Raw genomic sequence first — 71,424 nt, forward strand, 5'->3', positions numbered from 1 at the left:
CCAATATTCTTGCTCATGTTTTAAATTTTAAATATTGTGTGTTTGTGTGTGCTCTGAGGAATGAGACCCAGGCCTTCAGACAGGCAAAGCAAGTATTTTACTAGGGTACATAACTGGCCCTCAGGTTCTATTGTTTTTGTTTCTCTGGGGAGGTTTTGAGTGATACCCAATGGTGTGGGGCTTCTCCAAAGCTCTACAATCAGGGGGGGTCTCTTAGTGACCGTGTGGTGCTGGGAATCAAACTTGGGCCTCCTGCAAAGCATACATCCCAGCCCTTTGAGCCATCTCTCAGGCCCATATTTTATTATTTACTTAATTATTGCTATTATTATTTGGGGTTTTGGAGCACATCCAGCTATGCTTAGGGCTTACTCCTAGCTCTGTACTTAGGAATTACTCCCGAGGAGCTTGGCGGACCCTATGTGGTGCCGGGAATGAAACCCACGTCTGCTTCATGCAAAGCCATTGCCTTCCCTGCTGTACTATCTCTCTGATCTTACCATGTTTTATTATTTATTAGTTTTTGGGTTACACCCAGTGATTCTCAGAGGTTTCTCCTGGTTCTGCACTCAGGAATGTAAAGTATATTCTGCCGTGCCATGTTTTATTTTTATAAATATTTCCTGAGTGCCTACTATCTATTCAACCAGCCACTGATTTCTTCAGTCAACAGAAACTTGCCATTGTCGATTAAAGTGATGATAGGGTTAGCATTGACAGTATCGCAGCTAAGGCACTTGCCTTGTTCATGGCCAACCTGAGTTCACCCTACCCCATATGGTTTGCCCAATTTCCTCCAGAAGTGAAGGTAAAGCTAGGAGTAAGCCCTGAGTACCACAGGGAGGGGCCAGTGAACAAAACAAAACAAGTGACAATTCCTAATGTTGCAGAAAAACTTTTATTTATTTTATTATTTTATTTTTTGCTTTTTGGGTCACACCTGGCAATGCACAGGGGTTGCTCCTGGCTCTGCACTCACGAATTTCCATATGGGATGCTGGGAATCAAACCCGGGTTAGCCGCGTACAAGGCAAACGCCCTACCCACTATGCTATTGCTCCAGCCCCGCAGAATAACTTTTAAAGCTCTTTCATATGCATTGCCTTGTTTTACCTTTAAGGCAGGAAAAGAAAAAAATGAAAAAATAACAACCAGGCTCTAAGGATGTGATGACTCGCCCAAGGTAACAACAAATTAATGACACAGTCAGACTGAAACTCCAAGTCTTCTGAGATTAAATTCAGCACACCATACAGGATATCTCACTCAGTCATCGGTGAATGAGTAAGACAGGCTGCCCCGAGAACCTGGCCACCACCTCCCATTGTAGTCTTTTCTTCAGTGTCTGTCAGAACTACTTGTTCTGATTCATCGATTCTAGGAGCTGGCCCCAAACTAGTTGCTGCAGTGTCTGGAGAGGGCCTAGTCTTTCTGGGTACTTAGCTGCCATCAGTGGGGTACGTCCAAATCACAGGTAGTGAGGGTTTCAGTTGTCAAAAAAAAAAAAAGCTGGAAAGTTGGGGTCAGATTAAGGCTTGCCTTGCATACTGCTGATTTAGGTTTAATTCCTGATACCCCATATGATGCCCTGAGCCCACCAGGAGTGATCTCCGAGCACAGAGCCAGCCTGAGCGCTGCCAGATGTGGCCAGAAAAAAACCCAAAAATCTTGGAAAGTAAAGCTGTGGCTTCTGTCTGGAGGAGCAGGACAGGGCAGGTGGGTCCTGGCAAAGGTTCTGGAAAGGATCTGGGATGGGCTCAATGGTACAGCACTTATTCTCTGGGCCCAATGCCCAATACCACACACAGAGGTTCTAGGAAGCCAAAGAGGATAGCTGGGGTGGGGGACAGTTGCAGTGAGAGTACAGCACTTAGGTCAGAAGTTTGCTTTGCATGTGGTAACCCAGGTTCCATCCCATAGGGTCCCCTGAGCATTGCCAAGAGTAATTCCTGAGTGCAAAGCTGGGAGTTACCGCTAAGCATTGCCAGGTGTGACCCCAAAACTAAAACAAACAACATAACAAAAAACGATAGAAAATGGACAGTTGCACTGTGTTCCAGCCTGTATCCAGGTAGGCTGGGGAAACCTCTACTCCTTCAGCCCTAATTAAAAGTAGGAGGAAGGCATCATTCCAGAAGCCTCAATAACCCGTTACAGCTTGAGGTCATGGTTCAAGACCAAGTTAATTAAACAGTTTCCTGACCTGAAGACCTCATACTGCACCCATGCACAGGTGTCCTGCCACCAGGCCCGGTGTTGCCCGAGTGCATGGTGGTAAACGGGGTCTGGCCATCACAAGCCTAACGCTGAGTATGACCACACATGAGGTCAAGCTGTGGTTTCGGGGGGCACGTCTGCTCCCCATGCTTGGGCATGCAATTGCTCTCCCAACCTCAGACTCTCAAAGGAAAACTCACCGAGAATAGAGAGAAACAAGAAACTAGAGGGGCAGGGAGGGAAACAAAGGTAGCTCACCCCAACAAAAAGAAATTACAGGGATTACGGTAACTTGCCTTTCATGGAGCTGACTTAGTTCAATCCAGGGCGTCACATATGTTCCCCTGAGACTCCTCCAGGAGTTATTCCTGAGCACAGAGCCAGGAGTTAGCCCTGAGCACTGCTGGGTGTGACCCCAAAACAAACAACAACAACAACAAAAAGCAATCACATGGACAAACACTGAACACAGAGGAAGAGGTGATTAATGCTGCCCCTGGGAATCTGAGGATTTTTGCAGGAAGAGGCCTGATCCCAGGGCTGGCTGGAAGCTGCTGTGCAGAGGGCAGGGAACGAGCTGCCCAAGGGGAACAGCATGTTCTCAACACAAAGCTGTGACAGGCAGATCGGGGAGGAATGCTGCGGAGTCCGGCTGCTCTGGAGGAGGGTGGACAAGCAGCAGGATGCAAGGTAGGAAAGGCCAGCAGGGCAAACCGGAACATGAGCCTTGCCGTGACCTTCAGACAGAAACTGCTTGGGAGGATGAGAGCGTTTGCTGGCGAAGGGAATTGAGCTGGGACCAAAAGCTGTGCAGGCAGCAGCCACTCTGCCTGGTGGCTCTCTGGCGCTCTGCTCTTGCTCTACCCCGTGGGACCACAGTCAGGAGAGCTGATCTGTCTCTGTGTCTGTGTCTGTGTCTGTGTCTGTGTCTGTGTCTGTCTCTCTCTCTCTCTGCTACTATTCTCCTGAGAGCAGAAAGTAAGACAGTGGGGCTCTGCAGAGCCATACCAGAGAGTGTCCCAATGCAGCACAAAGCAAGTTAGAGCATATTAACAAGCTTTCTCTTGGGGCTGGAGAGATAGGACAGGGGTTAAGACAGCCAGTCCAGGTACTATCCCTGCCTACAGTTGACCCCAGAGCACAAAGCCAAGAGTAACCTCTGAGCACTGCTGGATGTGCCCAAACCTTCTCCTCTCACCCACCCATCGGAAGTGTTTTTCTTGAGACCAGGAATGTGGCTTATGTGGTAGAGCACCTGGTCTCTTTGTCCACCTAGTGCCTTAAGTCTGATTCTGAAGGGAGAGCACTCACTACCCCGAGAATAAAAAGAAATGAGACTTCCCTCTTCTAATCTTTTTTTTTCCTTAGTTCTATTCCTCCCACCTCTCGGCGAGCCCGGCAAGCTAACCGAGAGTATCTCACCTGCATGGCAAAGCCTGGCAAAGCTACCCGTGACATATTTGATATGCCAAAACAGCAACAAGTCTCACAATGTTACTGGGCCCACTCGAGCAAATCGATGAGCAACAGGAGGAGACTGACAGTGACAGTGATTGAATCACAGTGAGATACATACTTGTGAAGTTGTTCACGATTGGGTTTCAGTCATATAATGTTCCAATATAATGTCCCTCTTCTAATCTTAATATCTGAAACCTGCCCATTATCACCCCAAAGTCACAAGAGCTGACATATTTTTTTAGTTTGTTTTTCTTTGAGGTCACACCCAATGTTTAGGGAATTGTCGCTAGGGGCTTGTTGCTGGGGTTAGGCAGGATCCAAGCAATACTAGAGACTAAACTTGGGGTTCCTGCATGCAGAACATGAGTTCCAGCCCTTGAGCGATCTCAAGGCACAGCCTGTACCTGTGGCTGGCAGGAGCCCAGTGATAGCTGTGGAATGAAGTGTGCTACAAGTCATTCTTCTGTCGTTGTTATTGTTTTTGAGTTCACCCAGTGGTGCTCAGGACTTAGTCTGGCTCTGGGCTCAGGGATCACTCCTTATGGGGCTCAGGAGACCATGTGGGCTGCCAGGGATTGAGCCCAGGTTGGCTGTGTGCAAGGCAAGTGCCCTACCTACAATTGCTCATTCTTTTTATTTGTTTTTGTTTTGGGCCACACCCAGGAGTGCTTTGGGTTTTCTCTTGGCTCAGTGCTCAGGGATCACTCCTGGAGTTATCCAGTGGACAATATGGGGTTCTGGGGAATCTGGGTCGACTGTTTGTAAGGCAAGTGCTTCACTCCTGTATTATTTATTTGGCTCTCTAAATATTACTTGCTAAAAATCAAGATCTTTGGTTTGCTTTGGTTTGGGTGCTATATATATAATAGTGCTCAGGAATTATTTCCACCTAGGTTGCTCTCAGTTTCTCAAGGGTTGCTCCCAGTGGTACTTGGGGCACAATGTGGTGCTGGGGATCCAAGTCAGGCCTCTCACAGGCCTGTCATGTGCATGCGTTCCTGGCTGGCCTTTGGGCTTTCTACCCTGACCTGTATAAATAAGTATTGACTTTGGCCAACACCTTCTGGAAGTTCCTCCCAGTCTCTGATTCACCCAAGTCCACGACTTTCCCACAGAGAAGGAAGGTCCCCAGCCACCCCACCAGGCATCTCGGGTGGGAGTGCTCCTAGAGTCAGGGAGGGAGGGAAGCAAGGCTGATGACTCCACTGGGGAACAGTAGAGAGGTGACAAAATCAGGGAACAGGGGTCCAGAACAACTAGGAGGTACAGGACGACTCCAAAGGCCTCTCAGAATGCCCAGCTGGTGGCTTCTGGACCTGCTCAACAGGCTGTGCTGAGGGGGAGGCTGGCGGGGAGGACTAGGGAGCAGAGAAACCAGCTCTCCCTGGGTGGAGGTGTGGATAGGCCCTAGTTGGGTGGCCATACTGCACCACCCTGTGACGTTGGCCTCAGTGGCTGCCTGAGTCAGTCTTTCTGCTCAAGAGGGGTCTCCCCTCAGAGTTCAGTGCTCAGTGACCTCTGACTTTTGTTCCTCTCTAGATAGTGTCAGTTTTTTTGCTGGTGACATGAAAGGTCAAATGATCCTACCAGGGACTCTATCTGCTGGGGCTCCTGACACAAATGAATCCTACCTAGGTTTGTTGTTGGAAATTTTGGGCCACACCTGGCAATGCTCAGGGTTTTTTGGGTGGGGTGACTCTCAGAGACAGAACCTAGGATTCCAGCCCTTTGTGCTGTCTCCCTTTCCCTGTTTGTTTGTCTTTGTTGGCAGTTTTGTAAGAAAGCAATCAGGGTCAGAGAGAGAAAGAAGTAGGGGATGCAGAGTATGCCCTGCACATGGCCGACCCCGTTCAATACCTGGTACCCACCTGGTCCTCCCAGCAAGAGTAAGCCCTGAGCACTGCAGAGTGTGGCCCAAACCCCTCTCAGCAGCAAGACAAAAACAAAAGGATCAAACGCACGACCTCAAGCTCATACATCCTACCACGGAGCCACAGCTAAGGCCCTATCTGGGAATTTATTTATTTGTTTGGGGGCACAGCCAGGAGAGCTCAGGGGAACATGTAGTGCTTGGGACGGATTCCAGGTCTAGCATGTGCTCTAGCCCTTTGAGCTACCTTCCGGGCCTCTACCTGGGATTATTTAGAGAATGGCTTGAAGGGATTTTGTTTTGATTTTTGAAGCAAGAAAGATTTTACTGAAACTCATTTAGAAAGATGTGAGGGGATTGAAGAGAAGAATGTATTGAAGAGAGAATAGGGGCTTCCTCCAGAGAGGATACTGCCAGCAAAGTTATGCAGAGACAAGCCGGTGAGATGTGTGCTCAAGGGAGAAGACGAGCTTGAAGACCAAACCACTTTAGGGTCTTCATATGTATTTTTACCTTGATATTTTTTGGGGGGGTGCCATACCTGGTGGTGGTGGGGGATTACTCTTGGCGGGGTTTGGGAGACCAATTGAGGTCCTGGGGCTGGAACCAGGGTCTGTTGTGTGCAAGACAAGTGCCCTCCCTCCTGCATTATCTCTCAGACCCCTTGTTATTTAATCCTCACCTACCCAGCTCTTAGCTCTTACCTGCATGGACCGGAGTAGGCATCCGAGGTCTCCATCCACCTCATCCCTCCCTTCCCAGGAGCTCACCAGGAGCTCAGTGGCCTGTGCTTGGCATCAGCCCACATGTGTCATGTACCTGGTCCTCCTGAGCCAGCCAGTGGTCTGAGCAGGTACTGGAGTTCCTCCGCCCACCCCCATGCTATACCCCCTTCCTGCCCCGCCCTGCTACCTTCCCTCCCTGGTGGCTTGCATGCCCTCCTCCCAGTACACCTCATTGTTTGGGCATCGAATGCCAGGCAGGTGAGGAATTAAGGCCTGGCCCAGGAGCCTGGAGGGAGCAGGCAGGGGGGAGTTGGGGAGTTGCCCAGGCTCGGACTGCAGCTGAGTCAGGACTTTAACTTGGAAGTGACGCTCAGAACAACATGCTGTGCATGTCCAGCCGCGTCCAGGGAGAGACACTGTGTCTAGGAACATAATGGCCATGAGGAGTCCTCTGCCCAGGGCAGTCTGTCTCGCCCTGCAGAGTCAGTACCCTGTTTTCCTGGCCCAGCAAGAGCGCAGGAGAGAGAGAGACAGAGAGAGAGACAGAGAGAGAGAGAGACAGAGAGAGAGAGAGAGACAGACAGAGAGAGACAGAGAGAGACAGAGAGAGAAAGAGACAGAGACAGAGAGATACAGAGACAGAAACAGAGATAGAGACAGAGAGACAAATACAGAGAGACAGAGAGACAGAGAGGGAGAACAAAGTGGGGTGGCTCAGTGTAAAGCCAGAGATAAAATTCTCAGTAGAAGGGGCCAGAGCAATAGCATAGCCTTTGCCTTGCATGTGGCTGAACTGGCTTCGATCCCCAGCATCCCCTATGGTCCCCCAAGCCCACCAGGAATAATTCCTGAGTGCAGAGACAGGAGTAAGCCCTGAGCACCGCTGGGTGTGGTCCCAAAACCAAATAAATAAATCTCAGTGGAATTCAACAATGTTCAAGGGAAGTTTGGGGCTCAAGAAAGTCAGCGTGAGTCTGGAATTGAAGGCCCGAAGGGTCGGCCCAGCCCAGCCACTCGTGCCAAAGCCTCTCGCTGCTCTTCCACCGCCCTGTGCTGCTTTGTATTGAGGAAGGAAGTGTCCGGCGTGGAAGTGCTTCTAACTGAAAAAGGGAGACAAAAATAGGTGAAGAATGTGCTCAGACCTGGCAAGTAGCCTCCACCATCCAGAGAACCCTGACAGGCTCAGTGGTGGGGTGGGACCCGCAGGAGACAAGGGGCAGAACTCGGGGACCTTCCCTCTCCTGTGGGTTGCTTCCTTCCCCTTCTCCTGCACCATCAGAGTGCTTCCTCACTCCAATATTTGTGGACCCCCCCCCCCACCTGCCATGGAACCTCTGTTTCTGTCCCTGTCACCTTCCTGAGGCCAGAGATAGCGGAGGCAGGGCAGAGGAGGGGCGGGTGGACCCCAGCCAGGGCTGAAGGGGATGACTCAGGGCTAAGCCCGCATTCACTGTTTGTCTGGCAGCAGCAGGAACCAGGCGGAAACTCTAAGCCTGTCCAAATCTTCAGGCAGGAGCTCCCGGGACCGCAGCCCTTCCGATCTCCCCACAGTCGGTTATGTGGCCTCTGGCCCTGTGGGGTGAAACTTAGGAAGTAATGGGATGCACGAGGAGAGAGTCAGGCAATAGTGTTGAAGCTGGAAGTGGGGGAGTAGATTTCTGTTCCCATTTCTGCAGCGTGCTGCTGGGTAACCAGAAAGAAGAAAACACCTACCTTGATGAGATTCAGGGTTTCATCCATAAAAATGGGCATACAATCCACATGACACTGTGAGAATAGCCACAAGAGACACCAAAGGGCCAGAGAAATAGTATACGTGCCAGCTTCAATCCCTGGCATCACAAACAGTCCCCTGAACACTGCCAGGAGTGATCCCTGAGCACAAAGTTAAGATGTGCCCTCAAATTTTTTTTTAAAATTGCTTTTCACAGATCAAAGGCATAGTACAGAGCATCACCTACTCTGGGGAAGAACTGATTTACACTCTCTCATTCTATTCTTTTTCTCTTTTTCCCTTTTTGTTTTGACAAACACCTTAACAAATAATGTCATAGAATATCTTTAAGGGTCTTTTAAAAAATAATAATGACAAATAATAATGAAAATAATGTCAAAAAACCATTTAACAAAAACCTTCCATTCAGCTACAGACCCTTTTTGTTCTCTTATTCTGATATTTTCTTAAGTATTTTTGTCTTTCTTTACATTCTAAATAAATTTCTAATATATTTCTCCAATATCTATCTCTTCAATTGCATCTGCATCTAACCTGAAGTTTAATCTATCAATTATTTTTTATTTTAATAACTATATTATTTTTATAAAAATAAACAAGAGGGCTAGAGGATAGTACAGCAGATATGGTGCCTTGCTTGTAGCTGAGCTGGATTAGATTCCTGGTATCACCACTTGTGGTCCCCAAACAAACAAACTGAAGAATAAACAAAGGGGTAGAGAGAGAGTATAGTGAGTAAGGCACTTGCCTTGTCTGTGGAAGACCCTGGTTGACACCTTGCGTGGTGTACTAAATACCACGAGGAGTGATCTCTGAGTGGTATTGCCCTGCATATGGCCTGATTATTGCCCTGAGCACTTCTGTGTGTGGCCCCCAAACAAACAATAAAAGCTTACATGTCAATTCTGGTTCTGTTCCTATCTACCTGTGTGACCCTGAGCAAAACACTTAAATAATCTGAACCTCAGAGATCTTTTCTATAGAAGATGGGCTTGGGGCCAGAGATAGTGCAAGGGTTGTCTTACGTGTGTCATACCCCAGTTCTATCCCTGGTACCACATATGGTCCCCCAAACCCTGCCAGGAGTAAGGCCTGAGACCCATCGGTGTGGCCCCAGACCAATGATAATAATAATCTAAAAGATGGACTTGGACAATGCCCCCAAGACTTCTCTCTCATTCCTGCACATATGCCCTCATTTTTGCTGACACTCTGGGAAATGCCTTTCTCATTCCACAGAACTAATTTAGTCTTGGCCCGAGAAAAAATACAGCAGACAGGGGCACTTATCTTGTATACAGCTGACCCAGGTTTGATCCTCAACTCTTCTCAAAGCCCCACCTGAAGTAAACCCTGAGATGGGGCCAGAGTAGTAGTATAAAAGGTACTACTTGCCTTGCATGCAGCCAACTGGGGTTGGATTCTTGGCATCCCATATGGTTCCCAGTGCACCGCCAGGAGTGACTGTGAGTGTGGAGCCCCAAAGCCTAAAAAACTGAAAGAAAAAAATATCTTGGTCTGGATCCTGTTCTGTGTCATTTAAAATACACCAAAATCATCAAAGCAGATAGAAACTCAACCAGGGTCTCCCACATCTCAACCTGACATATGTAAGTTCTTTCATCATATGGTGTAACTCACTCTTGGCTCTCTCCCTTCTGGAAAAGCTCATGTTTTCTTTCTCTTTTTAAATTTGAGGTCACACCCTACAGTGCTCAGGGCTTCTTTCTCTTTCTGGATTCAGGAATCACTCCTGGCAGTCTTGGAGGACCATATAAGATGCAACGCCAAGCAAGCACTGAACCCCTAGGCATTGCCAAGTACGGCCCCAAAACCAAATATATAGCTATAGACAGAGATAGAACCTATCCCGTACTCAGCCCATTTCTGTTTTTCCTTTTGGTGCTCTTGCTCTGTAGTATCTGACGCATCTGCTTGCACTAGAGCTCTGGGAATAACAGCCTGAACAAGGAACTGCCATAACCCTGCATGAACTCAAGGCAGGCAGGGTGCCCTGAAACGCAGCTGGAAGCCTGGGTGGGTGAGGGGGCTCCTACAGAGGCCCTGGCTTCTCCGCGGTTACCGGGTCTGGAGAGAAAGAACGGACAGGAAGATGCAGGAGGATGGTTCCAGCGCCATCTGGCGGCGTACTGGGCGAGCCCAGCGGCGGGGCTGGGAAGCCCCGCAGGACCAGGGGAGAACAAAGGCTCCGTGGGTGGAGGCGCCAGGAGGGGCCCCGGGGCTTGGGCGGAAAAGCTGGGAACTGGCTCTGTAGATAGCCAGAACCGGCGGAGGATGAGAGCAGCGGGTCCGTGATTGAGCTTTACACGACCATCGCTTGATGATGAGCAGGGTGATGTTTTTAACGGCTTGAGAGTCGTCTGGCTCGCCGAGCAGTCGCAAAGCGATCCCCGGCCCGGCCCGGGCTTCCGCCGCTCTCCGGACGCTCCTCCGCCCTCGCCCCACGTGGACTGCCTTTGTTCGCCAAGGTCGTTAGTGACATTCCCCTCCCCGGGACTCCACTTTCTCCCGGCCCGGAACCTGCGTCCTCACTCGCCTTAGCTTCCCGCGGATCGGGCCCCCAGCTCTGGACCTCTCCTCCGCACTCCCTTTTTTGCAACTCGGCTGCTTGAACCCGGCCGCAGATAGCAGCAGCCTGGCTATTTCTTTAGCGCACCCCACATTCATCCCCATCCGGAGTGTCACTGCTGAAACCTGCCCTGTCCTCAGCACGGCAAACGCTGCTTTCAAAAAGGTTCTTTGGAAATAATTTCGTGTTTAGAGAACTCAGCGATAGTACAAAGAACTCACTTATATCCTTTAACCAATTCATTACTTTGCCACATTTGCTTTGTGTTCTCTCTCTCACAGTTTATAACTCTCATAGGTCAGGGTGCATTCTAGAACAATCTTTCATAAGTCACTAGAGCAAATACACTGAAGGTAGGATAAAGCTGGAGTTACATCCTAGTAATTCGGCTAAAGTTTTAATTTTTTTTTCTTTTTTGCTGGTGGGGCTTACTCCTGGCCCTGTACTCAGGGATCACTCCTGGCTCTCCATCCTTCACAAATTTCTTTTCATAGGCACCAATCAAGGAACTATTAAATTCTCTCTCTCTCTCTCTCTCTCTCTCACACACACACACACACACACACACACACACACACACAAAAGTCTTATTAAGGTTATTTTAGCAAGTCAGTTAGGGAACAATGACTGGAGACCAGTTGGCTTTCTTAATAATCTGGAGTTATTACCTGCTCAAAATAATTTTAAGTGACCTGAGGGATTCTGAGTGCATAGTTATTATGTAACGACAAGGAAGGAGGTCCTTCTCATTGATTAAAAAAATGTACTTATAGGGCTGGAGCGATAGCACAGCAGGTAGGCAAAGCCTTGCATGCAGCCAACCCGGGTTCGATTCCTCTGTCCCTCTCAGAGAGCCCGGCAAGCTACTGAGTATCTTGCCCACACAACAAAAGCCTGGCATGCTGCCTGTGACATATTCGATATGTCAAAAACAGTAACAAGTCTCACAACTTGTTGTGAGACGTTACTGGTGCCCACTCGAGCAAATTGATGAATAAGGGGAGGACAGTACTACAGTTCTACTTATCTTGGGCCAATTATACTACAGGGGCGGAGGGTGGGGTGCACCTGACTGATCCAGGTTCTAGCCCAGGAACTACAAAGGGTCTCAGAAGCCCAGCCAGGAGTGATTCAAGTGCAGAGTAAGTTCTGGGCATAGCTGGATGTGACCCCACATCCTATACCACATCCGCAAAAAAAATAAGTTTGGAGGGGGTCTGGAGAGATAGTACAGAATTAAGGCACTGGCCTCTCATGCAGTTGACCTGTTTGATCCCACATATGGTTCCCCAAGGAGTGACTACAAATAGCCCCTGTGCACCAGTGGGCATGGTTCACCCTCCAGCCTTTTCTTCGCCCCCCCCCCTCACCCCCCGAACTAAATATGAGGCTGGGGAGGTGGCTCAGCAATAAAGTGCTTGCCTTGCACCTGAAACACTGACTAGGATAGCACTACAAGTAAACATGTTCCTAATTACAAGTAGGTATTTGACGATTTTCACGTAAAACCTGTGTATGCAGTCTAATTAATCACATATTTTCTTTTATTTTGGGGAACATATTGCATCAAAGCACTTGCCTTGCAAGTGTCTGATCTTGGTTTGATCACTGGCACCACACATGATCCCCTCAGCATCACAAATTATCTGAGCAGAGGCAGAAACCTTGAGCAAAGGCATGGCCCAACACCCCCTAAAATGATTTCATACGCAATTGAATAGTGCCTGAATACATATTCTGCACTTTTACAAAAACCTATTATGGTAGGGATTGAATGTCTTTAGAAAGATTGAAAACATCTGGGGGGAGCCAGGGTTTTAGCTCAGATCTGGAACACATGCCTCAGACACCCAAGTTTGATTTCAGCCCTGTACTGTGTAGCTCTGGTGGTCCCTAGGCATCTCAAGTATCGTGAGATATTCCCCCAAAAAACACATATATATGTATATATATATATATAAAATATCTTGAGGCCTAGTCAGTGACTTGCTTTGCAAACAGAGCCATGATTTTAATCTGTAGTGCCTCCCACATGCAATCACATTCTCATAGCTCTGAAGCTGAGAAACAGTGTGTCTATGCACAATCTTTGGTGCTACCAGGTGTGTGAGCACTGCCACAAGGAGTACCACCCTCTGGGAGAATGTACCATAGTGACCCCTTGTGTGTACAAGCAAAATAGGCTCAATGAGTATGAACTCAAATGAGTGTGATCAGACAGAACAACTAAAGTGCGCAACCCCCAGTGAATACAACCACAAGTATGAAATGACTCCTGGGAAGGAAGATCAAGCATGTGATCCCAGGTAATATCAACAAAAGGGAAAAACATCTAGAAGAAATAAGGTGCTAGGGAGGGAGACTCAGGTTTAATGTACACCTTTGTAAACCTGGATAGCATCTAAGTCTTCACACCATATAAGCAAGCAATTGATAAGTAATGCCTACTGGAGACCAATGTTAAAATTTATACATTTCATTAGATGAAAATTTAGGGGGGGCTAAAGAGAGTGCAGCCACTAGGCCTTAGAAATGGTCTAGTACACAGGGTACTAGAAATAGCCTCAGTACATTTAGAAATGTACAGGGCAGCAGCTCCCTTAGATCCATCGATGAGGCAGATTGGGCTAGATAGAGAGCAGCAAAGGCTGAGGACATGCATGACTGCTATAGGCCTGGGTGGCGCTCAAAATCACCTGAGCACTGCTAGCGTGATCCAAAAGCACAACAAAATTAAATTAAAAAAAGAGCTAGGCACAACATGGGCTCAAGATTGTTTTTATTTTCAGAGCCTGTGGCAGTTGGCTACCAATAATAACCTAATACAATCTGAAGGCAATCCTACCTCCCTCTTCTGGCATTATAAACAATAGGATGCCCACAAACAAGATTAGAGACCAAAAGAGATCCCTCTTGGTGTGTGGGAGTGAGGCCTTCTCCTGCCCCTTCTGTTCCTATTCCACATATACTTTTTTCTAACAAGATTGTTTTATAGCCAATGCAACTCAAACCCGTAACACAGCAACCAGTCATTGCCAATATCACTGATTCCCTTCCCACACTCAGAATAGAAAGCCAAAGGCAAGAGTTGAGATTGACTCTTGTGTTCAAGACAAACTTGGCTACACCCCAAAGAGGAAAGATGTTTGAGGCCAGTACCTAAGAGTGAGGTGAGCAGGAACCAAGCAGGCCCCTCTAAAACTAATCAAAGTCAGCCCCAGCTCCTTGGATGGGAGGCATTCTTTTGGGATCCCCATGGGGTTAGAAGAGGCAAGTAGTGATCCATCATCCACTGCCCCTCAAATTAAAACATGATAAACTCAGAAAGTTTTACCTTCAAAAGCCACTACGCTACCTCCTGAGAAACATATTCTATGTGGTCATCTTCACACCAGCACCCATTTCCTTCTCATGACCAGGGCTTCCAGCCCTCTCTCCCCACCCTTGGGTGGCCCAGTCAACACTGATTTGATACTCCTTGAGAGTCATAAAATGACTATTTTTTTAAAAATTAAAGTAAAAGCTATAAGAGTATCAGAAGGAAGACACTCAGTGTATGCTCCCCCCTCCCAGCTCAGCCACCTCTGTCCCCTCCTCAGATACCTGCACTAACCTGAGGGTGGCCCATGGAAGCTGCCTGAAGTGCTCTCATGACTGTGACCCTACACCAGCATCAAAAGGAACTGGAGTGAGGGAGGGCAGGAATGGATATCAATGGCCTTTGAGGTAGGTCTGAGAGGTTTAGCTTATGCCCTATAGCCAAGTCTGAGTTGGGGGGCCTGCTTCCACCATATCTCAGTTCTTGGCTTTCAATAGCAGCAGCCCCAGTACCGCAGCACCTCCTGGGGGTGACAGAGCACTCTTAACTGTCCCACAACTCTCAAATTTGCCTCTTCACCCCCATTTCCTTCTCTTTCTTTTTTTTTTTTTAAAAAAATATTAAAAGCAGAGGTAGTCCCTGGGATGCTAAAACCCTACCTAGAATGGCAGTATTTTGACTTAAAGGAGTTAAGTAAGTCTCCAGGAGTTAAAAAAAAAAGTAAAAAACAAAAATAAAGTGATTGATGTAGTTGAATAAATTAAAGACATAGGTGACCCTACAAAGCTCTTTCCTTCCCAGGCTGTCTTTGGTATTTGGCAAGCAGTGTTTCCATTATTACTTCTCTCCAATCCCACTCTTCTTCCCTGCCCTCCTGAATGAAGGCCCGGCCTGGTGAGGAAGTTCCTCCCACTGTGGGGGATGAGGAGTCAGAACATCTTGCTCTGTGCTGTGGTGACAGCCTACAGCCTTGGCACAGTTCTGATGGCAGGAGAGGATGGCTCAGGGACAGAAGAGATGCAGCCAGCGGATACTCAGGGCTCCGACTTCAGGAGTGTGGCAAGTAGGTTTAAGGTGTGGAAGCCCTGGGCCTTTTTTTCCAGGTGTAAACAGCTGGTCTCTTTGTCAAACTTCTCTGCAGCAAAGAGGAGAAGGGGAGGATGATGGAGGGAGGCTTCTGCTCCTGGGCACTGCCATCTTCAGAGCTTCTTCAGACGACTGTACATCTCCCTTTTGCTCTTTTCCCCCGCCCAGGTCCGGCTCTTAGTGCGGAACTTCTTGAGGTCTTCTTTAAAGTCTTCGTGGTGCATTGGCCGGTAGCTGGGTGGCTCACAGTGAGACTAGAAGACAAGAGGAAGCATGACGTCAGAAGCTATATCCCAGACGCAGACCACTCTGGGAGCAACAATGCAAACCCGGACAGGCCCGAGTACCCCGGAGGACAGAGTAGACTCCTGGCAAGAAACAGCTAGGATGATCAGATCCAACCTCCAGCCCAAGTAAGCAGAGGACCATGTTTGCCAGAGACCCCCATCTTACCGGGCATTTCAGGAAGAACTCCTTGTAACCGCCCTTTAGGACATACAGCTCCGGGTAATGGAGTTTGGGGTATTCGTTACCAAGGCGGTCTCTCTCTCTCACATACCGACACCTACATAGGAGTAAAGTAATGTTAGTTCATCCATCCTGAGAAACGTGGGAATAACATGGTGAAAGCGGTTGTCGGGGCTAAGTGTTTCTTCACCCATCTTCCTGATTCAGAACCAATTTGGGTTAATTTAAGTTCCTGGCTGTGTTTTCCCCCACTGTGGTGTTGGGGATCAAACTCAGATGTTACATATTCAGGGCAAAAGCTGAGTCAAGAGTCACAGACTGAGTCCACCTGCATGACTGAGCTTTAAGAAGAGTGCTCACAGGCTGTCTTGTATTAAAGGTAGAGAGGAGGCCCCTGCCCACCTGTTTTGGGGTGTATGTGGCAGTGTTCAGGGAACGGCTGCACTATCTCCCTTGTCTCCGCCTTCCTTGTATCTGACCCAGTCCTCTCAGATACCACTTGCCTCTCACCCCTGGAGATGGCTCTGCACCAGCCCTCACCCCCGCCTAAGAGGGTTTCTTTCTTCCTGAAGCTTTCAAGAAGATTGTGCTCCTTCCTCAAGACACTGATTTGCAGCCTATGCTTGGACCAAAATATTCTCCCGAATAGTCTCACCCGTGGGTGGCTCCTTATTGCCCACACACTGCCATCAAAGCTAACGTATAGTGTGTCACCATGCAGGTCCCCCGAGACCTTGGGTCTTGTTTTATTCTGAAGCACATTCATGCATGAAGAGAGAGGAATTGAAAAACTGATTTGAAATTGAAAAAAAAAAAGGCCAAACAGTGGCCCCCCTGTATCTGTTCAGAAAGGACTGCAAGCTTGAAACGTGATAGTCTTTAGTCAAAGGTGTAGTGATGGGGAGGACAGCAAAGACCTGAGTACAGGGAAGTACTACTAAGTAAACACGCTATGGTTTACTTACTGTCGGTCCTCCTCCTGACCACTCTGGAATATTAGCTCCAAATGTAAACCGGGCATCGTGTGTATTTGGTTCCCTACTGTTCTCAAGAGACCACTAGAGAACTATATCTGGCATTTAAGAGCCAATTCTGAAGAATACTTCTGATTATGAATGATTAGGTTTGATTCAAACTTCATCTCTTCCTGTGGTCAGTCTCAAAGTCCTCATCCTCTGGAGATAAAGGCTGCAGGACTTGGGACTGATCCCAGTAAAGCAAGCATCCTGCCTGTCCTTCTGCTCTGGCCCCATTTGCCCTTTTCTCAATACAAACCACAACCATGTATGTCTCTCCTCTGAGACACTTCCCTGTACTCAGGTCTTTGCTGTCCCCACCATCACTACACCTTTGACTAAAGACTGTCACATATCAAGCTTGCAGTCCTTTCTGAACGGATACAGAGGGGCCACTGTTTGGCCTTTTTTTTCCAATTTCAAATCAGTTTTTCAATTTCTCTCACTTCTATTCTGGTCCACAGCTTGTACTGCTCAGGGCTACTTCCAGCTCAGTGCTTAGAAGACCACGCAGTGCTGGGAATCAAATCTGGGCCTTCCACATGCAAAGCATGAGCTCAGCTTGTTAAGCTAGTCTCTAACCGCCATCATTCACTTCTGATTAACTTTTCTAGCACCGTGCCTTTTGTTGGGCTGGAGCGATAGCACAGCGGGTAGGGCATTTGCCTTGTACATGGCCTACCCAGCTGACCCGTGTTTGATTCCTCCGCCTTCAATTCCTCGGCCCCTCTTGGAGAGGCCGGCAAGCTACCGAGAGTATCTCGCCCACACGGCAAAGCCTTGGCAAGCTACCCGTGACGTATTTGATATGCCAAACACAGTAACAAGTCTCACAATGTTACCGGGCCCACTCGAGCAAATGGATGAACAATGGGTGGAGAATGACAGTAACAGTGCTTTTTGTTTATTTGGGGCCATTCAGTGGTGCACAAGATTTACTATATGGGTAGATTGGGGAACCACAGCATGCCAGGGATTAACATGGGATTTCCACGTGCAAAGCAAGTACATTAACCTTTTTAAAATCTCCAACCCCTGGATGAAGCTATTGGAATACAGATTATTTAAAACATGGTCCTAAAGACCAAAATCTTCATGGACATTCTTGCTAAGAAGGTGTGTATCTGTGGAAGGTACTGCTTTTCACCCTGAATTTGACAATAAGGCCAGATCCCTGGAGCATGGTTTAGGTGCAATAACAGTGTCAGACAGACTAAGAAGTCAGAAAGTTCTCAGCACCTTTTAACTCTGCTCAAGAAAGCTATTTATGAGATCAGGTGACGGCTAAATAAATAGGAATCGGAGATAACATCTATCACATATGCTTTGTACCTTTATAAAACTATTTTTACATGCCAAATAGGTAGTTTAAGGCATGAAAATGCTTTGCAATATGCAAAGAATGTGAGAGGAAGCCCAATATGTTAAAGTACACTCCAGGCTGAAGTCACCACCATCATGTTCTACAAAAGCTCAAAGGACCATAGCCCAGAGTCCACTTTTTTTATGCAACACTCACATGCGAGGGCCTCGTTCAGAAGAAAACTCGCAGTGGAACACAACTATGACACGCTTGCCATCAGTTGGTGTGATGGGCTTCTTGAGCAAAAAGTCTTCAACCTCTTCTTCCATGTGCAAGTTTACTGCACCCTGTAAAAGCACCAGAAACTTTAGGGACCTGCATGCCTGTACATGACTGACACTACCATTAGTGATTCTGTGACAGCAATCTTTAAAGAGGTACCTCAAATTCTTTCCCAACTATTGTGTACTCTGGAGTGGGGTCTGGGAACTTGAGGCCTCTACAAGCCGTAAGGTATCAGCAAAGACTAGCATGTATTTAACAGAGCCTTTACCATTATCTCAGTGCTTCCACTGATTAAAAAGTTAATACATAAAATGGAACCACCAGCTAATTCCCCATGATATCAGATAATGTTTAACACAAACTGAAGAAGCATCATAAAGTTTTGAGACCAGGGAGCTTGCTGCTTCTGGTGGCGTAAGGGACAGAAGAGGAAGCACTCTCTAGCAATGCGGTGTAGTATAGACCAGAGAATTTCCAGTTAGTGTATCTGGGTCAGACCTTTCATACTGGAGTGGGGAGGAAAGGGGATTTTTAAAAGACATCTGGCAGTGCTCAGGGGCTACTCCTGGGATGATGAGGATCAAACCAGGGTCAGCTACATGCAAAGCAAGTGCCTTAGCCTTATAAAGTCCCTCCAGTCTTCTACTTTCTCTGTGAATAGTTCTCAAAGCATGTGAGCTAGTGAAAGCAATCACTATCCCACATTTGGAAAATCAGATGCTGTTCAAGTTGCTTCTGTGTCAGCATGAGAGAACTCATCAGGAAGCCTCAGAAACCCATACCTTGATGTGGCCTCCCTCATATTCATATGGGTAGCGGCAGTCAATGATAACAAACTCTTTAATGAGGTTGGCAAACTTGCCATTCAAAACAGATGCCACCTGTGGAGAGAAAGCCATGGAAAATCAACTTTGGCTGCCAGGAATAACTAGAACCCATGTGTAGTTGGTTCTAAAAGGATTACTTACAATTTCTGGAGCGATATATTTTAAATCTTGATGCTTCCCAGCAACTGTACGAAAGAGATAACCCTTAAAAAAAAAAAGGGGGGGGGCAAATTGAAAATGCACAAATCCAATTTTCACATTGCTTGCTTGCTTGCTGGTTAAGAGGCAACTTTTCTAATATCATATGCTAGGCAATTCATTTATTTATAACTAAAATCTGAAGGCATTTATCTTCATTTTTAGATGGCAGAACTGAGCACATTATCTGCCAGTCAGCTGGATATGAATATAAAAACCTCAAGATAATTTTTTACTTCTTTTAAAAACACTGTGCTGTGGCACATGGGGTTCATGCCTACATGACGGGCCTCTGGAATTTCTGGGGGGCTTTCACCCTCAAATACATTTTCTCTGTACAACGGAGAAATTCAACTCAGCTCCAAATATTCTAATTTTTTTCCCCTTCAGGATGGAATGGGGGAGGAGGGAGGAAGAAAGGAAAGAAGTGACCCTAACTAAGACTCCAGGCCACATGGCAGCGGAGACAACCTGTCCCTTCCTGCCTCCCCTCCAGCTTGGGGTCCTGGCTGTCATGCCCATGAGCTGCCTCTGAGTGCCATCCCAATGCATTAATGGTCTTGAATTTGAGACTCACAAATGAATCTCAAAATGGATTAGTTCCCTACAGAGATGTCTCTGGACTCCAATCATTTACAGTTTTAGAATTCCAGACACGCGCAGCCACTTTCGCAGCCGCGCAACCTCTCCTAATATTCATAACAATAGAAAATAAATTATCTAGCATCTTCCCCTGGCAGGCAGGTTTGAGTGGTGGTGGGAAAATTCGAAATAATGGTGGTGGGACGGGTGTTGAAATATTGAAAGTAATCAATTAATGTGAACAAGCTTATAAAAAAAACAACAGTGACCCTAAGATGATCTTTTGATTCTACAGTAGTTTCCACCCCCCAGTATGTGGGGGTAGGGTTGGGTGAGTTTGGGGCACACACGGGAGTATTCAAGGACTACTCCTGCTTAACTCAGCTTGCTTCCTTTTTGTTGCGGGGAAGGTGTCAAACTTAGGCCTCCTACATGCAAAGCACCACTAAACTATGGGTCCAGGGTTGCATTACTATTGTGTCTCATATCTGCAAGAAATATTCTCTCCTGTTGAGCAATATCCCCAGCCCCTACTTGCATCTGCTCTCAATTACCTTGGAAAAGTCTCCTATAAGGTCCCTTGGGTCATTATCCAAAATGTTCTCAATGGTTCCTTTTGGAGAATATGCCAAAGATAAAGATTGATGAGGACTCTGCAACAAAAATGAAGAATGAGATCAGGATTCTGAACATGACTTTTGCAAACATTCATCTGGATTCTATTAAGGAGACTCAACTTTTGTTGTCTACACTTAGCAAATAAAAGAGCTCTTGATTGAATCTGGAGTGAAATGAATATGGATTACTGAGTATGTCTTTCAATTAGTAAAAAAAAATTTTTCGAGATGTTGGGATCAAATCTAGCAACTCCAAAGCTAAGTCATTATTTTGCTTTACCACTGAGCCATATCTTTACCCCATTTATTATTTATTTGGTTTGGGGTCACACACGGCTGAGGGATGACTCTTGGCAACTTGAGGAAAGATATGTCATGACAGGAACAAGTAACATGCAAGTCAAGAGCCTCGGCCCTTATACTATCTCTCCTGTCTCTTTGTTTTAGGTGGTGCCTGGACCAAAAATGCAGAGTTCCCACACATGCAAGTGCTCTAATGCTGAGTCACATCCTGGGCCTCAATTCCAACTTTAAGGAAAAGATTAAGGTGGGGGAAGGGGAAACAAACACAGGGTTTGATTTCTGGCTCCACCAAACAAGACAGATCAAATCCCAAAACCAAAATTAACATTATTTTCACCAAAACAATGAATAAGAAGGGCCAGGGAAGATAACTCAAAGATTGCAGCACATATTTTAGGTGTAGGATCCAAATGTATATCGGGCACTACATGCGCCCCTGAGCAACGTGAACAAGAGTAGCTTCTGAACACCAGTGGATGAGGTCCAAAAAAACAAGAGAGGATAAAGAGGTAGTATATCAGGTAAGAAACTTGCCTGGCATGCAGCCAACCTGGGTTCGGTTCCTGGCATCCCAAATGGTCCCTTGAGCCCACCAGAAGTAAGCCCTGAGCACTGCTGGGTGTGCCCACTCAAAAAACAAAACAAACAAACAAACCCAAAACACAGACTAAGAGGGCTTAGAGATAGCACAGCAGATAGGGAGGACTTTGAACACAGCTGATTGAGGGAAGAGGGATCAGTGGGGAGCTGCGGTGTGGATAGTACAGGAGTGAGACACTTGCCTTGCACATGGCCAACCCCAATTTGATCCAGGCACTGCACTGTCTGTCCCTTGAGCACAACCAGAAGTGATTCCTGACTTAGGAATCAGCCCTGAGCACTGTGAGGTGTGGTTCAACATTAAGACAAAAAAGTATATGCTTTGCATGTAGTAGCCCTGTCATGAACAACTCCTTGGAAGCACTAAGCTGGATGCTCCAGGCACCAAAACAAAACCAAGGAGCTATAACCAGAACAAACTGAAGTAATCAACAAGGATTTTAAAGCAATGATTATAAGAAAATACTTCCATGAATAAAGAAAAACAAAATAAGTGTCAAAGATAATGTACAAGGTATAGAAAGAGAAGAGGATCTGGATGGAGCACATACTTTGCATGTTGTGACGGGAACGGCACACAGGGTTTCACATTATTATGCACATGCTCTATCAGTGAGCCTTATTCCCAACCTCAAATGGACAATTTAGGCAGGAAAACCCAAGATCACTTTCCACCAGCAAAAAAGGAACTTGCAAAACTAACCTCCTGGTGTTTCTCTGGACTACCAGCCTCTTCAGGCCTTGTCCCAGCCACACTCTTCCTCCGCTTTGGATTTCCAGGTGGAGATTCCTCTTGAGATCGTTCTGATCTCTTCAACATTGATCGGGTATTGGAGCTATATGTGGAAGGGGAGTCAAATTGCTTGCTTCGATTGCCCTTAGAGGAAAGAGAAAAGAGGAAAAAAAAAAGAGAGACCCACCTTTTACTAAAACCTTATTACTTGAATGCCTTGTACACAGCCAGCCAGTTAGATCCCCATACCATATGGTCCTCTGAGCACCTCTAAGTAATTTCTGGACAGAAGAAGGAATAAGACCTGAGCACCACAAATGTGGCTCCCCATCCCCATGACTCCACCCAAAAGACATAGTCGTGTGTGTGTGTGTGTGTGTGTGTGTGTGTGTGTGTGTTTTGGGTCACACCCGGCGATGCACAGGGGTTACTCCTGGCTCTGTACTCAGGAATTACTCCTAGCAGTGCTCAGAGGACCATATGGAATACTGGAAATCGAACCTGGGTTGGCCTCGTGCAAGGCAAATGCCCTATCAGCGATGTTATCACTCCAGCACCAAGCCATAACCCTTTGAGCTATCTCTCTGGCATCTTTTCTTCAAATCAAATGAGATGGAAACAAATCTTTGAGCTCAGGACAGAAACCACTATTTCATGTCTCCAGCAATTCAGTCTGTGTTAACTGTGGAAAAGAAATTCCCCAACTGTGAAGGTCCTTAATGAGGTGGGCTGAGGTGATACAATGGTGATTCACAATGTTGAATAATAGTGGCAATTTTAAAATTCAATTTAAAAACTGGACAGCCATTTCCAAAATGTTCTCAATGTATATTTCTTATCTTTTTTTTTTTTTTTTTTTTTGCTTTTTGGGTCACACCCGGCGATGCTCAGGGGTTACTCCTGGCTCATGCACTCAGGAATTACTCCTGGCGGTGCTCGGGGGACCACATGGGATGCTGGGAATCGAACCTGGGTCGGCCATGTTGGCTGCTTGCAAGGCAAACGCCCTAACCGCTGTGCCATCGCTCCAGCCCCATCAACATATATTTTATATCTTCCAAAAGAACCTAATTTATTTAACCATAACATTTGTTCCTGGGAGCTGGGGGATATGACTCACAATAGTAGGGCACGTGCTTCACAAGTCTGGGTTCAATTCCCAGTACCTTGCATGCAGACCCAAATTCAGCCTCAGCACCACATATGGTCCCCTGAGCACACCAGGCCTGATCCCTGAGTGCAGAGCCAGGTACCACCAGGTGTCACCCCTGAAAACTGCTGGGTGTGGCCCAAAAATTTTGAAAGAAAAAAAATCTGTGAGTTACTATTATTTTTATTGGGGTAAAAGTGCTCAGGTGAACATATGTTGTGTCAGGATAAAACCAGGGTAAGTAGCATGCAAACCAAGTAACTATTAGTTTTTAAATGTTGTGCTAGATGCAATATATGAGAATGATCTGAAGTAAAATGAATTATTCTTCAATGAAGGTTTTCTGACTTTTTAAAAACCAAATACATATTTATCTGTTTATCTCCTCCTATTATTCTCTAGTCCCTATTTTCTCATAACTGAGGGAAAAAAAATACAATAGACCAGTAAGTTCTTTTCTCTTATTGGTGAAAGGGAGCCACAGACATTTTTCATTGCCTCCTACATCTGAAGCAAATGCTCTACTGCTGAGCTACAATCCAGCATGTCCCTTTCCTTTTTTTCCTTTTCTTTCTTTCTTTTTTTTTTTTTTTGCTTTTTGGGTCACACCTGGTGATGCAGATCAATTACTCCTGGCGGTGCTCGGAGGACCATATGGGATGCTGGGAATTGAACCCAGGTCGGCCACGTGCAAGGCAAATGCCCTACCCGCTGTGCTATCGCTACAGTCCTCGCAGCATGTCCCTTTTTTGCATTCATAGTCAGGGGTATCAGTCTCAGTCTGTACTATATACTAGTAAACATTAATAACAAGTCAAAGGAAAGGTTTATAGACCCAAAGCTTTAGTTTTGTCCACTATTCCAGGAGCTCAATTACTGAAGGTTTCTCTCCAGACAATAGGACAACTTACGAGATTTGTAGTTCTTCTCATAACAAGAGGAGCTGTCCAGAGGCTCGCCATGCATGATGGGGTCTCATCATCATTCTACAGAGAAAAATAAGAATTTAAAGATCCAGTAAGTAGACAGGCTGGGAAGAAGGCTCAAAACTACAGTGCATGTTTTCCATGTTGGAATCCCCATTTTGATCTCCAGCAGTCTCTGGTCCCTGAGAGCTGGTGAAATAGCTCCAAAGCACTTCTGGATATGCCTGCCTGCACCAACTCAATTGAAGATTCACTAAATGGACAGGGTGCCTGTCTTGCTAGTCAATCATAGCAACTTCAAATTCTTAGTGCCAAAAGCAATTTCTTGTTGCACTATTCAGCAGTGTGTAAGCACTACAAAAAGGGATTGACCCCTGGCAAGTACCACAGCCAGATGGTGTGACCTCTGGGAATATTCCCAATCCTAACTGTGTGCCTCATTTAAATCTGTAACCCTTGGTAAGCATGTGTGCAACTTATTTCCCAACTTTAAAGTCAAAAGAATCATGGTTACCACTCAGGTATCTGAACACAGCTTAAATTAGTATTCCCTGACTATATGTGTGGTATCCTTAATCCCACTAGTTTTATATCAGGTAGCAAAAAGCCTTCCACTATTCTTATATAATGTTTCTTGCATAAAGTCAAGAATCTTCTGGGTAAGAATCATAGCACTGTCTAAAGTCCCCACAGGATTTAACTGCATTAAAAACAAAGTCTTAGTGAAGTCTTGCTAAATGAGCACAAGCAGTTAAATTACACAAAGATTGATCTTTTTCAAACTAATTTCTAGGGTGATAAGTGAAATCACACAAATTAGTGGAATAGGAACATGTTAAGAACACACACTACCTTTAGATTCTCTCCTTCAAGAAGATCCATGAAGCCATCATCTTCATCTGATAAAGTGGCAGTCACAGGTGACTGTGGCATAAAAAATGGACTAACACTCCCTGGATCACTATCTCTTTCATTTGAGGAAAACTACAAAACAAAAAACATGACTTGTGAAATGACCAGGTTTGATTTCCAAGGATATGTCCACTAATTTTATGAGTAAAAATTCTGTAAGAAATAAAATTTTAGCAGCTAATAAAGAAAAATAAATACTAAATCATAAAGGACTTGACATCCACACATAATCCTGAGAAGAGTCAAGCCTAAAAAGGATTAGCCTTCACAGAGAAACCAGATTTAGTTCACCTTATGGCTATGCTTATAAAGACAAGGTTTACTTTCACAAAATTGTAATGGGTCAACAGGAACAAACACAAGAGTTGATAGGATCATCGGTTAACATGAGGAAAGACAAAAAGGTTCAAGTCAATGGAGACCACAAAACGACCCCTTATTCTTTTAAATTATTTATTATGGTTTTGGGGCCACACCCAGGAGAGCTCAGAGATTATTCCTGGCTCTGCTCAGGAGTGACAACCAGTAGTGCTTGGGGAGCCATATGTGGTGTCAAGGATCAAACCCAGGTTGGTGCAAGGCAAGTGTACTAATGCTCCAAAGTTTTGTATTTTAGTGCTGCACCTGGCTGTGCTTAGAGGCTACTCCCACTCTGCTGAAGCGTGGGGAGGAGTTTGTCACTCCTGGCAGTGAAACCAAGCTCTCAGCACAATGAAGTTAAGAATGAAAAAATGTTTTTCATACGAGACATTTTACGTTTGGTTTTGGTACATGCCTGGCTGGGCTTGGGGGACTATATGTGGTGTGCTCATCTGTTACACATCCCTTTGGCTCCACATGACTTTTTTTTTGGGGGTGGGGTGGGGAGGGATTGTTGTTTTGGGCCAAACTGATGGCATTCAGGGCCTATTCTTGGCTCTGTGCTCAGGGATCACTCCTGGCAGGCTCCGAGGAATCATATGGGGGTGCTGGAAATCAAACCTGGGTTGGCTGTATGCTATTGCTCTGGCCCCGACATGAAACAACTTTTACGAAAGATTTTTAGAAGAATGACTTGGAATAACTTGGTATTCTTTACCTCCTCCCCCCCTTTTTGTTTTTGTTTTGAGGCCAAACCATGTGGTATTCAGGGTTCACACCAGAACTCAGGGAACTATGAGGTGCCAGGGACCAAACCCAGGTGAGATGTGTACAAGGCAAGTGCCTTATTCACTGTACTATCTCTCCTGCCCCAGAGCTAGGGATAAAGTAAATGCTGAGTTTCACATAGGTAAAACATCTGTTTTACCACCAAGTCATTTCCCAGGCCCTGTGCCCTGAGACTGTTTTCCCAGAATGGTCACGGTCACGGTCCTCCCGTTGTTCATCGATTTGCCCGAGCGGGCCCAGTAACGTCTCCATCATGAGACTTGTTGTTACTGTGTTTGGCATATCGAGTACGTCACGGGTAGCTTGCCAGGCACTGCCGTGCAGGCGAGATACTCTCGGTAGCTTGCCGGGCTCTCCGAGAGGGGCGGAGGAATCGAACTCGAGTCGGCCATGTTGGTTGCGTGCAAGGCAAACGCCCTACCGCTGTGCTATCGCTCCAGCCCAGAATGAACAAGATCAAATATTCCTTGCTCAAGTCTAATATTCCAAACACTATCTCTTACTCTGCTCCTCAGATTCAGCAATTATACCAAAAATATGACAGCTAGTTTCAAAAGAGAAAGTTGAAGTAACAACAGTAAGAACTACTGTGGTCCTAACGGCCTCTCTGGCTCCTGATCAAGCTGCTTAATGACAATGATCCCAGAGACTCAAACAAATCTCGAAATCCAACAGCTTTTGGCAGAAATGCATCCGGATCCACAGTAGGTTACTGTTGCCAGGCCACACCAGGGGGGACAGGGTGCTGCCCTCCACCTGCTCCCCCTAGGTGTCTCAGTGGCTGTCATCCTCCAGAGGCCATTGGACAGTCGGGTTTGGGCCCTCAGTGACAAGACACATGGGGCCTCACAGGATGGGGATGGAGCCGGCCCTTTCCTCCCCACCCCAACAAGACCCCAAGTCACCGCCCATGAACGTCCTCTCTGGCTCCTGATCAAGCTGCTTAACGACCATGATCCAAAAGACTCAGGAACAAATCTCAGAACCCAGCAGGTTTTGGCAAATCCCTCCAGATTTAAGTGTTAAAATTTCGGAATTTCAAAATCACGCAGTCACTACTGCAGCCACACAACATCATAGCTATTCTTCACCAGCAATAGAAAACAAATTGTCTACTGTTGCTTTTTCAGCAAATCTGAGTGTTGGGGTAAAATCCCAAATGGTGGGTCTGGTGTCAAAATATTGAATGTGATCAAAGTAGAGAGAGAGTAATGTGGAAATCATCTGCCCCACAGTAGGGGGGGTATGGGGTGGGGGCATACTGAGGTTTTTGGTGGTGGAGAATGGGCGCTGGTGAAGGTACAGGTGTTTCATTGTATGACCGAGACTTAAACCCGAAAGTTTTGTAACTGCTCTCATGGTGATTCAATAAATACAATTATAAAAAAATGAAAAAAAAAAAAGGTGGAGTTCATGCCCAATTCAATCAGCTAATCAGTGGCTGAATAAATAGCAGTACTCCTACATTTAAAAAAAAAAAAAACCCTACTGTGGTCAAAGAGAATGTTCTAATTCTCTTCCCCTATGAAAGCCATAGAACGTACCATCCAAGCTGGGACAGAGTTCTGTCTCTGTGTGAAGAGATCTTTACCCTCCTCAAATCCTTGAGAGTGTAGGCAGCCACGAGATGCAGGTCTTACTGGCTTCTTAAATTCAAAGGCTTCCTGCAAGACAGTATGGGCAAGACATCTTCCACTGTCCATAAAAACTAGCTTAGGGGCTCAGCTGCATCTCAAGTAATACAGTAAGGGAGCAGGCTGCAGTGTACTGCCTCTATACTACCTCCAATTAAGGGTTTACCCGTGTCTAATCTAATTCCACCACGGGATCCACAGAAATAAGAATTTCTAAGACTGAGAACTAAGGTCTTGTGCAGCACTTTTTTCTCTCAAGTCAAATACCATACTTTACTTTCTAAGACAAGGAGCACCTTACTAAAGTACACAAAACATTACACTTGTAAGCTAAATCAATATCTTGTTTTTTATTTTAGGGCCATATCCAGTGATGCTCAGGGATTACTCCTGACTCTGCACTTAGGAATTACTCCTGGTGGTGCATAGGGGCCATATGAGCTACTGGGGCCCAAGTCTGGATTGGCTGCATGCAAAACAAGTGCCCTACCCACTGTACTATCTCTCCACCCCTAAATCAACAACTTTCTAAACTCTAAAGAAATTATTTTCATATAACTACTTGTAAATGGCAGTCAAAACTTTCATTTCAGGCTGGGGTGGTAACTCAGTGCCTTCATACAAGTACTGCCTATACAAGTTTGTGGGTTCAATTTTTGGCACTGCAAAATACCACAAAACTTACATATACTATTCAGCTGTAAAATGAGGTCAGAGAAATAGTCCAAGGGGTAAGGTACACCTTGCACATGACTCAGGCTCAATCCCTGGCACCACAGTCATCAAAGCACAGACCTGAGTGATCCTTGAACTCAAAGCCAGAAGTAAGCCCTGAGTACAGCAGTGTGTGTACCCCATTCCCCCATCCCCAAATGATAAAATCTTGCCATCTGCTGCAATATGGATGAAATTGGAGGGTCTCATGCTAAGTGAAGTGAGTTAGAAGTAAAAGATACAGAACTGGAGAGACAGTAATGGGTAGGATGCTTATCTTCCATAAGGCCAATGTGGGTTTCAATCCCTGATACCAAATATGACCCTTGCAGGAGTGATCCCTGAGTACAGAGCCAGGGATAAGCCCTGGGCACTGCCTGTTGTGGCCCTCCACCAAGAAAGTAAAAGATAAACATCATCTCACTTGTATATGGAGTATATAAAAATAAAGAAGGGTAGGGCCAGAGCAATAGTACAGCATTTTAGGGTACTTTCCCTGCACGTGGTTGACCCGGGTTTGATCCCTGGCATCCCGTATGTTCCTATAAGCACCATCAGGAGTAACTCCTGAGTGCAGAGCCAGGAGAAACCTCTGAGTATTATCAGGATGGCCCCAAAACAAAAACAAAGAAATTAGACAATTCCCAATGGAAACAAATCCTGAGACATGATCAGGGAACTGTAAGAGGGGAGGAGGAAAAAAGGAACATAGGATAATAATGAAGGAATCCTGAAATACTGGAGGGATTGGAAGTAGTAGCTGTATGAACCATGATACCTCACTTAAAACAAAGAAAAAACTTTTCATTTCAGAGCCAGAGAGGTAAATCAAGCAGTAGAGCACACACCTAACATGTGTAAGACCCTGGGTCCAGACTCCTGCTCAACAAGTCTCCCATGGCAGGACTATAGGATGTGACCTTCTTGGACCCTAGGTACTGCCTGGCTGGAGCACTAAACTTAAGTGTAAACCAGCAATACATATGGCCACTGCTACACGACCCTGACCGGTCCTTAAGAGAACCATAAGGCAACTGCATTACTAGTTAAGAATCACTAGCTAACGCCCAGGCTTCCTAAGCACCACATGGGAGTTCCCCACAAGAAAAACAGAAAAACCTACCTGCAGGCTGAAGAAATGACACAGCGAGTAAGGCATTTACCTTGCACAAGGGTGTACAGGGTTCAATCCCCGGCACTCAAAACAAACTGTCTCAATCACCGCCAGGAGTGATCCCTGAGCACAGCTGGGTTTGGCCCCAAAGCAAACCAATGTGCCCCCAACTCGCACTCTCTCTCTCTCTCTCAATTACCAGTTTATTTTTTTTGCTTTTTTGGGTCACACCTGGAGATGCTCAGGGGACCGTATTGGAAGCTTGGAATTGAACCCAGGTCGGCTGCATGCAAGGCATATGCCCTACCCGCTGTGCTATTACTCCAGCACTCAACTACCAGTTTAAATACATTATGAATCCCTGAGACTTGCTGGCCTCTTTAAAAAAAAAAAAAAAAAAAAAAAAGCTCTGTAGCACTGTCCTCCTGTTATTCATCGATTTGCCCAAGCGGGCACCAGTAATGTCTCCACTGTGAGACATGTTACTGTTTTTGGCATATCAAATACACCATGGGGAGCTTGCCAGGCTCTGCCATGCGGGCGGATACTCTCGGTAGCTTGCCAGGCTCTCCAAGAGGGGCGGGAAATAAAAAAAAAGCTTTCCCAAGGTCACACAACTCATCCCATGGTCAATGCAAAGGAGGCAAGACCCTTCCAGAAACACTACTCCAGGTATTATCAAATCACACTTTTGAGCTACGATCTGAGGGAGCTGGGAATGTGTCAATCAGTAGAGCATATGCCAAGCATGTGCAAAGTTCTGAGTTAAATACCTCCCTCCCCCAACCAGTTAACAATAAAACGAACTACCTTCTGAGTAACTTCTGTCAGGAGCTATTTAAAATGATCTATAAAAATCAACTCATTGAGTTCCCACAATAGACCTACTACATATTATTACTCCCAGTTTACAAAGAAATGACGAAGTCTAGAAATTAGAAATCAACCAAGGTGACATAAGTAAGCAGCACGATTCAGCCTAGGTTTCTCAGACTCAAGAGTTGTTTCTCTGTAAGCCACGCTTGTGGGTTTTACCTCTGTCCTGTCAATACACAAATGTGATACTCACATTTTCCTTGTTCTCATCCTGGTCCATCAGCTGAAAGACATGGTCAAGAGAATCAGAATGACTCCTCTTCAATGCTGGGCTACACCCCAAGAACTTCTGCTACCAAAGTATTAAAAGAAAAGGAAAAAAAAAAAAGAATTAGGGCACATAAATAAAAATGGCAGTGGGAAGACTAGCTTTTCATACACTGTAGGAAGTAACCAGGAAATGTGGCTGGAGCTCCGTTTTCCTGGAAAACAGAGCATTTTCCACTACATGGCTTTACACCTATCATCACAATAGCTTCTACCCTCTAAGAGATAAGGGTGCCAAATCAACCCAAAAGTAACATTTACACAAAAAGAACAAAATTCTGATTGCTAGAGATGGAGGAAAGAGCCCAAGAGGTAGTAACTTTTAAAGCTGATTTAGAATGCTTTTGAGACTAAGGAAAATATTTTTACCTCTAAATTAGCATATACTATTAAGGGTCGATCAGTAAGCTAAAGGGACAAATATTCAGTGATATCTCAAAATAAACAAGGGAACTAACTTACAGGTAGGGAATTTATTCTCCTCATGGGATTTTCAAGGCTGCAATGAGATCAGAAGGTAAATAATGAGAATAAAGCAAGTAAAGCTTGTACACATTACAAGCGGCATCCTGTTTATGATATAGGCAGGAGAAAAACATATCCCCTTTTAGACAATATGAAAGAACAGACTTTTTTTGTTGGGGATGATGAGGGGGTTACTACTACTTGCTGCTGGGGCACCATGCAGTGCTAGAGTTAGAATCCAGGTCTCCCACATGCAGTGCATGTAGTAAGCTCATAGACTCAGTCCAAGAACAATTTCATTTTTGTACTTTTGAGTCACACCCAATGGTGCTTGGGAGTTACTCCTGACCTTGTGCTGGGGGTGACCTCCAGTGTGCTTTAGGAATATGCGGTGCTGATGGAATTTAAACCAGAGCCTCCTGCATGCAAAACACGTGCTCAGCTTATGCTATCTCTGGCCTACAAGATTTTTTTTTAAAGGGGATATTCACTTGTTTGAGATGCTAAGTGTATACTCTGGCAGATGTGGAATGAATAGGACATATGAGGGAATGGTAGAAGAGAAGTAGGCATACACTGGTCAAAGCACCATGTCTTACAAGTACTTAAGGCAGTTCAGAGTCTATGAAACAGATAATGGTAAGTTATTGAAAATTTTGAGGAAGGATACCTGGATACTAAAAGTTATCAGTATATCTCTACCTCTCTAGCCATAATGTCTCATTCTCATTTTTTTAAAAGTTGCCTTCTAATCCTCAAAAATACTCAAAAAAAGTGAGCTAGGGAAATAGCTCAAATGGTTAACGCACATGCTTTTCATGTAGGAGGTCTGAGTTTGATCTAGGCACTGCATGGTCTCCTGAGCACCAGAGGATTAGCTCCTAAGCACATGCCTTGTGTAACCCCAAAACAAAATTTAATTTTTATTTATGACAGTTAAGTTTTTATATCCAGTCTTTTATCTATTAGGTAAGGATAAGCGGAATGAAATCAACATTGTAAGTGCAGAAGACTCCCTTCTTTCTTTTCCCCCCCAGATTGGAGCTGTCGCAGCTTGAGGGAAATGGTTTGTGAGAACTGAAGGCTGTCTTGGCTCTAAGGATGCTGAATGTGCTGTGGGGAGGGCTGCGGGGATTATGCACTGCATAAGCATGCAAAAGACATTATGCTAACAGGAGAACCATATGCAGGAAGGTCAGATTCTACATATCATCCATTTCTGCAATTCTCAAATCTCATAATAATCTTTAACCTAGACTGCATTCTGTCTGCATAGGTGTTTTAAAATTATTAAATGAATTCACATGCACTTATTCCTGGCCATAACATTATTGAATTTGGCGGGGAGGGGAGTGCGGGGGTTGTGGTTCACACCCAGCAATGCTCAGGAGTTACTCCTGGCTTTGCACTCAGGAAATATATGAGATGCCAGGGATCAAACCTGGGTCAGCTGTGTGCCATGCAAATGTCCTACCCACTAAATTATTGCTCCAGTCTTTTACCTTCAGCAGTAACATTACTGTATTTCAAGCAGGATGCACAAAATAATTGTACTAACAATTTATATGGAGCTAGAAAGATAGAACAGTGGGTCAGAGCAGACCCAAGTTCGATCCCCAGTATTTCATAGTCTTAAGGGAAATGTCCAGCTGGAGCAATAGTACAGCGGTAGGGCATTTGCCTAACAAGCGGCCAAGATGGCCGACCCGAGTTCGATTCCTCCACCCCCTTGGAGAGCCCAGCAAGCTACCAAGAGTATCTCGCCCGCAGGGCAGAGCCTGGCAAGCTACCCGTGATGTATTTGATATGTCAAACACAGTAACAAGTCTCACAATGGAGATGTTACTGGGCCCGCTCGTGCAAATCGATGAGCAACGGGAGGACCGTTAAGGGAAATGCCCATCTTAGCACAGGAGTAATCCCTGAGGAACACTGGCTATTAAACAAATCCAAAAATGTTATATGCATGTGCCTTTTTATGAATTAACAATTTTGGGGGTCTGGAGAGACAGTACAGCAGGTAGGGTGCTTGCCTTGCGATTAATCAACCTGGGTTTAATGCCAGGCATCCATTATGGTCCCCCGGTGAATAACTACTCACAGCCAGGAATAATTCCTGAGTGTGGTGCACAGCCAGGAGTACAGTCTGAAGATCAACAGGTTTGGCCCATAAAAACAACAAAAAAATAGAAAACATTGAAAGCAGTGAATACACACTTTTCTTTGCTGTCCAAAGGTCCAGGAGAATCCAGACAAAAACCTGTGAGAAATTAAAAATTAAAACAAAGAACTCAGGATAAATAAAGCATATTTCACGTAATTGTCATTACCATAACGAAAGAGGCCAGAATCAGAGACAATACAGTGGGCCTAAAGCTGAACCCAAGCACCACATGGTCCCCCATGACTGTAGGAGTAATCCCTGAGTATAGAGCCAAGGGGCCATATAGGATGCTGAGGATTGAATCTGGGTCAGCTACATGCAAGACAAGTGGCCCACACAATGTGCTATTGTTCCAGGCCCTGGTTGTTAATTTTTAAAGGGGTACTCTTGATGCTTGAGGGGACCATGTGGTGCTGCGGATTAACCAGGGGTTGGAACAATAATACACAGGGTAGGCCACTTGCCTTGCACATGGCTGACCAAGATTCAATCCCCAGCATCCCATATATCTCCGGAGTCTGCCAGAAGTCTGTCCTAAGTGCAGAGTCAGGAGTAAGGTAAGCCCTGAGTACCACAGAGTATGGCCCCAAAACAAACAAAATAAATAAGAACAACTAGGCAAAAGAGATAGCACTGGAGTAAGGCACTTGCCTTGCATGTGGCTAACCTGGCTAGTACCTATGGTCTCATAAGCACACACAGAAGTGATCTCTGAGCAGGGCCAGAGCAATCCGTAAGCACAGCTGAGTGCGGTCCAAAAGCCAAAAAAAATTCCTATGGGTACATGTCTTTTCAGGGATATTTGAGAATTCAAAGTTATAAGTTACCTGGTTTCAACCACAGACAAAAAAACAATAAAGTTTTGGGGCTGGAGCGAAAGCACTGCGGGTAGGGCATTTTCCTTGCACAGAGTCGACCCAGGTTCGATTCCCAGCATCCCATATGGCCCCCTGAGCACCATCAGGAGTAATTCCTGAGTGCAGAGCCAGAAGTAACCCCTGTGCATCGTCAGGTGTGACCCAAAAAAGCACTTGGGACACACTCAGTGATGCTAGGGGTTACTCTAGCTCTGTGCTCCAAGAAACATGCTGCCCCTCTAGAATAGTTTTATTTTAATTGTTTTTGAAACTATTGAAATTAATAGTTTTAATTTTAAATGTTTTATCAGAAAACTTGAATTATTTGGGGTTTTAGAAAATTTAATTAGTCACAGGACAAGCAAAGTCAAGTATAGATTACCTTGAACAAAATAACACCAACTGAGGTACCCATCTTAGCTAAGGTAGCAGGAAGACATGCTAAGCATGACCCAGTCTCAGTAATGCCTGCTTAGGGGGAAAGAGAGATCGTACAGCAGGTAAAGTGCTTGCCTTGTACCTGGCCTACTAGGGATTGATCTTGGGCACCCTATATGGTCTTGAGCCCCATCAGAAGTAATGCTTAAGCACAGAATCATGAGTAAGCCCTAAGCACCACTTGGTGTGGCCCCAAAGCCAAAAACAACAAATTGTCTGTCTAGAACACATTCTTCCTCCAGGTCTATATAAACCTATAAACTGGAAATATTAGCTCCTCACTGAGAGTACCGTGTGCCATGCGACACAAATGAGGATCCCACATTTGGAAAATGAGAACAAAAAACCTACATTTGAAGACCTGCAATTTGTGCCCAGGATGATTTCCATCTATACTAACATAGATAAATCCAGCAGTAATATGAATTAGAATAAAATGCACTGGCACATTTCATCCCTAGCAGGCTCACTGCAATAATTTCATTAGGCTTTCAATAATTTGATCCTACATTTAACCACTAAGATTTTCAGACTGTCATTTAATAGAGATAAGATTAAGCAAAAGATATGGTTCGGTGGTAGAGAACCTGCCTTGCATGAGAGAAGCCCTAGGTTTGAAAAAGTGATTCTGTTCACTTTACTACCCTAATTCATCCCCAAGACCAAGTACACAACCTCCTTGCAGACACTTGGTACATTTTATTTCTGCCAACAAACTAGCAGTGAGTCCTTTGCAGTTCTTATTTGTGTGTGTGTGTGTGTGTGTGTGTGTGTGTGTTGTTTTGGGCCTTAGGATTTACCCCTGACTCTATGCTCAAGTAATCACTCTTGCCAGGGCCTTGGTGCTGTATTCTACTGCGCTATTTCTCTGCCATTCTTTGTACAGTTTCTTTTTTATGGGAGGCTAGTGGCACAGCTGGTAGTGCTCAGGGCTTATTCCTGGCTCTACACTCATGGCAAAGCCTGGCAAGCTACCCGTGACATATTCAATATCCCAAATACAATGTGTCACAATGGAGACGTCACTGGGCCACTCGAATCACTCCTGGCAGGGTTTGAGAACCATATAGGGTGCTAGGGATCAAATTCAGGTATGGTTGAAAGCCAGGTGCCTTACATTCTTTTTTATGCCTAACATAATTTTCCCAGGCCCATCTTGGCATAGTTCTTAAGGATGTTTGTCGTGCAATACCAAGGCTTCTCTCTGTCCTTCTTCTAATACCCAACAAACTAAGTTCCTAGGTGATATCACAAGTTTCAGCAAATTCCAAGTACTGCTTCCCACACAACAGATACTTAGGAATATTTAAGACAAATCCTGATTCAACCCCAGGCAGAGCATACCAGGAGTGCCCCCCCCCCCTTTTTTGTTCTTTAGGTCACACCCAGCGATGCACAGGAGTGCACAGGAGTTATTCCTGGCACTCAGGAATCACTCCTGGCAGTGCTTGGGGGACCATATGGGATGTTGGGAATCAAACCTGGGTTGGCCACGTGCAAGGCAAACACCCTACCCGCTGTGCTATCGCTCCAGCCCCCAAAAATTGTTTTAATGAAAGAAAAAAAGGGGTCAGAGCAAGAGTATAGCAGGTAGGGCGTTTGCCTTGCACGTGGCCAACCCAGGTTTGATCCCTGGCATCCCATATGGTCCCCCAAGCAATGCTAGAAGTAATTCCTGAGTGCAGAGCTACAAGTAATTAATCCCTGAGCATTGCCAGGTATGACCCAAAAAAAAAAGAAAAAAAAATGCAGCCAGAGCCATAGTATAGCTGGTAGGGTGCTCGCCCTGTGCACAGCTGGCCCGGGTTCACTTCCTGGCACACCATATGGTCCCCTGAACCTGGCATAGCATACCTCGTTGCACCCTAGTCCCAAGAAAAAAAATTAAAAAGGGACTAAAAGATTACCTGAATCAGTAGACTCTGAGGACCCCATTCTCTGAAGACTGCTATTTCTCACCTCCGGTGGCTGTTCATATTCACTGAAATCAAGAAATAATTGTTTTTAGAACATCACTAAAAGGTTACAGACATGGGGCCAGAACAGTAAGCACAGTGGGTGCTTGCCCTGCGCATGGCCAACCTGGGTTCGATCCCTGGCACCCCAAATGGTCACCCAAGCCCACCTGAGCATAGGGAGTGTGGCCCAAAAGCCATAAAGAAAAGGTTATAGAGAGGGTATGGCCTCTGAGGCTACTATTAACTAGTAGTGAGGCTGCTGTCAGCCACCACCACTTCTAGGCCTCACCACGGACCACACGTTGTCTAGATCAGCAGTTAGTGCCTGAGAACCGGGATGTGGCCGCTCTGGATCGCACTGCAGGGCAGGAAAGGTCACTAGCATGGGGGGTTTCCCCTGAAGTGGGAGGATGTGCTCTAGACACCCACACAAGGCCATGCTGCTGCTTTTCCCTGCTTCCAAGAATAGGTTCCATGACATGTGCTTCCTCGGCCTCTCCAGAAACACCGCGGGATGGATGTTTTGCTAGAAGGAAAAGTCCAGGAGGGTTCCGAATATGCAAAGCCGAGTAAAAATGCCCGGCTTTTAGGAAAGCATGGGATGGACATCGGAACGCAACCTGGGCGAGGAACCGCCACGATTATGCACAAAGGCCAGGAAGGAAAACGCTACGGCCCTTTGTTGAGGAACAAAGCTCACAGGAAACTAAGATCCCATGAGGTGGTTCAGCCAAGGTTGGAAGCAAGTGCCCTAGGAGGGTCTGCTTCCCCTCACCAACCCCCCCACCCCGCCTCGATTTCAAAGGGCTGGCTGGGGTAGCAGCAGGGGTAAGCCCGGAGGGGCAGCTCAGTTGGGGAGTCGGGCCCGTCTCGGAGCTGAGGGGGAGCCTGGAGGATCGGAACGGCCTCTCCCGCCCGACATTCCGCCTGGGGGAAGGGTGCACATGGCAGGGGCCCTGGCCGGCGGGGCCGCGGGCGAGCAGCTCCCCTCCTTCTCCCGGCCAGATCCTCCCCCCAGAGAGCCGTCCCGGCGGCCCCCCTCCTCACCTGCCCAGCCCCTGCAGCCGGTCCATGGTGACCGTCAGGTTGGTGACAGGCGACAGGCCCCCGGCGGCCGTCGCGCCGAACAGGGCCTTCACGACGGGCTGAGGCGCGGGAGGGGGGCTGCAGGCGAAGAGCAGGCGGCGGCGGTGCGGGGGCTCCGGGCCCAGTTCCATGGCGGCGCCCGGTCTCCCTGGGCTCTCGCTCCTTCTCCCTCCGCCTCCGCCGCCCCCGCCCCGCCCCGCCGGCACCCGCCTCGGCCGCGCGCCCCGCCACCGGCGCCCGCGGGTCAAACACAAACACGACCCCGCGGTTCAGGGCTGCCGCTGACGCCGGTACGCGGCGCGGACGGGTGGCGGTGCGGAGCGGGCAGGCGCCGGCCACATGCACGGGTGCGTCCCCTCTCAGCCCGCGCGGCCAGCGGGCGGGCGGGCGCCGGCAACCTCAAGATTAAATCTAAACAAACGCGGCAAGTCGAGGAGAGGAGAAGGGAGAGTCGCGAGGCAACGGCCCAGGATCACTGTTTCCGTCTTTTTCACTCTGTCTCTTCCACTTCCTAGCCAGGGTCGCAGCAAACAGGGCGACCTTCACCTCCTTCCTGGGCTGTCGCCGCCGAAGTGGCCTTTCGCGGTAAATAGCTGCTCTCTGGCACCCGCCGCTGCCCCGCCCTCATTTCCTAGTTGGCGCCAAACGGAATCCACCAATCAGTGAGCAACTTCTCCTCCTCGCTCCCGAATGGCAGCTAGGCTAGACCAATGAGAGGCGGAGATGGAAAGAGCTCGCGCCATTCTGGCTCGCTCACCCGCTCTCAGAAAGGGGCGGGGCCTCCGCCAGACCGGAGCCGGGGGCTAGAGGTCAATGAAAACTCCCGGCTGAACCTGCGAATCGCCGCTCGAGACCGTGAGGCTCCCTTAGCCCGTTGCATGCTGGGAAGCGTAGTTCCCGCGCGCGTGCCTGGTTCCCCCACCCCCACCCCCGTCCCCCCACCACATACCCTCTTATGGCTCAAGGCTGCATCACCCTGCAGTCTGAGAGAGCGTGGAGTTTGCAGAAGGCCGTCGGAGCCACTGGAAGTCAGGCAGGAAATAGTCTTGACTCAGCCTATAAACTGCAATATTGTGGAGCCTTGTCTGCCTACCACCCCTCTCCCCTTGCATCCGGACCCCAATTTATAATAAGAGAGAAAACGGAATGACCTAGGACTGGGCCCTGCCTGCTACTAGGATTCAGTCTAGGCTGTGGATGTCAGTATTCTGTTCACCTACCTTTTAGCTCTTATTACATCTTCATTTCTTTCTCTTCCACCCTTGCTTATCCCACTGGGAGCTCCTTGATAGTAATATGGTAAATATGGTAGGGCGTTTGTTTTCCACACAGTTGACCCGGATTCGATTCCCAGCATCCCATATGATCCCCTGAGCACCGCCAGGAGTAATTCCTGAATGCAGAGCCAGGAGTAACCCCTGTGCATTGCCAGGTGTGACCCCCCCCCCCAAAAAAATATATATATAGTAGCTAATGGTTGTGTAGTGCTTCTTTTTATTTTTTTTAATTTAAAAAATTTTTTCTTTTTTTGCTTTTTGGGTCACACCCGGCATTGCACGGGGGTTACTCCTGGCTCATGCACTCAGGAATTACTCCTGGCAGTGCTCGGGGGACCACATGGGATGCTGGGAATCGAACCTGGGTCAGCCGCATTCAAGGCAAATGCCCTACCTGCTGTGCTATCGCTCCAGCCCCTATTTGTTTATTTTTGTTTTGGGGCCACACATACTGGTGCTCAGGGGTTACTTCTGACTTTGTGCTTAAGGATCACTCCTGGTGGTGCTCCGGGGACCATCTGGAGTGCCTGATGGAAACCAGTTAGTTACAAGCAAGGCAAGCACCTTAACTGCTGCACTATTGCTGCCCCCTCTTTTTCTTTTCCTTTTTCTTTCTTTTCTTTTTTTTTTCATTTTTGTAGGCCCAGAGGGAAATGATTAGAGAAATATTTTCTCCCCAGTCATTACCCCCAGCCTATGACTTTTTTTTTCCTTTTTAATTTCTTTTGTTTGGGGGAAGGGCTACACCTGATGGCGCTCAGGGTTTACTCCTGGCTCTGGCTCTAAACTCAGGAATCACTCCTGGCAGTGCTGGGAGACTGGGGAGGGGGGGCAGTGGGGTGCTGGGGATCAAACTCAGGTGGGCTGTGAGCAGAGCAAGAGACTTACTCACTCTAATATCTTTTTGGCCCCATGTTTTCTCTTAAAAGTTGACTAAACAAGGACAGGAGTGCATGCTTTGTAAACAGGAGACCCACCCAGTTTTGATCTTCAGTACTGTTGCCTGATTTTCTGAGACTGGCCAGGAGCAACATGGAGCAGAGTGCAGGAATAGCTCCTGAATACCTGTGGGTGAACCCCAAAAACTATTCTGATTATGTTTGGGGGACCGTGTTCGGCTGTGAATGGGAATAAAAGGAAGACCATAATTTAGCCAAACCCTTACATCAAATCCCCATTCAGTTAGACCTACTCTGGGAACTCTTGGTGCTGCACTAGAAGGAATAAGTCCTGTGCTGTGACATGGGACATCTGAGTCGTATGTGGTTCTGTTTGCGGCAGGTCAGTGTTCACTCAGTCTTTCATCCATTCTCTACTAAGAGCCTACCATTTTGCTAGATCCAAACCAACTTCAGTTGCTTTCTATGAGATTTGCTTGAAATTTCTCCCCCAACCCCAACCCAGTTCACTTAACTAACACCCACCTTTTCCAACTCTACCTTCAGCCATCCTGACTGACACATTCTCCTGCTATCATCCACCTGATTATTTAATCATGAGTCCCCAGAATTTACTAGAGACTCAAAAAAAAAAAAAAAAACAGGGATCCTGCTTTTCCTTTTGCTTCCTACAGATCCCTCAGTGCCTATTCAGAGGACTCCTCATGAGTCCATACTGCAAAGAAAAAGACTGACTGCTTTCAGGGTATTTAAAAGGGAATCTGAGGAGGAAGAGGAGGAAGAGGCAAAGTAGAAGTGCCCTAAGGACAGTGATGCAGGGCCTTGGGCATTTTGGCGGTATGGCAGTGTGAAGGTACAGTGACTTTGTACTGAAACAAACCATAAACTTTTTTTTTCCAGCATGAACGTGTATTTTATTTATTTAAGAATAAGATATTAAATTTTAATGAATAAAATCATAAATTTCTCAGACATAAAATAACATAGAGAAGAATATAACAGCACTGAATTTGGTATGATGGAAGAGTAAAAATTCACAGACATAAAACACCACTTATCTTATAATCTTATAACTTTTGCTCTAAATATTGATAGTCTTGTATTAGAGATAAGGAGTTTGACTTTTATCAGGATTAAATTAACCACAATGAGGTAGCGCTCACTAGTGGCTTGGATATGACATGAATAAAGATATATTCTTAGCTCTATACCATGCTGACTCCTTTGTTAGTCTCACTTCTTCAGCACCAACTTTTTATCCATTTAACAAATATTTATATATTGAATAATATGGATTGTATATACTGTTAAAGCTGAGAATAAATCAGTTAACTAACCAGGAAAAGCACTCTTTCTTTCAATTTTTTATGTGTTAATATTGATAAAAACTTATAACATATAAATTAGATAATTAACATATAAATTAGATAATTAACAAGGGCTGGAGCAATAGCACAGCGGGTAGGGCGCTCGCCTTACAAGCGGCCAACATGGCTGACCCGAGTTCGATTCCTCCGCCCCTCTCGGAGAGCCCGGCAAGCTACCGAGAGTATTCGATATGCCAGACACAGTAACAACAAGGTCTCCAATGGAGACGTTACTGGGCCCGCTCGAGCAAATCAACGATCAACGGGAGGGCCTTTATATGAGGTTAATTAAAGCCACGGATTTAAGAAAGGGGGAGACTTGATGGTACACTAGTATAGAAGTAATTTTAAATAAAAATGAAAGACAGAAGTCATTAAGACTGTAGGGACCAAAGAGATGGTATTGCAGCCTTGCATATGGCTGACCTGGGTTTCATTTCAGCATTTTCTTTGCTCCCCTGAACATAGCACATGAAGTAATCTCTGAGCACAGCTGAGTATGATCTCCCAAAATAAACTTAAAAAAATTAAATGATAGGACAAACCATAAACTTTGACATTAAAAAAAACATATACATGGGGCCAGAGTAATAGTACAATACTGTACTATTGCTCCGGCATAGTACCTAAAAGACAAAACTGCCGTACAAAGCTTATTCTTGGCACAATCTTGTACAAATATAAATTATGAATTTCTTTTTTGGGGGGGTTTGGGCCACACCTAGGCCACTTTGGGACTCACCTGGCCTTCTCCTGGATCTGTAGCCAAGGATCAGTCCTGGTGAAGCTTAGGGGACCATAAGCAATGTCAGGGATTCAACCCTGGTTGGCTTTGTGCAAGGCCCTGCCCACTGTACTATCTTGCCGCCCCCCAAATTATGAATTAAAATAATGTGTTGTGATCTCTGGTATTAATGGCCTTAAAAGTCACACAATTTTAGTGGTTTTCAAAGTGGTTTACAGTTCAGAATAATTCAAAGAGTTTCTAGGCGGTACTCCCCACTAGGGCTATGCAATTAAAATATCCAAGGGAGGAACAAGGATGTGGCTCAGCAAAGGAGCATTTGCCTTGCTTGTGTGACACCCTCAGTTTTATCTCCAGCACTGCAAAATAAACAAACAAAAAAATCTAGCCTTTGGATTTAGGCAGATGGGTCAAAAGGTTGGAACCCAGCTTTGCATGTGTGGGCTGGGGCCTGGGGGAGGGGGATATCACTGGCACTGCCAGGACCCTTTAGCACCTACAGGGGTGCTCTCTCAATAAACAAAATAAATTAAGACAATCTTTATAACTTGCTAATATCTGTGTACAGATTTAAAAGTATATATAGGAGAGCCCGGCAAGCTACCGAGAGTATTCCATATGCCAGACACAGTAACAACAAAGTCTCCAATGGAGACGTTACTGGGCCCGCTCGAGCAAACCGACGATCAACGGGAGGGCCTTTACCTTTACCTTATATAGGAGAATGTATACATCTATTGGGTAGTACTGGGCAGACTCAAGACTCTGACAGAGTATAGAAGGTGTGGCTCTTGTTTTGCATGCAGCTGATCCATCCCCTGAGTGCTGCCAGAAGTGATAGATCCCCAAAGCACGGAGCCAGGAATAGGCCCTGAGCACTGTCAGATGTGTCTAAAACCCCATCTCTTCCCAAAAAAGATTCTAAGAGATGTCCCCCAAGTAGAGCCCTCCTGGAAAATAGAGTAGACATGTACTAGAACTTGAAGGAGATCTACCTTAGATCTATTTTGGTATCTTAACAGAAGTCAGAGCTTCTTAAGCGATAAGGATAAAGAACCAGAATTTGGGGACCTCTAATTCTAGAGGTTTTTCCTCCCCACAGCGGCACTCAGGGCATAAGTTATACAACATCCTGGACTGCTTCCCAATTTGGAGGATTCTATAGTTCTTCTGACTATGCTTCTCAGTGCTAAACTGAAATTGAGGGACCAGTAAGATTTCTGGCTTAGTCCACGTGAAAGGCCTTGGTTTGATTCCTCCACATGACTCTCAAGCCTCTCCAAAACAAAAAAACAACAAATAAACAAACGAAAAAGCAATCTAGTAAATTCTTAAAGTGCTCATGCTATAACAATAGCGAATTAATCCAATCCTGCTACCAGCATAGCTGGTAAGAAGCACCTACCCCTCTGTAGCATCTTCCTAGCGTAATTTGCTACCATCTCAGGCTGGAGAGCTAGTACATGGGTTAATGTGCTTGCCTTCAACTCAGACAACCCCAATTTGATCCCTGCACAGCATACAGCATATGGTCCCTAAGTACCACCAGGAGTGATGCCTGAGCATAGAGCCAGCACTGCACTCCCCTCATCCCCGTGCCCCCCCCCCCAATAAGTTGTTACAGTCTCAAAGTAGGACTATTGTGATTCCCTTCCCTTGGTCTCTCCAGCTCTGTTGTAACTCCATCAATACACTAGCAGAATGATCAGTTTCAAATTTAAATGTAAACCCACTTTCTCAGGCCCTGGAGATAAAGTGCTAGTACTAGAACTTGGTCCACTGATCTCTGTGGAGTCTAGGGCTTGGCCACTTCACCAGCCCAGCTCGTCCTCTGGCTTTCTGCTCCACAGGGTCCCTTTCCAGACTCAAGGTCTTTGATTAGAGCCTGTCCCTATGCCCCAGATGCTTGCTTCCTCCTCCTAAGGACTTACTTTTCTCGTCTCTTCCTTGGGGCTTCTTGGAAGACATATTAGATCTCACTTATTTATTTATTTAAGTTTTCTTTTGAGGTCATTCCTGTTTTGATGCTCAGGGATGGGCTTCCAGCTCTATGGGTCTCTTTTGGCAGTGCTCAGATGAACTGGAATCGAAACTGGAGCTCCTGCAAGCAGAACATAAAGGTAAAGGCCCTCCCGTTGATCGTCGATTTGCTCGAGCGGGCCCAGTAACGTTTCCATTGGAGACTTTGTTGTTACTGTGTCTGGCATATCGAATACTCTCAGTAGCTTGCCGGGCTCTCCGAGAGGGGCGGAGGAATCGAACTCGGGTCGGCCATGTTGGCCGCTTGTAAGGCGAACGCCCTACCTGCTGTGCTATCGCTCCAGCCCAAGCAGAACATAGTGCTCTAAATTATCTCCCCACCCCTCCAGATCCCCCCTTTTATTTTGTTTTGGGGAAATACCCAGAAATGCTCAGGAGTTACCTCCAGCTCTGCACTCAGGGGTCACTCCTGGTGGGACTGAGGGAACCATGTGATGCCAGGGGTTGTTAACCTGGCTCAGCTGTGAGCAAGGCAACAGCCTTGCTAGCTATACTCTCTCTAGTCTTTCTAGTCTCCCCAGTATTTTTATATTTTAAACTTTTTATTGTAGTTTAGGTGACAGGGTCATAATAGTGTTAATATTTATGGTATTTTGGGGCTGGAGCAATAGCACAGCTGGTAGGGCGTTTGCCTTGCACGCGGCCGACCTGGATTCGATTCCCATCATCCCATATGGTCCAGAATTAATTCCTGAGTGTAGAGCCAGGAGCAACCCCCTGTTCATGGTCAGGTGTGATCCAAATATATATATATATATATATATATATATATATATATATGTATTTATGGTATTTTGGGTTTTTGTTTTGTTTTGTTTTGGGCCCATACTAGATGTTTCTCTGGGGTCACTCCTGGCTTTGTGCTCAGGAATTATTCCTGGTGGTGCTTGGGGGACCCTGTGGGATACTTGGGATCAAACCTGGGTCAGCAGTGTGCAAGGCAAGTGTCCTACCTTTTGCACTATCTCTCCAGCCCTGGTACAACAGTATTTTGAGCATAAGCTAGGTCCTGTTCTATTGCTCAATCTTTATTTTGAAATGGCAAAATTTTTTAGTGAAACCCCCTTTAAAATTTCTTTTTTGCATAGGTAAGGGTGGGGCATGGTAGCCTCTTAGAAGTGCTAGAAGGACCATGCAATGCCAGGGATTGAACTCTGGACCTCTGCATGCAAGTCAGCCCTTAGAGCTATCTCCTTGGCCCAGCACCTCCACTATTGGTGGCTGTTCCCCAAAGTTCCACTCACCCCCAGTACTGACTCAGACTCCCCTCTTTCTCATAGCACTCCCAAGTTCCTACTCAAACCAGAATCTCCCTCTTGAATCCCAACCCCCCATCTGAGTACTTCAGGCCCATTAGAAGCAGCTCAGGCTCTGGTTACCTCAGAGCCATTTCTTGTTTCCAGGCCTGCAACCCCTTCTGATCCCTTTGGCAGGAAAGCCACCTTCAGTGACCCTTCTTCTTCTCACTGCTGCCCTATTCTAGGTGGACATCCACAGGCTGACACTCTCAAGTACTCTTTTCTAATAGGAAACTGACCTCTTCCCCCACACTCTGCTTAAAATCCATTACCCCACCCCCACCCAGCAAACTAGTTTGCTGAACAGGCAAAATTCTAGAATGGGCACCACATTGCTTCAAGCAGGGACTTCCATATACAGTGTTTTGTTGAGTTTCCGTTTCATGGGGGTTTTGGTGCCAGGAATCCAACCCAGGAAGACTCTCTCTCTCTCTCTCTCTCTCTCTCTCTCTCTTCTCTTTCTCTCTACCTCTCTTTCGATATATATATACACATACATATACATATATACACACCATATATATCATGTATATACCATATATATATATATATACTATATGTATCTACCTATCTACTCTGTGTGTGTGTGTGTGTGTGTGTGTGTGTGTGTGTGTGTGTGTGTGCACGCATGCGCGAGCGCTCTCAGGCCAGAAAGATAGTATGGCAGATAGGGTGCTTGCCTTGCATATGGCCTACTTGGATTTGATCCTTGGTACCACATGCGATCCCCCAACCACCACCAGAATTTTATTGGGGGGGGGCATGTATTCTAACCACAGAGCCAGGAGTAAAACCTGAATACATGCCCCCCAATAAAATCCTGTCCATGAATCCTAAAATTAATGTTATGACTGATTTGCATGTAGGTTTGTAAAGCAATAATTGACAGGCTAAAGCTCAAAACCTTTGACCTAGAACACAGATTTTTTACAGTAAGACCTCTTCATTTTCTTTTTAGCACTCCAACTGTGAAGGTTCTGTGACCCCTTTGCCTCGTCCAAATCCCAGACCACTGAAGCTTTCTGCACTTATAACTCTCCCTGGCCCAGCCACTGTTTCAAAGTTTTATTGCAGCTAAATCGCAGAAACTTTTCCCTGTCTCTCAGTTCTTTGTAGTCTACTACTGGGCTCAACCCAGGGTTTGATGTTCATTCAGCAAATGTTTATTCAGTACTTACTGGGACAAACCCAGTGTTTCTAGTCAAATGCCACAAATCCTCACCCTCAGGGGGTACATAGTTTCCTAAAAAAAAAAAAAAAAAAAAAAAAAAGAAGAAAGAAAGAAAAAGAAAGCAAATAATGCAATCTCTCTGAAGGAGCCTCTCCTCTTCCCCTAATAGGCCCATCATCATGATAATGGTTGCCTTTTGGGAGGGTTGGTGGGAGCTGGAGGTGGGGCACTGATGCGTGAGGCTGTGGGGATTTTGGGGAGACTTCCAAGGGATAAGAAAGCACTGAAGCTGAAGGTGTGAGGTAGGAATCCTCAGAAGTCTGGAGGTAAAGATCACAGCTTTCTAGAAACTAGTTTGCTGAACAGGCAAAATTCTAGAATGGGCACCTGGGACTGATTGTGAGAAATCAGTGGGAATCAAGTGGGAAGAAGGGAACAATTCTTTCTTTCTTTCTTTCTTTCTTTCTTTCTTTCTTTCTTTCTTTCTTTCTTTCTTTTTAAGTAAAAACAGATTTTATTTGGAGAGTTTGAGGAAGAGGAGGGAGAGAAAAGGGAGAGAGTAAGAGTAACGCGCTCAAATGAGAATGCTGTTTCTCCAGAGGTGGAGAGAGCCCCAGTACCCATCTCAAGGGGGTAGTGGTGGGGGACACATGTGCTCTGCTTGACTACGTGGGCACAAGCAGCACAATGGCTTGGACAGCACATGCACCGAGGGAACAATTCTTGACTTAGAGCCTGCTGAAGGGTTGGGCCTTATCCTGTGGACAGTGGAGGGCGTGGAGGTGGATGATAATGGAATCAGATTTGCTGCGGGGGTGGATCAGTGGGAGTGAAGGGGGGAACCTGCAGAGAGAGGAGGGGCTGTCTAAGCTGTCCCAGTGAGATCCCAAATCTTGAGATCCAGAACCAAGGAATGGGGGTAGAAGTCCTGGGGGAAGAGGTTGCTGGGGCCTTTGAGGCAAAAGGGAGTGACCTTGGGTGCCAGGAAGGAGGATATCTCCTTTAGATTTTGATAACGGAAAATGGGATGGGGGAGGGAGAAATCTAGAATGATTCCTAGGTAATAATTGAAGCACCTAGGTCAATACTTTAAAATGATAGCAATTCAAATATAGGCAGAAGAATTTGATGAACTGTGTCTTGTTGTTTATGTTCAGGGTGGCATTTAGGAGACAAATTTGGGGTTCATTAATTAGCATAAGGATCTTAATTCGCCTTGAGGGGTAGAGTTTTAGGATTTGTGTCTTGTTTGGGTCTTGAGGCTGGGCAGTCTGGTTGAAGGTGGGTCTGGGAGGAATCACAGGGGAATGGGGGAATGGTCAGTCCTGGTTCTCGTGTGTGTGTGTGTGTGTGTGTGTGTGTGTGTGTGTGTGTGTGTGTTTGCACGTTCTGCAGACTGCACTGTACACAGAGGGTATTGCCGGGAACCCAGTGGAGGTCTTTGCCACGTTTTCTGAGAAGGAACAGTGAGAGGTGAGGGGAAGAACCTAGAGGAAGTCTCTGGGAAGGGAAAAGATTGAACAGAAGAGACAGTAAAGTTTCTAAGTATGTCCCATACAGGAGGAATGTTCACAGGTATATTGTTCATTTTGTGTGTGTGTGTGGGGGGGTACTCCCAGCATTGCTTAGGAGACTTTCCTGGCTCTGCTGGCTTTTACCTCCTTACTCTCTCTGACCCCACGTTGTTCATTTTAGCTATAAACTGACTAAGCAAAATTGACCCAAATTCCCCATCAATAATAGAATGGGGAAGTAGAGGCTTTTGTTTCATTTTTGCTTTGGGGGGCCACACCTGGTGGTATTTGAGCTACTTCTGGGTCTGTGCTTGGAGGTTGCTACCAGAGGCACAGTGCTAAGTAAGGATCAAAAGAAAGGAAAGGAATGCTGGAGTGATTGTGAGTGCAGGCAGAGCCTGGGGTAAGCCCTGAGCACCACCAGGTGTGGCCCCAAAACAAAAAATAGACAAAAAAATGAGAAAGTAAGAAAAAGGACCAAAGAATGAATCTCTGTGCCTCAGAGATAGCAATGCAAGTTTAGTGCTTTTCTTGCCCGGGCTGCCAACCCCAGTTTAATCCCTGGCACCATATGATTCTCCAAGAACTGTCAGAAGTCACTCCTGAGCACCGAGCAGGAGCAGGGATAGTTCCTGAGCACAGCCTAGCATGGCCTCTGGGCACAAAACAAACAAAAAGAATGCCTCTCACAACTGCTGGTGAACACATAAAAGGGCATACCAGTTATTCCTCTGATAGGAAGTTTCAAAAAATGCAAAGTACTGTTCTTCTTTAGTCCTTGATGTATACTGGTTTTCTTTGGCCAGGTTGGTGACAAAAAGGGGCCAGGCGGGGAATTTTTGGAAACTGGTCCTGTTTTTACGATCCAAGTGTTGATTGTATGACTGTGCTCATTTTGTAGAAATGCACTGAATGTCACATTCATGATTCACTTGTGTTTCTTTATGAGTGGTATATTTCAGTTTGTAAGAGGGGCCCTAGGAAATAGGAGGCCTCCCCACTGACCCAGGTCAGGCTCCAGGTCTAATCCTAAATCAGTTCACACTAAAGGAAAATGCCAGCGTCTAGCAAGCTGACATATCAGTCACAGTGCTCAACCCTGCTTTATTCAGCACCCATTATCTGAGGAAATGAAACCTGCTGGCCTCCAAAGGAAGCCCTCCCTAAGTCAATCATGAATTGTCTCCATGGTGCCTTTTTAAAATGTTCTGAGAAACCAGCTTTTGCTCAAATCCCTTGGAAACCTCACTCCACTACCTGAGGTGCAGGATTCCCTCAGTCCATGGAGAGTTTCACATTCATCTTTCCCCCCTTTTTATTATCTTATTGCTTTTGTTTGGGGGCCAAACCTCGCAGTGCTCAGGGTTACTCCTGATCTGTAGTCAGAGAGCACTTCTGGCAGGACTTGGGAACCATATGTGGAGCCAGAAATGGTACCTGAGTCACATCCAAAGTGACTGTGTGCTGTCCTTCTCTCCCGGAAGGGAGCAACATGACGCTCGCCATAACTTTGCCGCTGGACCCCGTGCAAGGCTGTTTCACTTAGGGTACCCTGGAGGGGGGCGGGTGAGACCCCTCTCCGCCCCAAGGGACCCAGCCCCACAGCCGGAAACCTCCAGAACTCAATCACCACCATGCTTATGGCCACTCTCCACATGCTCAGGCTGAGCCTCCCCCACGAGTGAACATATTCCTGGGCACTTCATAGGACATACCCTACCCATACTCTAAGAGTAGTGCACCACATTTGATGGGGTTCAAAATGGAGGCAACCAATCTTAGAGGAACTTTTGTTTTTACAGATATTTATATATAGTGGCTGGAGCGATAGCACAGTGGTAGGGTATTTGCCTTGCGCTCAGCCAGCCCGGCCGAGCTGGGTTTGATTCCTCTGCCCCTCTTGGAGAGCCCGGCAAGCTACCGAGAGTATCTCACCCGCACAGCAAAGCCTGGCAAGCTACCCGTGACATATTCAATATACCAAACACCGTAACAACAAGTCTCACGATGGAGACATTACTAGGCCCACTCGAGCAAATCAATGAACAATGGGAGGACAGTATATATATATATGGCTGGAGCGATAGCACAGCGGTAGGGCATTCGCCTTACAAGCGGCCAACATGGCCGATCCGAGTTCGATTCCTCCGCCCCTCTCGGAGAGCCGGGCAAGCTACCGAGAGTATTCGATATATATGGAATTGTCGTACCATATTTGATAGGGTTCAAATATGGTAACACCTACAAGGGTGATTAGAGGTCACCCCAAAAGCCTCTATCCTTCTCGAAAGACTGGCAAGCTACCGAGAGTATTCCGCCCGCACGGAAGAGCCTGGCAAGCTATCCGCTGTGTATTCGATATGCCAAAACCAGTAACTACAACTGGTCTCATTCACCTGACCCTGAAGGCTTCACCGACATGGCAGCACTGAGAAGGATGAGAAAGGAGAGGCCAACAAAATCTCAAGGCCGACCTAGGCTGCCACAACGAAGGAAGACAAAAATGATCGTCTGTACTTTCAATGCACGTACGCTAGCATCAGATGCATCCATCGAGGACCTGATGGTACAAGCGCGAATGATCAAGTACGACATCATTGGTCTGACCGAGACAAGAAGGCACGAATCTCACCATGCCGTTTTCGACACTGGAGAAGAATTGTTCCTCGGAACATGCGATAAAAGAGGTGTTGGAGACATCGGTGTCCTTGTCAACACAAACTTGGCCAAGAGCATTGATTCATTCGAATGCCTAACAACCCGAATCGGACGTTTACATTTGAATAGATGTGGCTCACTGCCTGCAGTTTCTATCTTCGTTGTCTACGCACCAACATCTCATTATGATGAAAGAGAAATCGAGAAGTTCTACATGGAGCTAGAGAAGTTCTATAAAGAAGACCACACCTTCTACAAGATCATTGTGGGTGATTTTAATGCCAAGATAGGACCGAGAAGATCAGCTGAAGAACTTCACATCGGGACCCATGGCCTAGAATGGAACGAACAGGGTGAGAGACTGTCAGAGTTCATCATGTCGACCAAGACCATCCATGGTAACTCACAGTTCCAGAAGGCAGAATCTAAACGATGGACATGGGAGTCTCCCGGTGGACGATTCCACAACAAAATAGACCACATCATATTCAATCGACGGTTTTGCCTGACTGATGTCGCTGTTGTCCCAAAATTTCGAACGGGATCGGACCACCGTCTCCTTCGTGCAAAATTCTACTTCACAGAGCGGGGAGAAAGGGCTGCAAAGTTCAAAAAGAGAACTCCCAGAATGACCACCAACTGGGAACTCTTTGGTACTATTGCGGCAACATGGGAAGATGCCATTGTTGACAACATTGACGAGGAATACGATCGACTGGTTCAGCACCTCCATGAATGTGCGAGGAACGCCAAGAGAGTGATAGCCACAAAAAGTCGCCTATCTTCGAAAACTCTTGAGCTAATTCGCCAGCGTGGTTTGGCGCATGCCTCAGGCAACAGCAAGCTAACGTCCGAGCTTGCAAAGCAGTGCAGAGATGCGATCAAGGAAGACCTCAAAGAGAGAAGAGCAGAAGTACTGGTAGATGCGGCAGAAGCCGGGAAAAGTATTCGTAACGCCCGCCTGTCCTTCGCCAACTATAAGACCAAGATGACTGCCCTCCGACGTCCTGATGGATCCATCACATCCTCCAGAACGGCAATGGAGAAGATTATCCATGACTTCTACTCAAATCTCTTCGATAGCCATGTCCACTTGCCAACATACCAAATTCCACAGGATGGGTATGTTGTTCCCAACGTTCTCCCCTCCAAAATCCGACACGCCATTTCGTCGGTAAAGAAACAAACAGCACCCGGCCCAGACAAGGTCAGACCTGAACACCTGAAGAACCTGCCGTCAGTACTCATCAATACACTGGCTCGGCTCTTCACTCGCTACCTGTCTGAATGCAAGGTTCCGTCCCAATGGAAAACCAGCAGGACCGTACTACTGTTCAAGAAGGGAGACATCCATGACATTGGCAACTATCGCTCGATCTGCCTATTGTCTGTCATCTACAAGTTGTTCACTCGAGTCATCCTGAATAGGATTGGCAGAACACTAGATGAAGGACAACCATGCGAGCAAGCTGGGTTCCGCAAAGGATTCAGCACCATCGACCATATCCACACGATAACCAAGCTCATTGAGGTTTCTCGGGAGTTCAAGATGCCGCTCTGCTTAACGTTCATTGATTTAAAGAAGGCCTTTGATTCTGTTGAGATGGAAGCGGTCATTGAAGCCCTAGCCAATCAGGGCATTCAAGCCCAATACATCAGGATCCTCCGTGAGCTCTATTGCGGATTCACTACCAGGATCTCACCATTCTACAAAGAAGTGATCGTTGATGTCAAGAGAGGGGTGTGGCAGGGTGATACCATTTCACCGAAACTCTTCAGTGCCACCCTCGAGAACATCATGCGACGACTGGAATGGGAAGGAATGGGAGTGAAAATAGATGGTCGGCAATTACACCACCTCCGCTTTGCTGATGATATTGTTTTAATAACACCAAACATCAGCCAAGCGGCACAAATGCTGGCCGACTTTGACCGTGAGTGTGGAAAGGTAGGACTACAGCTGAATCTTACGAAGACAATGTTTATGAGAAACAGCCTTGTTCCTGACGCCCCATTCGCTCTCAATGGAACGACCATCTCCGAATGCAACAGCTATGTCTACCTAGGTCGAGAGGTCAACATGACAAATGACCTGGCACCCGAGCTGCGCAGGAGGAAGAGAGCGGCTTGGAACGCCTTCAAGAACGTCGAAGAAATAGCTAAGAGGACGAAGAACCTCCGGCTCCGGGCACATCTCTTTGATTCCACTGTTCTTCCTGCATTAACATATGCCTCAGAGACCTGGGCCCTACGCAAACAAGATGAGAACGCCATTCAGGTCTCCCAAAGAAGAATAGAAAGAGCTATGCTTGGAATATTACGTTTCACTCAAATGAGAGAAAGAATCCGGAGTTCTGACATCCGTCGACGATCAAGGATCAGGGACGCTGTCTCATTTGCCAAGGTGTCGACAATCAGATGGGCTGGTCACGTAATGAGATTTAAAGACGACCGTTGGACTAGAGCTGTTACTGATTGGATTCCACGGGATGTCAAGAGACCGCGTGGCCGCCCACCTACCAGATGGTCAGACTTCTTCCTGAAGATCATGAACGATCGGTTTGAGGTCCTTCATGTTCCCGGAGCGAACAGATGCCATTGGGCTACACTAGCACGCGACAGGGACAAATGGAGACGTTACTGGCGCCCGCTCGAGCAAATCGACGACTAACGGGAAGTTAAGTGATTAAGTGGTATATATATATATATATGTATACATACACAAGGCTCAACTTTTTTTTTGCAGTTTAATTTTATTTATTTATTTTAATTATTATTTTTTTTTGCTTTTTTGGGGGTCACACCTGGCGATGCACAGGGGTAACTCCTGGCTCTGCACTCAGGAGTTACTCCTGGCGGTGCTCAGGGGACCATATGGGATGCTGGGAATCAAACCCGGTCGGCTGCTTGCAAGGCAAATGCCCTACCCGCTGTGCTATCTCTCCAGCCCCAACTTTATTTATTTTAAGACTCAACTTTTAACAGCATGTTAGTGATCTCTTACAGAAGGGCTTAATGACCCCTGGGTGAAATACAACAATCTTCACACTCGTTCCTTTAAGGATACTTTTAAGTAGCATTTTCAGTGGTTTTTCATAACAAGCAATACAAAATATATTTAAGTTTTGCTTTGGGTCAGGGATTGAGGTTTGGGATGGAAATATCCAAAATACGGTGGTGGGAAGGTGTAATGGTGGTGGGACTGGTATCTGACTATTAAATGTAATCAGATATTGTGAACTACTTTCATCATTTCATTTTTCATCGTCCTGTTAATCGTCGATTGCCTCGAGCAGGCCCCAGTAACGTCTCTTTCATCCTAGCCCTGAGATTATATTCACGGCTCTATTTTATAAAATACTACTTTATAAAATAAAATAAAATATACTTTATAAAATAAAACTACTTTATACTATATAAAAAAAAAAACAAAGAAGAAATCTACACCTTAAAAAAAAAAGTGACTGCGTGCGAGTGCCCTGCCATCTTGTACAATCTCTCTGGCCACCCTCTTAAATTTTTTTTTTTTTTGGCTTTTGGGTCACACCTGGCAATGTACAGGGGTTACTTCTGGCTCATGCACTCAGGAATTACTCCTGGCGGTGCTCGGGGGACCACATGGGATGTTGGGAATCGAATTTGCCTTGCATGCTGGGAGTCAGCCGCATGCAAGGCAAATTCCCTCCCTGCTGTGCTATTGCTCCAGCCCCCCCCCCCTTTTTTTTGTTTGGGAGCTGGCAAGATAATACACTGGATAAGGGCACTTGCCTTATATGTGGTTGACCCCAAACAATCCCCCCTAAACCCGGTCAGGAGTGATTCCTGAGCCTAGCGCCAGGAGTAAAACCTGAGCACCTCCCAGTATGGGCCAAAAACAAACAACAAAAATTTTTTGTTCATGGGGCCATGCCTGGCTATGCTCAGGGCTTGCTCCTGACTCTATACTCAGGAATGATCAAGCCTGTGTCAGCCGCCTGCAGGGCAGGAACTTTACCCACGGTACTATTGCTCCAGCCCATGTTTTCATTTGCTTTTTTTTTTTTTGCTTTTTGGGTCACACCCGGCGATGCACAGGGGTTACTCCTGGCTTTGCACTCAGGAATTACTCCTGGCGGTGCTCGGGGGACCATATGGGATGCTGGGAATCGAACCCGGGTCAGCCGCGTGCAAGGCAAACGCCCTACCCGCTGTGCTATCGCTCCAGCCCCCTTGATTTGCTTTTCAGGGGCCACATTCAGAAGTGCTTAGGAATCTTTTCTCTGTGGTGCTCAGATCATGTGATTGTGGGATGGGAAAGAAACTAAGAACACTGTCGGAGAGATTGGTACTCAAATATTGAATGCCTGAAAGTCATGAAAAACTTTGTAATTCAATAAAAAGAAGGAAACTGTGGCGCCAGGGCTTGAACCTGAGTTTCCCATATTGCATGCATCCACCCCAGCCTTTGTTTTGTTTTTTTGTTTTTTGTTTTTATGTAGGAGTACTGCTGTTTATTCAGCCACTGATTAGGTTGAACTGGGCATGATTTCCACCTCCCCAGTCTTTGGAGCCATTTTCCCAAAACCCTGTTTCCCCTGAATAAAGGACATCAAGGGCCTAGGCCTGAGGTATAGTGAGAGAGCACATGCTTCTCATATATGAGGCCTGGTCCCTGGTGTCGCAAAACAAACATTAAACTTGTAGTTTTCTTGGTGTGGGTTTCAGTGAAATGTTAGTTTTGTTTTATTTTTATTACTATTTGGTGCTGGGGGTGGAGGGTGGGTATTCATGCCACACACCCCCAGTGCTCAGAACTGCTCCAGGCTCTGTGCTCAGGGGTCACTCTTCAGTAGTATTTGGGGTACATGTGGCAAATGTAGGAAATGAAACTGGGGTTAGCTACATGCAAGGCACAGACTATAACCCATATCATATCTCTCTGACCCCTCAGTAAAATATTGGGCTGGAGCGATAGCACAGGGGGTAGGGCGTTCGCCTTACAAGCGGCCAACATGGCCGACCCGAGTTCGATTCCTCCGCCCCTCTCGGAGGGCCCGGCAAGCTACCGAGAGGATTCGATATGCCAGACACAGTAACAACAAAGTCTCCAATGGAGACGTTACTGGGCCCGCTCGAGCAAACCGACGATCAACGGGAGGGCCTTTACCTTTTACCTTTACCATCAACATTATGTTGACTCCTCTTGATTCTTCAAAGATACTCTTTCCTTTCTTCTTTCCTAAACTTAAAAAAAGTTTAGGGACTGGAGTTATAGTACAGCGGGTAGGGTGTTTGCCTTGCATGTGACTGACCATGTTTGATTCCCAGTATCCCATATGGTCACCGAGCACTGCCAGGAGTGATTCCTGAGTGCAGAGCCAGGCATAAGCCCTGAACATCATCTGGTATGACCCAAAAAGCAAAAAAACAAAAAACAAAAAAATCCACAAAAACAAAAAAAACACCCAACAACAAAAAAACAAACTAAAAATGTTTGTCTCTAGTTTTTCTCCTTCCATTTCCTCTTAAACTCACAACACTTACACATTCACCCTTCCTGCTCCACAATAAAGGCTTTTGTCAAGTTCCTTTGGAACTGATTTGTCTAGTTTTATTCTGCACAGCAGCTGACCATTAGCTGCTAGATACAGATGACCCCTTCCTCTGGAAACATTCACTTCCCTTGGCTCTCAGAATACATTCTTCAGATTTTCCTCCTCTTTCCAACTGCTTAAAAAGAAAAACAGGTCATGGAGGAAGGAGTTATTTGGCCCCTCAAGTGTGGGAACCAGGCACAAGGCAAGAGAAGAGACTTTCTCCTCCTCCTGGATAAGCCAGGAACAGTGTGAAGAATCTGGCCCCTTACATACAAACAGACAGACAGACAGACAGACAGACAGACACACACACACAGAGGAACACTGTGGAGAATCGTGGCCCCTTTCACACACACACACACACACACACACACACACACACACACACACACACACACACACACACCAGGACAGGATGGAATTAGGACTAGCAGCTCTATGAAAAGGATCCCTGCAGTTCCTTTCAGGAAATCCTGAAACTCCACTTCCCGTGGCCAACATTGATGTAGCATCTATGAAGGCCACCAGGGGGCACTCATTCCCCCTCTTTTTTTTTTTTTTGCTTTTGGCCCACACAGGGCAGTCCTCAAGAAGTAGTCCGCCTTAGTCCTGAGGGACCATCAGTGCTGGGGATCTGATCCAAGGTCTCCATTCTCCTTGGCCTCTCCCAGGACAATCATTTTTTTTAAACTCTTCTTTTTTATTGGCGGGGCGCGGGGGAGGTGGCACACTCCACGTGGTCAGGGCTTACTCCTGATTCTATGCTGCGGATCACAACTGGCAGGGACCTTATGAGGGTGCCGAGGGTTGACTTGAGGCCAGTCATGTGCAAGACAAGTGCCCTTACTGCTGTACTATCATTCAGAACTCAAAAATACTCTCTCTCTCTCTCTCTCTCTCTCTCTTTCTTTGTTTCTTTCAGAGGGCTCGGGGTCACACTTGGCAGTGCTCAGGGTTTATTCCAGACTCTGGGCTCAGGGGTCACTTCCTGGCAGTGCTCAGAGAACCATATGTGATGCCAGGGATAAACTTGGGTAGGGGCCATGCAAGATAAGTGCCTTAACTCTGTATCACTTCCCTATCTCCATTTAGTTTAGTTTTTTTTATTTTTGGAAGCTGCCCCAGCATTACTAGGGCACCCAAAGTACTCAGGTGGTGCCCAGGGCCCTGGTGTGTGGGCATGCTTCCAGCTCTCTGAGCTATTTGCTAACTGTAATCTTAGGGGAAGAATTGTGGAGAGTGATTGACAGAAAGGTGCCGTAATAGCGGGAGTGGGCTGGAAGCTAAATAAGCAAGAAACCGAACGCATCCCAATTGCTATGGATCTGTTTGGAGAGCCTTTTACAGGAGCCAGGAGCCTCAAACTTGTGCTAGGTTTCTATGGCCTTTTATCTCAGTGGCAACTTTTTTTGGGGGGAGCACACCCAGCAAAGCTCAGGGCTTACTCCTGACTCTTTGCTCCGGGATCACTCATAGCGGGGCTCAATGAACTCAAACTCAAATGAGATCAAACTCAAATCAGCTGCAGATAATGCAAGTTCCCCACTTGCTGTACTATCACTCCCATCCCCGCAATGGCAAGTTCTTTATTATTATTATTGTTATTATTATTCTGTTTGGCCACACCCAGTAGTGCTCAGAGACAACACCCAGCTTGATGATGGTGGTACTGAGGTGCTGGTGATCAAAGCTGAGTCTCCTGTATGCAAATTGTGTACCCCATTCTTTTGAGCTATTTTCCCAGTACCAAATATTTCATAAGTAGATGGGCATATATATATATATATACACACACACACACACATATACATATATATACATACGTAATGTATATGTATGTATACACATATATATATTTTTTGGTCTTGCCAAGCATCAAACCCAGGACCTCACACATGCAAAGCAGGAGTTGCATTCGTGGCCCCTGAATTTGATATGTGTTTTAAATAGAGGACACAGGGTCAGAGTGATAGTACAGTAGATAGGGCATTTGCCTTACATGCTGCCGACCCGGGTTCGATCCCCAGTATCCCATATAGTTCTCTGATCACTGCCAGGAGTGATTCCTGACTGTAGAGCTAAGAGTAATTCCTGAGTATCACCAGAGTGGCCCCAAAACAAAAACCAAACAAAACAATAGGTGCTGGGGACCCTGGTGTGTGTGTGTGTGTGTGGGGGGGATATGCTTGCACACATGCACATATGTTAAATAAGGAACACGTCCAGGAGCCTGAGAGATAGTATAGCAGGGAGGGCTCTTGCCTTACACAAGTGACTGACCTGAGTTCCATCTCCAGCACCCCATCTGGTCCCCTGAGCCCACCAGGAGTGACCCCTGAGTATAAAGAATAGAAGTAAGCCCTGAGCACTGCCAGACCTAGCCTAAAAAACTCAAACACAACAAAGGTGGGGGGGGACACACATTAAGAGGTGCTGGTGACCCCGGTGTGTGTGAGGGAGTGCTGGGGGATGTCAGAGTTGGGTCTATATCCCTTTATTGCTGAGTCATATCCCACACACTTAACCACTCTTGCTCCCAGTTTTACCCTTCAGAAGAGATAGGAAGAAGGACTCTCTTCATCAGCCACTCAGTGTAGAAAGTGCCTCAGAGGGATAGAGCACATGTTCTGTACACAGGAGCCCCCGTTCAGTCCTCAGCACTGCTTGGTGACCTATGCAGGAGTGAGCCCTGGACAGATCTGGGTATGGCCCTCAAATTAAAATAAGTAAGTGGGGCCCAGAACAATAGTACATTGGGTTGGGCTCTTGCCTTGCACATGGCTGAAATAGATTTGATTCCCAGCTCCCCGTATGGCCCCTGGTTCCTGAGTGAGCATCTCCAAGTGTGACCCCCAACCCCCCCAAATAAAGAAAGAATAAATAAATACTTTGGGTTTTTTTGCGGGTTGTTTTGAGCCACACCTTGTGTGCTCAAGGATTACTCTAGGTTCTACACTCAACAATAACTCCTGGCAATGCTCAGGAGACCTTATGGGGTCCCAGGGGTTGAACCCAAGTCATCCAAGTGCAAAGCAAGAGCCCTACCCACTGAACTACTGCTCTGGCCACAATACATGGGGTTTAGGCTACACTCAGTGGTGTTCAGGAGTTACTTCTGGCTCAGTACTCACAGGAGTTACTCCTGTGATTCTAAGAATTTTCTTTTTTAATATTTTAGGAACTGTGTTTTACAATACTATTCAGTGCTAGGAAGTGAACCCAGAGCCTCACACATGCAAGGTAAGCCATATCCCTGTCACTGTCACTGTCCTCCCGTTGTTCATCGATTTGCTCGAGCGGGTGCAGTAACATTGTGAGACTTGTTACTGTGTATTGGTATATGGAATACGTTTTGCCATACGGGCAAGATATTCCCGGTAGCTTGCCAGGCTCTCCGAGAGGGGCAGAGGAAACGAACTCGGGTCAGCCATGTTGGCTGCTTGCAAGGCAAACACCCTATCCGCTGTGCTATCGCTCCAGCCATATCCCTAGCCTCAATAAATACTTTTTAGATTTTCAGAAGTTTAAAATAAAGTATACTGGAGAAATGGTAGGGGCAGATGAAACCTCACATTCCCCTCCACCCTAGTGTCACATTTGCACATTTGCAGGAGGGCACACTCGACTGTACTCCTGTCAGATCCCTGAGGCTTTGGGATCTGTAGGCCTCAGGGGACCATATGCTGTTATCGTTATGCCATGCTGGGACTAGAGCCCAGATCAGCCATATGCAAGGCAAAGGAAAATGCATTACCAGCTATGCTATCTCTCCAGCCCCATGTCATGCTATTGAATGGGACACATTGATGTACTCATGTACATCATGGCAGTGAGTGCTGGCCACTGGGCATTCTGGGAGAAGTGGTTCTCCAGAAGGCAGAAATGATGAGGTGTGAGTGAGTCAGAGGCACTGGTGAGGCCATGGAGGACCCTGGGATAAAGGCGGCCAAAGGGCCAGAGCGACAGTACAGTAGGCCCTTGGTAGGGCACTTGCCTTGCATGTCGCCGACCCAGGTTTTTTTTTTTTCTTTTTGGGTCACATCCTGCGATGCACAGGGGTTACTCCTGGCTCTACACTCAGGAATTACTCCTGGCAGTGCTCGGGGGACTATATGGGATGCTGGGAATCGAACCCGGGTTGACCGCGTGCAAGGCAAACGCCCTACCCACTGTGCTATCGCTCCAGTCCCCCAACCCAGGTTTAATCCCCAGCACCACATATGGTTCTCCGAGCCTTCCATGAGTGATCCTTGAGTACAGAGCCAGGAGTTAAGTTCTGAGCACTGAACAGTGTGGTTAAAAACAAAACCAAACAAGAAAAAAGCAGAGGCTGGAGGAGCCACAGAAAGTTCTGGAATAGGGAGAGGAAACTTTTCCAAGGGCTATATCTTGGGAGATTTCCTAGGATCCTCCCTCTAAAGTCGGAAGTCTTGGGCAAAAGCTGAGCCCACCACACGCTGTTTCTCACAGAGAATGAACTCGGGACTGGAAGGGCCTGGGGATCAGCAAGCAATACCTGTGGTGTCATCAGCCTTTCTTAATCCCTGGGCTAGAGAAGGTGAAATTCTTCTGGGGTTCCCTCCTGTCCAGGTTGAGTTAGACCCTCTTGCTCCATCCTTCTACTTGTTGGTTAACAAATGCCCCCATTGGGTAAGGCACTTTGGGGGGGCCATGGCAGGATGGGGAATGGGGTTGGTTTCTAGGACCTATCCCTTTGCAGCCCCAAGTTATACCTGTCTACAGCCTACAGCCCTGAGTTATAAGTGGCCTGCTTTCAATTCCTGGAACCTAAAATCCAGGCTTCAGGGTCTGCTCTAGGCCTTCTAAGATGTCTGTGTGATCTGTGATAAAAGGACGATTATGAGGGGCTGGGAGTTATCTCAGAGACTGGAGTGCATGCCTGGCATGCATGAGGCCCCGAGGCTGATCCCTAGCACTGCCTGGTGTATCCCTAGTGGCCCCAGAATAGCTGGCCCTGAGTGGTATCTCATCATAGGGCCTGAGCACCAACCTGTCACTGTAGTGCAGGGACAAATATCATCAGGAGTGACTGCTGGCTCCCAGGAACTGGGGAGGGTGGATTGGAGTGATGGTACAGTGGGTAAGGTGCTTGTCTAGAATGCAGCTGACCTGGGTTTGATGTCTGGAACCCTATATGGTTCTCCCAAACCCTGCCAAGAGTGATTCCCTGAGTGAAGAGCCAGGAGTAACCCATGAACATGTGTGGGCTCCCAGCACCACCATGGCGGCCAAATACTCAGCCCTGCAGGGACAAGCAGCATCACAGCCTCTGAATCTTGTGCTAACCGACATCCTGGTTAGCCTAGAATCACTGGTAGCACCATTACCCGTACCTCAGCACCACTGTGAAAAGGCTCTTTATACACATCATGATCACGATCACGACCACCCTGTTGTTCGTCGATTGCCTCGAGCAGGTGCCAGTAACGTCTTCTTCGTCCTAGCCCTGAAATTTTTTTTTTTAAAGTGCCATATTCAAGGCATTTTTTTCAGGGTTAGGAGAATGAGACCCATTTGTTACTGGTATTTGGCATATTGGGTATACCACGGGGAGTTTGCCAGACTCTGCCGTGTGGGCAGGTTATATTTGGTAGCCTGCCAGTTTGTCCAAAGTAGGAATGAGATGATAAGATGTCACGTGGCCGCGAATGCGGCCGTGCGCTTCCGGGAGCTGAGTGTGATAATCTCTGGATCCTGGCCGTTGTTGGAGTTACACGGCAGTTGGTGGGTGTAACTGTCTAGTTACTGGCAGGTCCAGTCCCAAACCGTGCAGGCTTGGAGATCTCAGCTCCGGGTCCCACACACCTGGGTTCCTCTGCCAGTTCTTTTATGCGTGAGGCTCATCCAAGTGTGTGGAGAGTGGTCCCAGCATGGCCTTGGCTGGGCCCTGGAGGTCTTCAGCTGTTGGGCCCTGGTGGAGACATACAGGTATAAAAACCCCCTTGCTGTTTCTTAGAGTACAGGTACTTATACTCAGTGCATGTACTTTATTTTGGGGTGGAAGTCCCCAATTATACTTAGTATTTTGGCTCTGAGTGAGTCCTCCTGCAAAGGACAGAGTGAATAATACCCCCCACCTTGGCCATTCCCATGAGAAAAATTTCTTTCTTTCTTTTTTTTTTTCTTTTTTCTGATTTTGGTTCACACCTGGCTGTGCTCAGGGATCACTCCTGGTGGTGCTCAGAAAACTATATGAGATGCTGAGGATCAAACCCCAGTAAGCTGTATGCAGACAAACACCCACACCCTACTTCCTATGCTATCACTCTGACCTCTCCCACCAGCCCCTATTGCTTGTAAGTTTTCCTTTGATAAAAGCTTTATTTTCCTTTATTGTTTTTTCTTTTTTTTGCGCGTGGGGGGGGGGCATATCCAGCAGTGCTTGGGAGTCACTCATAGCTCTATGTTCAGGCACTCCTGGCGGTGCTCAGGGGACCCTATGGGGTACCAGGAGTCAAACTGGGGTCGGCCAGCCACATGCAAGGCAGGCGTCTTAAACCCCTATACTATTTTTCCCACCCACTTTCTTTTCTTTTTTGTTTTTGTTTGTTTGGGGGCCATACCCAGTGGTGCTCAGGGCTTACTCCTGGCTCTGCATTCAGGAATGACTTCTGGCAGTCTAGGGGGACCATACACGATGCCAGAGATCAAACCTGAATTGGCTGTATGCAAGGCAAGTGCCCTACTCTCTGTACTATTCTCCAGCTCTTCCCCTTTTTCTTTAATTAAAAAAATTTTTTTTCCTTTTGGGTCACACCCGGCATTGCACAGGGTTACTCCTGGCTCATGCACTCAGGAATTACTCCTGGTGGTGCTCGGGGGACCATATGGGATGCTGGGAATCAAACCCGTGTCGGCCACGTGCAAGGCAAACACCCTACCGCTGTACTATCACTCCAGCCCCATCTTTAATTAAAAAGTATGTGTTATGGGGGCCAGAGCGATAGCACAGCGGGTAGGGTATTTGCCTTGCATGGGGCCAATCCGGATTCAATTCCCAGCATTCCATATGGTTCCCCTGAGCACCGCCAGGAGTAATTCCTGAGTGCAAAGCCAGGAGTAACCTCTCTGCTGCCTGGGCCAGCCCCACAGCTGCTCTTATTTGGAACCAGCTGGAGCCTGAGGGGTTGAGTTCTGGGGTGACCGGTCTCCTAACCACTGTGCAGGAGCTGATATGCAAGCGCCACTTGACCAAGAGGCCTTGGGGCAATGCTGGGGCTGGAAACCCCACTGTGCAGGAGCTGATGTGCAAGTGCCACTTGACCAAGAGGCCTTGGGGCAATGCTGGGGCTGGAAACCGGGTTGCAAAGAGCCTCTGCCCCTTCCTTCTCCCAGTGGTTGCGCAACCAGCAGCCTGCGTGCAGATGCTGCTTCCCAGGGGCCCTGTCAAGTCTGCAGTCTTCTCCTGGGCCCAGGGAGTGTCAGATCAACCCTGGGGTCATAGTCATGAGGCCTTGCTCTCAGCAGGGCACTGGCACTGAAACTTGCCTGCTGGCTCTGGATCCCTCTGTCACGCTGGCCTGCCAGCTTTACCAGCCCTTGTCCCCACACCCCTCACGCACCAGCCCACCCGTGACTCTGTGCCAGGAGTCATTGTATAGAATCCAAGGAGGCTTCTGGAAGCTGTGGGGCAAAGAGCAGGAGGTCAGTGTGTCTGGCTGGAGGTCAGGGAAGGTTCTACACGGGGATGAATAGCAGAGTCCAGAGAAAGAATCTGAACTCGGAGTGGTTGGGGTGCATTTAGCAGCCTGAGCCCTAGGGGGCATGTAGGACTGTGGGTGGGTATAATGGGGTTGAGGTCAGCCACAGAGGGGGGCTCAAAGGGCTAGTGTGCAGGCTTTGCATGCTAGAGGCCCGGGTTTAGCCCCGGCACTGCTTTCAGTAACCCCTGAACACAGTCGGGAGTAACCACAGGCAACAGGGGAGAGAGGATTGAGATTGGGTGAGTCTAGAACCCAGCACAGGGGCATCTAGAGGTGAACCTGGAGCTTCACAGGAGAGATGTGGCCTGGGCGGTGGGGGAGTCAGCCAGTCAGAGCAGCATCCCCAGGAAGGCTTAAGTGTTGTGCTTTTCACCCGAGAATTTATACACTGGCACCCTGCTTTCATGACATGCATTTTTTTTAATTAGTGAGACATCATGAGGTACAGTTGTAGACTTACAAATTTTTGTGCTTGGGTTTCAGTTATACAATGATTGAACACCCATCCCTCCACCAGACATGGCATTCATTTTGGATTTGTTGAGGTGATGAGAACTAGCCTCCTAAGGGAAGATCCCAGGGAGGTGTGAGGTCAGGAACAAATCCTCAGGTAGGCCCTTCAAGAAGCGGGGTTTGGGGGCTGGAGCAATAGCACAGAGGGTAGGGCATTTGTCTTGTATGCGACCAACCCGGGTTCGATTCCCAACAACCCATATGGTCCCCTGAACACTGCCAGGGGTAATTCCTGAGTGCAGAGCCAGGAGTAACCCCTGTATATCGCCAGGTGTGACCCAAAAAGCAAAAAATAAAAAAGAAGCGGGGTTTGGGGAGAGTCAGGAAAGGACTCAGGGGACAAACCCAGAGAGAAACCTTAGTGAGGGAAACAGTGGCTGAGGATCAGGAGCAGAGCAGGGAGCCAGCCTCTGAGCTGTGAACAGGCTTGAGAGTAGCCCCTGTATTTCTGGGGGCTGGCCTACCCGTGGTGGCAGAAGTGTAAGAAAGAATGAAGAAATCAGTCAAGAATGATAAAGATAGAGGCATTATTTATTTATTTATTTATTTCCATTTAATCACCATGAGTTACACAGTTACAAAGCTGTTCATGATCAGGATTCAGTCATACAATGTTCCGACACCCATCCCTCCACCAGTGTACATTTCCTACCACCAATGTCCTGTTTCCCTCCCACCAGTCCCCCTCCCCGCAGCCTGCCTCTATGGCAGGCACTTTTCTTCTTTCCTTTTCTCTCTCCTTTTGGGCATTATAGTTTGCAATACAGATCTGAGAGGCCGTCATGTTTGATCCTTTACACACTTTCAGCATGAAGCTTCCATCCAGAGCCATCACTTCCAACCATCATTGTCATAGTGGTCCCTTCGCTAGAGGCATCCTTAAAGATTCAAAACCATTGGCCAAACAAGCAGAAGCAAAGGTAAACATGTAGAACTACATTGAATTAAGAAGCTTCTGACCTCAAAGGAAATGATAATCAGAATACACTGACATCTCCCACAGACTGGGAGAAAATATTTTTTGTTTACCACTCAGTTGATAAAGGGCTAATACTCAAAATAAATATAGAGCACTGGTAGAACTTTACAAGAGAAAACATACAACTCCATAAAAAAATGGGAAGAAGAGATAAACAGAAACTTTCTCAAAGAAGAAATGCAGATGGTCAAGAGGCATAAAAAAAAAAAAAGCTCTGCATCACTAATCACTACCTAACACTAGAGAGATTGGCACACATCATAAAGAACAAAAACAGGTTGTAGTGATAGTGATGCAGGTAGGGTGCTTGCCTTACATGCAGCTGACCTGGGGTTGAGCCCTGGCACCCTCTACGGTTCCCCAATTCCAGAGTGATCCTTGGGTGCAGAACTAGGAGTAAGCCCTGAGCACAGCTGGGTGTGGCACAAAAAATAAACAGATCAACAACACAACAATAACAAAAATTCTAAAAGAATAAAAACATAAAAACCACAAATGTTGACATGGATTTTGGGGTGTGAGGGAAAGGGACCCTCATCCACTACTGGTGGAATATCCACTGGTATAGCCTTTTTTGTTTGTTCATTTTTGAGCGTCACCCAGGAGTGCTCAGGGGTGGAGTGGTGGGGAACATTATGGGATGCCAGGGATTAAACTCAGGTCAAGGTAAGCATCCGACCTACTATACGATCTCTCCGACTCCCTGATCCAGCCTATTTGGAAAACAATATAGACATTCTTCGAAAAATTAGGAATTGAGCTTTATATGACCCAGCAATTCCACTTCTTGAAATATATTCTAAAGGCTCAGAAACACAATTTTGAGCCTTTGGGGTTTAAAGGCTCAAAAGCACAATGCATAAAAGACATTTACACTCCTGGGGCTTAGAGTGACAGTACAGCGGGTAGAGTGTTTGCCTTACATGCAACTGACCTGGGTTCAATCTCCAGCATCCCATATGATCCCCCAAGCACTGCCAGGAGTAAGTCCTGAGTGCAAAGCCAGGAGTAACCCCTGTGCATTGCCAGGTGTGACCCAAAAAGCAGAAAAAAAAAAGACATTTACATTTCTATGTTCATTTCAATACTATTCATAATAGCCCAAATCTGGAAACAACTTATTCAAGAACAGATGAATGGATAAAGAAATTGCCATGGAGGCAGGGGGAGGGTGGGAAAGGGGGGGTATACCGGGGATATTGGTGGTGGAGAATGTGCACTGGTGGAGGGATGGGTGTTTGATCATTGTGTGATTGTAAGCCAAACATGAAAGCTTGTAACTATCTCAAGGTGATTCAAGAAGATTTTTTTTTTAAATTATGGTACATGCACATAAAGGAACTGTAAGAACAGATGAAGTCGTGCAGTTTGCTGCTACATGGATGGAGCTGGAAAATGTCATGCTGAGTGAAGTTAGTCAGAGGAGAGACAGACACAGAATGACCTCTCGTACGTGGGATATAAAGAATCACAGTTGGGAAATAACAAATGCCCAAAGGCAATATAAATGAAGAACATGAGAACTGGGCTTCAGTCAGAAGCTTGCCACCATGGAGTGGGGATCGGGGGCATAGGATAGGGAAGGGATACCATGACAAGGAATATTAGAGGGAAGTGGTCACTCTGGAGGAGAGGCCGCTGCTGAAAGGAGGTAAAGTGATATGCATGAAACCCTATCAGTAACAGTATTGTGAACCGGTGTCTACAAGAGAAGAAAGAAAAGGGGCTGAAGCGAGCCATAGTACAGTGGGTAAGGCCTTGCATGCAGTTGACCTTGGTTCCATCACCAGCACCCGATACGGTTCCCTGAGCTCCGCCAGGAGTGATGTAGTGTATTGCCCCAAAACACAGACAAAAAGAATTGCCGACTTTAGAGGCTGGCTGGGGGTAGGAGGAAAACTGGGGGAATTGGTGGAGGGAAATAGATACTGGTGAAGCTTTTGTTGTTGGAACATTGTTTGCCTGAAATTCAAACATGAGTAACTTTGTAATTCAAGGTGCCTCAATTAAAAAAAAACCATTCAATGAATATAGGTGGAGACCAGGGACATTTTAATTTATTATTATTTTTTTTATTTTCCCCCCTCATGTTTGATTTTTCGTTTGGTGTCACACCCAGCAGGGCTTATTCCTGACTCTGTGCTCAGGGCTTGAGGGACCGTGTGTGAATCTAATTTGGGTCAGCCTTACCGCTGTACTGGCTCTCTGACCCTCTCTGTTGCCATAGTTGAGCACACTCAGCTGAGGTGCTCACAGTGCAGTCAGATACTTGACTGTGAAGATCACACACCCTTATGGCACTGGAAATCTCAACAGCAAGGCCATGGGGGTGCTCTGAGCATAGTGGTGCCAGGAATGGGACTTGGGCTCATGTCCCAGGAATGGGACTTGGGCTCATGTCCACAAGGCTGACTCTCTACCACTGAGCCATCCCTGGAAGCTTAGGGACATTGTAGTGGCGGAGAAACTAGGACAGGGGCAAAGGGAACATGCCACAATGTGACTGAGCGCTGGTCCAGGGTATAGGATGGTGGGGCCTTCAAAGTGCTGGAGAGATAGTACAGTGGATAGGGCACTTGCCTTGCACATGTCAATTTGGGCCAAGTTGGGTTTGATCCCTGGCATCTCCTATGGTCTCCTGAACAGCACCACAAGAGATTCCTGAATGTAGAGTCAGGAGTAACCACTGAGCATTGCCAGTTGTGGCTCAAAAACAAACAAACAAAAAACCCCTTTTTTTTTTTGGCTTTTTGGGTCACACCTGACAATGCACAGGGGTTACTCCTGGCTCTGCACTCAGGAATTACCCCTGGCAGTGCTCAGGGGACCATATGGGATGCTGGGAATTGAACCTGGGTTGGATGTGTGCAAGGCAAACACCCTACCCACTGTGCTATTGCTCCAGCCCCCCAAAAAACCATTTTTAAAAAAAAAATCCCCAATGTGTCTCTAGGAATTGGCTGCACCCATGAATCTTTTTTTAAAAAATTAATTAATTAATTTTTTTGGGGGGGGCTGGAGTGATAGCACAGCAGGTAGGGCGTTTGCCTTATACACAACCAACATGGCCGGCCCGAGTTTGATTCCTCCGACCCTCTCGGAGAGCCCGGCAAGCTACCGAGAGTATCTCACCCGCATGGCAAAGCCTGGCAAGCTACCCATGGCATGTCCGATATGCCAAACACAGTAACAAGTCTCAAAATGGAGACCTTACTGGGCCTGCTTGAGAAAATCGATGAACAATGGGAGGACAGTGAATTAATTTTTTAAAAAAAATTTTATTAGTAAAACACCGTGAGGTACAGTTATAGACTTACAAATTTTTGTGCTTGGGTTTCAGTTATACAATGATCGAGTACCCATCCCTCTACCAGTGCCCATTCTCCACCACCACTGATCCCAGTATCCCTCCCACCCCCCCCATCTCCCCCATCCCACCTTGCCTCTGTGGCAGGGCATTCCCTTTTCTTCTCTCTCTCCTTTTGGGTTCTGTGGTTTGCAAAAGAGGCATTGAGTGACAATCACGTTCGGTCTATAGTCTACTTTCAGCATGCATCTCCCATCCTGGGAGGATCCTCCCAAAACCTTTTGCGCCCATGAATCTTTACCCTGGCAATTACTGCTATTCATAAAATATTATTGAGTGCCCACTTGGTGCCAGGCTTGACGGTGCTGAGGTGGGTACCCTTCCTTGGTGCAAGGATTGGGGGTGCTGAGGTGGGTACCCTTCATTGCTCTGATTCCTGTGTTGTTTGGTGCTGAAGAAATATGTTGGAGGGGACTGTTATGGGGCCCCCTTCTCCTGGATGGCTCAAGCCTCTGGAGGATCCCTGACATTTATAACAACTCCCTATGGACCCACAAGAGCCTGAGGCCTTGTCAGGGCAATGGAGAAATCATTTCTTCACCTTGCATGTGAGACCAACATTAGTCGCTGCCCTGCAAGGCCTGTGAGGCAAGAGTGGGGCTGAGGCAAGTCCTTGACCACATGGTGGCAAGCGTCCACATATGGTCAGGAAGGTTCCTGGATGGGCCTTTGCATCAGTCTCAGGTCATGCATAAAGGAGGCTCCTTGGGCCAGAAAGAGGCAGTCTTGGGAACCATGGGGACCAACCTGGGAGGATGGTCACTGTTACTATTGCTGTTGGGCCTGGTGATCCCTCCAGCCTCCACCCAGGCCCTTAGCTACGAGAAGGCCATACTCCGTGCTGTGGATGCCTTCAACGAAGATTCCTCAGACCCCAACCTCTACCGCTTCCTGGAGCTGGATCAGGAGCCCACGGGAGTGAGTCAGGAAAGGGTGGGGGGAAGGAGTGTCTCTCCCTTTTCTCATACTCTGCATCTTGTCAGGGGTCATGGCTTCCTCCCAGTGTGGTCCCATTTCTCCTCAGAGTTGTGCCACTTGGTAGCGTGAGAGCTTCCTGCCCCAGAAATTCCTCTGAGGGGAGAGTTGCTCCCTCACTCGCACGCTGGCTTGCAGAACTTCTGGAAGTTCCAGGAATAAGAGTCGGGTCATTGGCTCTGGGAAGTCCCCTCCCTGCTCTGGGAATCCCTGACCTCCACTGTCTTCCTACCTCTCAGGGAAGGGTGCTGTCAGCCGGAGATCAGTAGCCTTGTTTTCTCAGCTCCCCACATTTGAGTTTGTCTTGGGTCTGCTCTTGGTACATGTGGGGAGGCCAGGAAGGCACTGTGTCTGCACCCCTGTCGCCCAGCATCAAGCCACAATGCCAGCACACACTGGGCTGTCGTAGCACTGCTCTCTTGGTGGGGGCCAAGAAAGAGCCTTAGGCCTGCTTCCCCCTTTCTCTCCTGACCAGGATGAGGACCCCAACATCCCACAGCCCGTCAGCTTCCTGGTGAAGGAGACGGTCTGTTCCAAGACAGTGCAGATGCCACTGCAGCAATGTGACTTCAAAGAGGATGGGGTGAGTCTGGGCATGTGGTACTGGCCTGCCGGAGACATCTCCAGCACTGGGGGAAGGCTGGGAGGTTGGAGCCCTGCGGGTCCATTAAACACAGGCCTCTGCTTCTCAGCTGGTGCAACGGTGTATGGGGACAGTCATCCTGGACCAGGTCACAGGGTCCTTCGACATCAACTGTGAAAAGGTGAGTGGCGTCTCCCAGGCTGACGAGTAGGTGATGGCTGAACCTCCATAAACCCATTAACCGCTGCTCTATCCAGGGCAGAGAAAGTGACTCCTGTCCTGGGTTCCCCCCTCATTCTGAACCCCATAGCTGACTTAGAAGCTGTGATTCCCCCCCCCTTTCTTTCTTTCTTCCTCTCTTCCTTCTTTCTTTTTCCCTCTTCTTTATTTTTTGGGTCACACTCGGTGATGTTCAGGGTTTACTCCTGGCTCTGTGCTCAGGGATTGCCCCTGGAGGGTTCAAGTGTACCAAGGATCGAATCCCGGTCAGCTGCATGCAAGGCAAAAGCCCTACCTGCTGGACTGTCTCTCTTTCTCTCTTTCACTGTCCCTTTTGCCCTTTCTCCCTTCCCCCTTCTTTTCCCTCTTCCCTCTTTTCCCTTCCCACACCCTGCAATTTGCTCTGAGTGTACCCCTGACTCTGAACTCAGGAGACCATGAGGTGCTGGGCACCAAACACAGGCCTCTTGCATGCAAAACGTGCTTATCTCCCAGCCCAGAGGAATGATTTTCAAAATGGGATTCTCACCTGGGAGCTTGTTAGAAAAGCAAATTCCCAGGCCTTCTGCACATTTGCTGAATCAGACTTTGGATGGGGCCCACCGATATTTATTTTATCAAACTCTGGGGGTTGAGAGTAGCTGGCTTGGAGGGCGCCCTCTGCCCATGTATCCACAGCATCCCTGTGGGGCCAGGAAGCATGACCCTGGAATAACCCTTGCCACCTCCAGGCTCTGTTTCCTTGCCTGTCTGTGGGGGTGTCTGTGGAGGTAGGGACTCGACCACGTGCTCCAGAGATCACAGCCTGAGTGGGAAGTGGAGCCGAGATGGGGGTGTCTGGGTTGGAGGGAGCTCAGGTGAACAGAGTCTTCTG

At 47.0% G+C, this 71,424-nt stretch overlaps 2 protein-coding genes across 2 annotated transcripts in view; one reads left to right on the forward strand and one right to left on the reverse strand.

Annotated features, from left to right (window-relative positions):
* Positions 1-14,530: 14,530 nt before the first annotated feature.
* CDC25A (cell division cycle 25A) lies at positions 14,531-39,951 on the reverse strand. The gene is made up of 16 exons (XM_056129714.1): positions 39,862-39,951; positions 37,607-38,318; positions 36,509-36,582; positions 33,360-33,402; positions 31,140-31,176; positions 30,604-30,702; positions 27,617-27,736; positions 24,864-24,995; positions 23,997-24,071; positions 21,906-22,079; positions 20,237-20,335; positions 19,044-19,106; positions 18,858-18,956; positions 18,007-18,137; positions 15,457-15,568; positions 14,531-15,257 (listed from the first exon to the last, which is right to left on the reverse strand). Exons 2-16 carry the CDS (start codon positions 37,774-37,776, stop codon positions 15,117-15,119), a joined length of 1,569 nt encoding a protein of 522 aa, XP_055985689.1. The 5' UTR covers positions 37,777-38,318; positions 39,862-39,951; the 3' UTR covers positions 14,531-15,116.
* Positions 39,952-69,508: 29,557 nt separating this feature from the next.
* LOC130037756 (cathelicidin antimicrobial peptide-like) overlaps positions 69,509-71,424 on the forward strand; it is a 2,158-nt gene continuing 242 nt past the window's right edge. The window contains exons 1-3 of the mRNA XM_056129683.1: positions 69,509-69,691; positions 70,224-70,331; positions 70,441-70,512. Of these exons, the coding sequence (XP_055985658.1) occupies positions 69,509-69,691; positions 70,224-70,331; positions 70,441-70,512 (363 nt within the window). The remainder of the gene's footprint in view (positions 69,692-70,223; positions 70,332-70,440; positions 70,513-71,424) is intronic.

Source organism: Sorex fumeus, unplaced genomic scaffold, assembly GCF_029834395.1.
Source record: "Sorex fumeus unplaced genomic scaffold, SorFum_2.1 ptg000072l, whole genome shotgun sequence".
Classification (NCBI taxonomy): Eukaryota; Metazoa; Chordata; class Mammalia; order Eulipotyphla; family Soricidae; genus Sorex; species Sorex fumeus.

What these genes read in the sequence shown, in the direction of transcription:
- CDC25A (XM_056129714.1), bottom strand. Translation starts at nt 37,776, where the DNA reads ATGGAACTGGGCCCGGAGCCCCCGCACCGCCGCCGCCTGCTCTTCGCC. An exon ending in CCTTTGGACAGCAAAGAAAA is followed by an intron (nt 31,177 to 33,359) that starts GTGTGTATTCAC and finishes ATCTCATTGCAG; the next exon opens with CCTTGAAAATCCCATGAGGA. An exon ending in TGAGAAGAACTACAAATCTC is followed by an intron (nt 22,080 to 23,996) that starts GTAAGTTGTCCT and finishes CTTTCCTCTAAG; the next exon opens with GGCAATCGAAGCAAGCAATT.